Source organism: Scardinius erythrophthalmus, assembly GCF_964197995.2.
Source record: "Scardinius erythrophthalmus genome assembly, chromosome: 3".
Lineage (NCBI taxonomy): Eukaryota > Metazoa > Chordata > Actinopteri > Cypriniformes > Leuciscidae > Scardinius > Scardinius erythrophthalmus.
The window spans coordinates 44,872,591-44,944,679 of NC_138223.1; the positions used below are offsets into that span (position 1 = coordinate 44,872,591).

Genomic DNA, 72,089 nt, shown 5'->3' on the forward strand with positions numbered 1-72,089 from the left:
GACAAATATTTGACATGAAGACAATCTGGAAACATCATGCATGTAACTCACAGTCACTGTGTTTCTGAATGATCGATCTGTTGTTATATCTGTGTGATATTTGATTTGATGAAACTGCAGGAGGATCACATTGACAGATCAGCAGAAACGGCTTCGACCAATGACGATCCACTGTATTCACTAGTATCAGCCAATCAGAGGGATGATCTGTATTCCAACATTAAAGCAAAGAAACGAACAGAAACAGACTCTGCAGATGTTACAGAGGTTCAGTATGCCAGTGTCCATCACTTCAAGAACAAAGACATGAAGACTGAAGAGTACGACTGCATTGAGATGCATCATCCGTCTGAAGCCAACAGGTGAGAAACGACTCATTTAAACTCAAATAAAACACATTCAGTTCTTAATCAGAGCTCTTGTTTTGTGTTGTTGAGATGATGGATTGTCACCTCTTGAAATGCCACATTAACATATTTGTTTAATTTGTCCCCAGATCTGAGGATGTGATCTACAGCTCAGTCAAGTAAAGAACATGTGATCGGAGCCTTGAGTCCAGCTCAGGTCATGTTCCCATCTCACTGTCCTCTTGATTTCACCTTTACACATTTATGGGACTGTTTTACTGTTTAGACATGAATTAAGTTCCCTTCACTAACGGCCTTGTGGAAGGGCCCGTCGTGAAGGGATCCAGTTGTTCACTTTCGTTTGGAAAACCCCTACAAATGGCGTTCACTTCCCTTACTGCCCTTCAAGGGGGCAAGTCACTAGGATTCATTTTCACCTCCAGTATTTTGAACTTTCAGAGCAAAATGACCACATTTACAACTAACATTTTGTCATCATTTACTCACCGTCCAAAGCGTTACCCAGACAGCACACGTACGTCTCCAAGATGTCTATTAAAGAGCAGCTCATCCGGAAAGCTTCTGCTGTGGACAAACACCTGACAAACATCTTTAAAAAATCTTTTTTTTAAATACATTCGAACATCTTCAGACATTTTCTAAATGTCTATTCAAAATCTGACAGGAAATCTCTTAAGAGACATATTGCAGACGAGTGAACACTAAAAAATACATCTTCCAGATGAACACACGGACATCAAATAGACGTTTCTGAGATGTACGTGCGCTATCAGGGTATGGTGATATGTTTCATGTGTGACATGGCATCCTATTAGATATGAATATGTCACAGTTAAATGTGATTTTCTTATTGTGTATCAAGTCTTAAGCCTCCCTGTTACTGATATCATCCAATGAATTATATAACAGATTTTACAGTCTATCAGTTGGTTTTGAGTCCAAATTAAATGTTTGTTTTGTTTTTGTTTTTCATTGTCTTTGGCATCAAAACTGGACTTAGATGATCTTAAACAAGTCAGTGTGTTTGATACGTGTTCGCACTGTTTTTTGTGTGTAGTTTTTGGTCAGAGGATTTGAGATGTTGGATTGGCGACACATTGACTGGCAGATGAAGCAAAATAACCAGCTATTGTCCTAAAAGTTTCAGTATTTGGCTGGTGTTCATTTTCCATCCTGACTGTATAAAGCTTGATTCATTTTTCATACGTGCATTTTTAATACATTATCTTTGTAATTCATATGAAGCACACATTAGCTTGTCCTATTTACATGATTGATTTATAAACACAAAGTGAACAATATAGAAGAAAATACAACTTTAGTAACTTTCATTACTTCTAATATCAATTAATGTCAAGAGTCAGATGTAAAAGCTGCTGTAATGGCAGTAAAGTGCACTGGATCTTTTTGACCACTGGATGACAGTAAAGTCAATGGAAGTGCAGGAAAGATTTGAGTAATGGATGTAATTCCTCTATTTTGAGAGGCTGTTCACTGCAGAGTCGTGGGTGGAGAGAGAAGTCCAGCTCTTCTCTCTGGATGTAATTTGGGTGTAATGGGTGGAGCGAGACAGTCCAACAACACCCTAACCGACCCATAACTCTCTCCCTCCACCCATTAGATCCACTGAGGAGGAGCTGGACGTCATTTGGCTCTGCAGTGAACATCACTGCTCCATTATTAGGAGTTATTAAATAGATCCATCAGTGATGTATTAGTGTTTATGAAGACCATTAAAACAATTTCTCCTGTATCTGTCGTCGGTCTGGTCTCTGAGTGCTTGTGCCGTCTGTCAGAAACTGCCATTGACCCACTTAAACTCAGTGTAGTTGCTGATGGTTATGACTCTGTGTGTGTGTGTGTGTTGCTTCATGTGTTTAACACAGAGTTTGTGTCAGAAAGAGGAAGTGAATCTAAGAGCTGTAAAGATGCTGCTCAGACGCTCCTGCAGACATGATGAGCATCTTTACACTGTTCTTCCTGAAAGCAAACATCTTTCACATATTCTCTCACAAAGATCTGACAATACTGAGCTCTACAGCGATTAAGCTTGTTGTGTGTTTGATAAATTTCTTCTCCAGTTGTTCTTGTGTAGTTGAGATGACGGTCACTCATAACCAGGAAGAGGAAGACCAACATTTAGATGCTCAATATAAAGTGTGAAAACTGCAGCGTTTGACGCCTTAAACTGCGGATGTTTTTCTCATTTGGGCGTCGACACTGAAACATTGACACTTCAGAGCGGTAAGACCATTTTATACATTATTGTTTATGAGTTAAAATATTTCAGTAGGGCTACGATTTGTAAAAGTGTTTTAGGTGAATGTTGATTTGATGAAGTGATTTAAACTCCAGAAGCTCAATATCTGTTGTAGATTCATGTGTAAATATTGTGTGAAGCTCTTTAGACACACGAGGCCTGACATGAGAAACATCATCAGTTCACATCAAGCCTTCAATAAACCGTGAATTATTAATCATCATGTGCTTTATCAATAGAGTTTGTGATGTTGTATATAGATGATGCTCATAATGTCATAATTGTCAGTTTTATGATTGCAGAAGTCACTATGGTGTCGTCTCTCATAAAGTCTCTTCCTCTGATGGTAGTGATCATGACTGCGGGTGAGTCTTCACTTTCACTCACTATACTGATATTTTAACAAAAGATGATTGAGCTCTTCACACTTATAAACGGACATGAGTGTTTTACTGTCAGCTAACATAAAAATTATCAAAACTGAAAAGAGATTTTTTTCTACATTCCTTCAAAAACACCTGAAAGTCTCTTCATTCCTCATTTCTGTGTTTCAGGGGTTGATGGTCTGCAGGACTGGGGAGTGAATTACAGCCCTTCATATGTTTGTGCATTAAAGGGATCAACAGTGACAATATCCTGTACTTTAACACATCCTGATGGTTATGAGATCAGAACAGCTTTCTGGACCAAAACTGTTGGAGAATCACCTGATCTGTGTTCAGATCCACAGAAGAGAAGAGGGATTCAGTGTAAAAGTGTATATTATAAAGACACTTCCAGCATCACTTTGACGGCTGTAACAGAAGCTGATAAACACATTTACTACTGCAGATTTACTACAGATAAAGCGGACGGAAAATGGACGGGGATTCCTGGAGTTCAGCTTGACGTCACAGGTAAAACTACTTGTAGTATTTAGGTGTACTATCATGAATGATCAGACTGAGCTTTGCATACCGTGCTTTTATTACTCTGCAACCATATACACTCCCACTCCCAAACATAGTGAACATATCCCTCCGCCTCTCACGTATACCAACGTAAACAGTATGTGCAGGTTTACTGGTACGATCTGAATGTTACATCACTTCTTTTTTTTTTTTTTTTTTTTTTTTTAACTAATGAACTCAGTTATGTTATTTCCTCTTCTACTTACTTGAGTGATCAACAACTAAACATTCACTTGGTCTGTGATCAACGGCAAGACATGAAAATAAACAAATAGATTCCTTCAGTATAATAAATCAATTAAGTACCTACTCAGTCCATTTTATAGTCCATGACAAAGTCTCTGAGGTACTGTGGAGGCTGTCGGTGCCTAGCAGGGTATCTTGCCACCACTGGGACTGTGTCAGCAGTGACTTCATCATCTTCTTCTGTTGTCGATGTGTCACACAGGCCAGGGTCAAGCTTTTTGAAGAATGATGAATTTCTTGTCACTCTGTGTCCATCCCGCTCAGCAGTGACCATAGAGCCTTTGACTGTGGTTACTCTATACGGCTTGTGGTTGTATGCTGCTGTGAGTTTGTTGCGCCTGGGTTGAGAGCACAACACAATGTCACCAGGTTGGAGAGGGTATTGTGTAGCGTGTCGGCGAGTGTCAGAGTACAACTTCATTTTGGCCTTGGCCTCGTGGTCTCTCCTGCGGAGATCGTTGTCCAATCCAGTGGGTGTGCTCACAGAAGGCATCTTTGTATGTATCCTGCGTTTGAGCAACAACTCAGCGGGTGATGTTGTTGTTGTGCTGTGTGGTGTTGAACGGTACTCACGCAGGAATGTGTAGAGATGCTGTTTCCAGGGGATGTTCTTCATGTGGGCAACACGGAGGCATTTTCCAAGTGTTCTCATAAACCTCTCTGCAGTGGCATTTGCCTGGGGCCACAGTAGGGCTGTGCGATATATATTGTGAGATTGTTATGCGCATCTCGTCAGTAAAGCCGGTTCCTTGATTAGTAGTAAATCGCCATCACCTGCTTTCAGATGAAGCGGCATTTACTACAAAGAGCCGTAGTTAACTGACAAGCTGAGCCATATCGCATTAATATCGCGGACGTATCGCCAGCGATACTTAATGCGATATGGATCAGCTTGTCAGTTAACTACGGCTCTTTGTACACAGCAACAACTCCAGTTTTAAATTAACACTCCTGGGAGTGTATGAGTCCACACTCAAGAGTGTTAAAGTTAATGAGATAATTAAGTGATTAATTTAGTGATGATTGAGCATTATTGAAGACACCTGATGTTAACAAGCAGAATCACTGAAGGAGAAAATCACAAATTGTAAGTTACCATTAAGGTGATGGGTGTTTGCTTTAGTTGGGCTCTAGACCATTATATGTGTACTTTAGATTTTATTTGGCTGCTGTATCTGAGTTATAACTGACAGATAAACAAAGAAAAAAAAAGTGATCTGATGGTGTAGGTTATATTATGACAATCATCATTTGAACTTGATCACTGAACTCATTAAAATCCTTCTTTCTGACTTCGATTTATGTTGTTGGTTAGTGAATCTGCATAAATGCCCAGCATTTTTGATATAATATAAAGGATTTCTTAAAAGTTGCTTAAAAAAAAAAACATTCTTTTAGGCACACACAGATTTCAAGATTCAGTCTATGCATCTCAACAATGGTGAGGAGCAGAATATTCAATTAGGAAAAGTAAATTACATAGACAATTCAGATCATAATTTATTCATACCGCAATGCATGATGGGAGCCATTAATGAGTTGTGATTGGTGGCAGCCACTGCAACATGCTTTATTATTGTCACCATTGTTGAGATTCACAGGCTGATTATTGATGTCTGTGTTTTAAATGAATTTATCTGAATGTCTTTTGATCAGAACAATGTTTATTAAATATTTAGAATTATAAGTAAAGTACTGATAATCATAGGCTGAAGAATCACTAAACTGCAGCTAACAAGTTAAACCAAACTATCTCAATAAGTTTCCCTTTTTCAGATCACAGCATGATTATGTCAAAACATAACCAACACTATAAGATAACATTTTACTTTGTTCATTTAACTGTTATAAATCAATAACAGCAGACAAACAACAGTAAATATTAAAGTAAACATATAATGGTCTAGAGCCCAACTAAAGCAAACACCCATCACCTTAATGGTAACTTACAATTTGTGATTTTCTTCTTCAGTGATTCTGCTTGTTAACATCAGGTGTCTTCAATAATGTTCAATCATCACTAAATTAATCACTTAATTATCTCCTCAGCCCTAAATGCCGCTCCATCTGAAAGCAGGTGATGGTGATTTACTACTAATCAAGGAACCGGCTTTACTGACGAGATGCGCATAACAATCTCACGATATATATCGCACAGCCCTAGGCCACAGTGGTGTGATCTTTCGATGGTGAAATCCCATGTAGGCTGCAAACTTGCTAAACTGTTCACTAGTGAATGGGGGGCCGTTATCTGTTTTCACAGATCTGGGGATGCCAAACATGGAAAAGATTTTGTCTATGACAGGGATAACAGAGTTTGCAGAGGTGGAGTGTATGACTTCCACCATGGGGTATCGGGAGTACTCATCTACGATGACTAGCAGGTGTTCACCCGTTGGTAGTGGGCCATAAAAGTCTGCACTTACATCTTGCCAGACTGTGTCAGGGAGGTCTGACATCTGTAGGGGTTCTGTGTGCGTTTCCGGTGTGGTTGCTTGACATGCTAAGCAGTTTCTGACCATTTCCTCAGCCCGTCGGTTGATGCCTGGGAACCACACCTTCTCTCTCAAGAGGGCCTTGGTTTTTGTGATGCCCTGATGTGCCTCGTGGGCGAGCTGAAGTACTCTGTGCTCAAGTGATGAGGGAATAACGATTCTGGATCCCTTAAGTATGATGTCATTTTCGTGTGACACTGTGAGCTCGCTTTTCACATGTTCATACTGTCTTAGCGCAGAGTCTTTTGTGACTGTGTGCCATGCATTGTTGCATATGAGAGCGCTAACCTTTTGTAATGTTGCATCCTTGAGTGTCTCAGACTTGATTTCATCCAGAGTCATCGCTTTTGGTGTGTTGCTCTGCTCGATGAAGCTTATATATTCTTCAGCTATTTTTGTGGCACGGGTGTTTTTGGTAGGTGTCTGTGCTGGGATTGGATGGCGGGACAAGTAGTCTGCTGGATTATCAGTCCCTTTCCTATATTCTATTTTGAGGTTGTATGGCTGCAGCCGGAGTCCCCATCGCTCGATGCGGGCAGGTGGCTTGGACCTGGGGTTGTTCCAGATGAGTTCGAGCGGCTTATGATCCGTCACCATTGTGAACTCTTTGCCGTAGATGTAGAGATGAAAGTGTTCGCAGCTCCATACAATTGCGAGCGCTTCACGCTCTGTTTGAGAGTACCTCCTCTCGACGTCACTGAGTGCTCGGCTTGCATATGCGATGACGTGTTTCTTTTCTTTGTCTTTTTGCAGCAGTATTGCCCCTAGCCCAACTGGACTAGCGTCGACGATGAGCTCTGTTTCTCTGTTCGGGTTAAAGTATGCCATCGTGGTCTCGCTGGTGAGACTCTCTCTCAGTGTGCTCAGTGCTGCATCCTGTTCTGCGCCCCACTGCCATGTCGTGCTCTTCCTCGTGAGCCTTCTGAGGGGCTCTGTTACCGTGGCGAAATTAGGGATGAAGCGTGAGCAGTAGTTCGCCATGCCCAACAGACTTCTGACCTCTGCAGCATCCTTCGGCTTTTTGGCTTGGTATATGGCGTCGACCTTCTTGGGATCTGCTGAGACACCGCCAGCGGAGAAAATGAAACCGAAGAACTCTAGTTGCGTCTTGTTGAATTCACACTTCTTTCGGTTTAGTGTGAGGCCACGTTCTTTGAGTCGCTGGAACACGGCTGTTAGGCTCTTGTCATGATCAGCCTGCGTCACTCCGTAGACGATGATGTCATCGCTGAGATTCTTCACCCCTGCGATGCCCTGAAGTGTCTGATGGATTGTGTTCTGAAACACCTCCGCGGCTGACGAGATGCCAAAGTTGAGGCGCTTGTATCTTCTCAGGCCCAGGTGTGTTGTGAATGTGGTAATATACCTGCTGTTAGGATGTAATTCCAGCTGGTGATATCCCGATGTCAGATCCAGCTTTGAGAATACGGTTGCTCCATTCAGTTCATGAATGACATCATCTATTGTGGGAGTCAGGTGACGTTCTCTTTGGATGGCTGTGTTTGCTTGGCGCATGTCAACACATATGCGTACCTTGTCTGGGTCTTTGGGCTTTGGTGGTGTTACAATGGGCGAGACCCAGGGTGTTGGGCCTGTCACTTCCTCTATGATGTCCTCGGCTTCCAGTCTCTGTAGTTCAGCTTCCACTTTCTGACGTACATGAAAAGGAACTCTGCGGTGTGGCTGGCATGTGGGCTGTATGTCTGGGTTTATATGAAGTGTCACTTGAAAGTCTTTGAGCTTACCAACGCCGTCAAACAGCTCGGGGTGTCTGTTCACAAGCTCATCTGCTACTGTGAGGTTCACTGAGGGAGGTCTGATAGTGCGTATAATTTTGATCAGCCCCAATTCATCAGCGGTCTGGTAGCTGAGTAGGGAGCAGCCATCACCTTTAATCACATAGAACGTCCCATCTGTTTTCGTCTTGTTCTTCGCCTCCACGCAGCCTGTGAATTTCCCTAGGATGGGCAGTGCGTCTTTGGACCCATAGGCAAGTATTCTGAGATCTGTGTGCAGGAGGCGGGGCTGGATACTCAGCTTGTTGTATGTCATTTCACTGATGATGTTTACAGCAGCACCAGAGTCGATCAGAACTGGCACTGTGTCTCCATATAGCTTGATTTGTGTTAGCGGCTGCTTACTGTTGCTATTGCTGTTGACAGTATATGCATAGGATTCATCACTGCTTGAAGATGACTTGGGTTGAGCTGATTCACTGTGTGTTTCCACCTGATTAATTTTCTTTCTATAGCTTTTTTTGTAACCCTGTGTCTCTGCTTGCTGTTCAGTGTGTTGTGATTTTGACCTACACTGTCTTGCGAAGTGGTTTTGCTTCCCACAAGCTTTACATTGTTTACCCCTTGCGGGGCATTCGTTTTTGTGTGGCCACTCACCCCCGCAGTTTCTGCATTGTGTGTTGCTGCCACCTGCCGGACATTTTTGGTATGTCTTCTTGTGGATTTTTCTGTGTATTTGATTCACAGCAGTAATGGGATTAGAACCTTCTTCAATTCCTTTTGACTGCAGTTCAGAAAGTTCAAGAGTCCTGCCGTATTCAAGCAGTTCTTTTAATGTCTTGTTTGCCTCCCTCAAACCATATTTGCGCACTCTGGAGGATGTGCAGCTTTGGATGATCTGTGACTTTATTTCATTGTCCACGTCACTAAACTCACAGTATTTTGCCAGCATGCGAAGCCTCGTATTATATGCATCTAGATTCTCACCGGGCTGTTGTGCAGCTTTCCTGAAGACGTACACTTCATACTGGACATTCTTTTTGGGCGAGAAGTATTCGGTGAGTTTTGTTTTAACGTCTGCATACTTGTCTGTCTCTGCCGCCACTGTGTCGTATATGTCGTGCACTCTTTCGCCAGCCAGATGTAACAGGAGGGCTTTCAGTCTTGGGTCCCCGGTTATGTTCATAGCTGTAGTGTAGTTCTCAAACCTCTGAAGCCACTTATTCCACCTCGGTCCGACAGAGCTGGGTTCACTCTCTGTGTCGAACTGTGGTACGGACGGGCTGTGTGCTAGCGCCATGCTAACTGTCTGGTTTCTAACTATCTGGCTCACTTACATTACAGCCGGTTGCTTTCACTCCGAACTTTCTTCCACATGCAAATGTCCGCTGTCCAGGAGATGTTTTCGTTATTATTGATCCTCGTCGCCAGTGTAGTATTTAGGTGTACTATCATGAATGATCAGACTGAGCTTTGCATACCGTGCTTTTATTACTCTGCAACCATATACACCATTAGCACAAATCTTCACTGCTGTTCTCAAACACTCTCATACATGCAAGATCAAGATGTGTACTCAGTAATTGTTGGAGTCATTATATTGAGTTGTTTTATGTTTGTTTGTGACACTAGAGGGCGTATGACTATTTGTAGTGCATTTAAGCCAAGTGATGATGAGTTACAGGCGCAATGTAAGGTCAGACAAACTTTGACCGTGCCGTGTTGAGTGTGCTGTGCAGGACTGTGCTCGTGCCCATTACAGTTTGTTTTGAATGAAATATTTAGTTTATTAGTAGAAAGTTAAGTTTGGAGTATTTAGGGGCCAAGCCTCTATTGTATCTGTTAGTTTTCTTATTATTATGTTTCCCGAATGGGAGTCAATGGCAGCCCTATCAACAGAACATAGGAAAATGATGAAATTAGGCACACTTGTAGTGGTGGTAATGAATAGTAATTGTACCAATTTTGGAGTCTCTAAGACCAACTCTATAGCGCCACCACCAGTTCAAAAATTCAACATTGAAATAGTTTTACTTTTGAACCCTTTGATTTAGAAAAATGAAACTTAGTTGATTCCTCTCATCACGGTGATCAGAATCAATTAAGACATTACATTAAGACCGTTACAGTAGTGGGCATTTAGAAAAGTACAGTATTCAGTTTTTTTGCTGCTTTATTTTTCTTTTTGTTTTATTCATTGTTTGCAATGCCAATGGACAATAAAAGGATTGGCATATCCGACTTTATCTCGAAGGTATAGACAATGTGTTTATTTTATTGAAGACAGAGGCTCGTGTCAAAACCAGACTTCTGAAAACTGATAATGATAATGTCCGTCGTCAATAGCAACACTGTAATAGTAGACTTATGATAATATTGTTGAAGTGATTGTCTTGTTGCTAGAATGATTGCTTTCTTAATTGTAATGGGTTATAAGATAATAATCAGGTATGATTTTAAACGGTTTCTTCTCAAATCAATATTTCATGTCTCCGTCATTATTAATGTGGTGAAAAGCTGTGAAAAAAGTGATATGACTGATATGATACATTATCTTTAAATGTCCACCTAAATGTTGGAAGTTGTTTGTTGGTCTCGGCTCAAAGCTGATAATAGGAGCTTTTTTATATTAAAGTTTTGCGTTTAATGAGCTTAACATTTTGTTGACTAATTATATATTTATGTTGGAAGTATTAGTGTAATAATCAGGATAATGTACATCAAGCCGGTTGTTATCGCAGAATAAACTCTGACTGGTTCACAAATCCTGATCACCCTGTTGGGGTTTATTTTAAAACAACAACCGGCTGGATGTACATTATTTTTACATTATGTTGCTGCCAGAAGAGATTAAAATAACATTAAAATAAATGTGTTGATTTAATGCTAGATTCCCTGTTCATTAGGACCAGTTGTTGACAGAATTTTTATTTTTAGGTGAGTTGTTGTTGATGTTGTTGCTGTTGTTGTTGTTGTTGTTGTTGTTGTTGTTGTTGCTGATGATGATGTTGTTGTTGTTGTTGTTGTTGTTGTGTCAGACCTGCAGGTGGAGACACAGCAGAGAGTGAAAGAGGGAGATTCAGTCACTCTGACATGTAAAAGCAGCTGCTCTGCCTGAACAAACAACATTCATCTGGTACAGAGACACACAGAGAATAACTGAAGGAATTGTGAAAGTGAATCAGCTTCATCTGTGGTCAGTCAGATATTCTGATAGAGGAAACTATCGATGTGCTGTAAGAGGAAATGAAGATCTGATCTATCCTGCTGTTCATCTCACAGTTAAATGTGAGTACAAACTGATTCATTAACAGTAAAGAAATATTTCACACTTTTTTGGGGGATGGTTAGATTAAAAGATTAAAAAACATTTAATATATTAATATTCATATCAATTTAGAATATAGACAAACCTTATATTAGTGTAATTGTCTAAATTGGCAATATGTTTAATCTGCCCTATATTAAATCATTCCCTTTTTCTTCTATTTAAAAAAATAACAGAACATGAATCTATCGATTTGCCACTTCTATAATTCAAAGTGACATGAAAAACCACTAAACCCTTTACTCTAAGCTATAAATGTCACAATTAGCTGCTGGGTCATTATTTAGTACAACAAAATAACTAAATGTAGTTTCTCTGATAAGCAGTTTAAGTGCATTGTGTTTGCCACTGCACTGTAAAAAATATATTTTAATGCTTTATCACAATTTTTCACAAATCTTTTGTCAATTCAGCTTCAATTCACAAACGTTGTTCAGATAACATTAGTGATTCAACGGATCACAAAACTCACGGTTCGGATCATATTGTGGTTTTTGAGTCACGGATCGGATCATTTAAAATATCAAATATAAAGAAAATATAACCTAACAATGTAAGGTCAAACTGTATTAATAATAAATAAATACAGTAAATAAATGTAAGGTCAAACTGTATTATTCAGGTAGAGAAATGTAATAATTAAATGTAAAATAAATTTAAGTTCACTGTATAAATTTAATTAATCTTTGTTAAAGCTGTGTTTTGTAGTTTGATTAACATTAATGACATATAAGGTATTTATAGACTGCTGTCACTTTAAGACCGAATACACGGGTCCAATAATGATACATCCTTCTCTTGTTCTTATTCTCTTGAGACATAACTGACTGTTTACGAGAATACTTGCTGAGACCGGTATTTTGACATCATTTTGTGTGAACACGAAACAGGGCTGGACTGGGACAGAAAATCGGCCCTGGCATTTTGGCCCAGACTGGCCCACTACATATGATCATAAACACCACCCATCTTTGCACGCCCTTGAATATGTTTTTGTTCAACTCCTATTCATTAAAACCACTAATGCCATGTAATGAGTGAGTATAAACGAGTGAGAGTTAACAGATGAAATAAGTACAAAATTGTAATTTATTAATACAATTGAACTATACTCCACAGTGATGCATCCAAAAAACAATATATAAGCTGCATTGGCATAGCAATACCAGTGTTTCTCACAGGAATTTTGGTAAAACTGTGGTAGTGGACCTCAGTCTTTCTAGGGGGGTTTGGGGGCATGCCCCCCCTTAGAAAATTTTGTGCACTTTAATGTTAAATTCATCAATCTGGTGCAGTTTGAGGGTTCAAAATTAAAAGCTCCAACCCATATTCAGTGTGCAAATATAACAAAGAAAAATTCAAACCGCTTTTAGTAACAGTGTCTGTCTATAATACTACATAATAATAGTTATAATAATAATCTCATGACAGTAGCCTAATAGCCATATAGGCTATTGTAAAACAAATGCACTGAAAAATAAAGAAAACTTTATATTTAGTTTTGTTCTAATTTCTATAGGCTACTTGAAAGAGATAAGCACATGATCTTTTATTTTGATGGAAACTGCATCAAGCTTTTATTTTGGCGGAAAACATGGATAAAAACGCGTCTCATTAAACTTCTAGTCAATTTCTGTAATCGTCAAATATGCAGATGTGGAAATAATCTGTAACTGGGTTATGGGTTCCTACACTCATGACATAGCCTAAGTGTTTTGAAAGTAGTTCTGTTTACCGCGGACTCTACACTTTCTCATCTCTCTCTCCTGATCCTATTACACACTATTTCTCTGCACATTCCTTGCGTTTCTCTCAGACTATTTTTTTTTTGACAGATACACACTTGACACTGCACGCTCATTCAAAGCCCAAAGGGGGAGGTTTTTAAAGCTGTGATTGGGCCAGCCCAGTGTCAATCAAGAAAACAACCAATGGGCCGCTGATCTACGCGTTTCATGGGCCGGTCTGTCAGTGGAAAAAATAACGCTTACTTTTTTTAACCAATGCATTACAACGGCACAAACCCAGCGCCGCCTATTAAACAAAACAAAACGAATGGGCCGCCGATGTACGAGTTTTATGGGCCGTTAAAAAAAAAAAAAAGTATGAGATGTATCGGCCCAAAAAGCACGTCGGCCCACCGGTTTAAAATTCAATAGATTTTAAACCATTCAAGCGCTAGAAGAGGCAAAAGAGAATTTAATTTGCTATTCGCACACTGTTATCTGTGCGCACAGTCACACACACACACACACACACACACACACACACACACACACACAGGCGTTTCAGATAGCGCACAAACTCCGAACTGATTCCTCTTTCGCGTCAGTCCAGCCCTGACTGTACATTTAACGGTATTTTACAGTAAAATTACATTAAATGTACCATTAGATCTATCACAGTTATTTACCGTATATAGTAAGGTAACTTTCTGTTAACCAATAAACAGTTTTTTACTGTAGCATTTTTACACACTGTAAACCCAAATAAGTTACCAGAACTCAAAAAGTCTAAAAGTAAAAGTGTTCACATTGAGATTACATGAAAGTTTTATGTTAATTGTATGAATTGATGTACTTTGAATTTCAGAACTTAAAAAATTTGAGGCAATTGATTGTCTTAAATGTTTTGAGTTCTGCCAACTTATTCGGGTTTACAGTGTACTTCATAGATTTGAGTTATATTAATTGAATGGACTTAGTACTATTAACTTTTTTTACCAAGTTATCTTAACAATAAGTTATTGAGTTACTTGGACACAAATCAAATAATTTTTTTTTATGCTTAAATTGTTTGAGTTAATAAACTTAAATGATTTAAGGCAATCGGTTTCCTCAAATGGTTTGAGTTGAGCTAAATGAGCACTTTAATTTAACCGTCATCAAAAGGTACAAGTAGCAGTAATCCAACCTTTTAAGTTCTGGAAAAATTGTGACTTTTAAGTTAATCAACTTAAAAAATTTGAGGCAATCGATTGCCTCAATTTTTTTTAGTTCTGGTAACTTATTTGGGTTTACAGTGCAGTCTTTTACTGTTAAAATAACAATCATATTTTACAGTGTAATACATAAACGTGTGATTCTCCACAAACTCGCACGCTCAAATATATGTTCGCATGGCTCTACTCTGCTCAGATATTACGTGTTCGCTCGGTTATGAGTGTTAGACCACACTGTTAGACCTTACCGGGTTTTTTTACAGTAAAATACTGGCAACACTGTTGCCAGTAAAATACTGTTAATTGTACAGTTCTTTACTGTAGTCTAGTTTGTTTCTGTAAATATGCACTAAATCCTAATTCAAGTTAACTAATTACACTTGCAGAAACCGATTGCCTTAAATTGACCAACTGTCATTTAAATGTATTAACTAAAATTTATAATGCATTAATAATGTGAGCAAAGTATTACTGTGAACTTTTTTCATTTGAGACCACTAAAAAACTATTGTACATAAAAAGATTTTCACTGGATCAGCAACTACACAGTCACCGCCTGTTAAATAAAGCAACATACAGCATATCATCAATGTTTGTAGATCTTCTCCTGGACTGAAGCACAGGCTCTACTCTTCTGCACAATGGTGACCCAAAAAATAAGATTTTACAGTAAACTACTGGCAACAGTGTTGCCAGTATATACCTGTTTTATAACTTACAGTTTATTACTGTTAAAATACATTTTGTGGGTGTGTCTTTTTATCTTACACTGTTAACCCTTTCAACCCCACAGGGAAATCCACACTACAAAGAGTAAAAGTAACATTGAGACAGTGTTGCAGTGAGATAATTAAGGGAATATGTAAGTGATTGTTGAGCATTAGTGATGAACACCTGCTGTTAACAAGCATAAATAATCACTGAAGAAAAGAGAAACACAAGAACAGAAAATAGAGAAACACAATAACTACGACTGACTTCCAGCCATTACACATTATTACACTTATTATTAACCAGTATGACTTTATTTCTGCCATACAGAAGTTGTTATTGAAAATGTTTGAAGTTACCATTATAGAGATTAGTGCTTGCTTTAGTTGGGATGCTGATGCTAAAACATTAGTTTTTCTTTTGCTGCTTGAGCTGGGTTTTTGCAAGTCACACTTGTGCGCACACAGTTTATGAATTATTGTGGTTGTAATGCTTATGATGACATAATCATCATATTGCCTGTTCATTCACTAAGGAATTAATTCTTATTCATTCAGAGTTTAATCCTCAATCGAAAGTGTTGCATTAACACCACTGTGAAACTACAGCAATAAATTACTATGACTCTTTTTTTTAACACATCATGCATAAAACAAAAAAAAACCAGAGCTACACTATGTTTTAGAAACACAGAGATATCACAATTTAGCACATTAATCTCAACAATGGTGGCAATATTTCTTTCTTTTTTTTATTATGCATGCAGCAGTGCATGCTGGGAGTTTTATATTAGCCTGGAGCCCAGCATGCATTGCGACATGAAACTTTTCACCATTGTTGAGATTCATATGCTGATTGTTGATATCTGTGTGTGTCTGAACCAAGCAGAAGTAAAATTAAATTGAATGCGCTATATGATTGTTATTTTTCAGAAGACCTGATTACAGAAATATTGATTTCATTTTGTAGATACACAGATGTATGCTAAATATGACATACCCATAATTTCAATGAATATATACAGGGAAAATCAGAAAATCAGACTTGTCCAAGATGATTGTGACATCATCACTAAAGAATAAAAACACCTGATCATCTTCCTCTTGGCTTTTTCTTGCCATAACAAATTTGTTTTATAAACTCACTGTTACAGCAGCCAGAGAGAGATGAATTGTAAGAAGTCAAGGGACAAGAGACCAACTAAAGCAAATACTGATCTCCATCATGGTGACAACAAACTTTATTATTAACTGAATCTCTGTTAATTCTCAACAAGAACTTTTGTACATGTATGAAAGAAATAATCGTAAACTGGTTTGTAAACTGTTTTCACACTCAGTGTTACTGGAAGTCAGTTTTAGTTCTTCTGTTTCTCTTTTTTTCTGTTCTTGTTTCTCTGTCCTTCAGTGATTCTGCTTATCGGGTGTTCATCAGTTTCTCAATTCACTCACTTCTTTTCATTCACTCAGTCAAGTGGACTATATTAGTGAACTAATTTAGGGAATAGTGAATGAGGGTATAGGGTGTGATTGAGAAAACAGCCTCTGAGTGTCGATTTTGAGCGCCGTTAATTTACAGTATATTCCTGTAGGCTATTTTTGTTTTCTACGGTATATTACTGTTTTAATGGAAAATGGTATGATACTGTCTGAATTACGCCTTTTTTTACAGCAAGGGCTAACAGTGCAGCTGAAACATAAATCTGTGCCGATTGTCAATTATTTGAATGTGTTTTGTCGTTTAAATCATGTCAGCTGATCTATAACGCGTGATGGGGGCTGCCACCGCAGTTCAGAGAATCAGAGCTGTCGGATTTACATCACATAAATTCACCAATTTCTCCAGAAATACATAAAAGTAAGGGGCCGGTGAACTGGGAAAAGAACAGAGTAAACTTTATAGTTAACTACACAATGTGTATCTGATATAAAACACGTCGTCAAATTTTAATTGAAGAAAGAATTATTATTATCGCTTTCCATTAACATCAGTGTCTATTTAACAAAATGTATTTTTGGCTAGTAGCCTATTTAATGTCTGTCAGGCGTCACCAAACTCAGTCCTGGAGGGCCGCTGTCCTGCAGAGATTCGCTCCAACCCCAATTAAACACCTGACCCAGATAATCAGGGTCTCACAGCCATACTACAAACTTTCAAGCGGGTGTGTTGGAGCTGAACTCAGCAGGACAGCGGCCCTCCAGGACTGAGTTTGGTGACCCCTGCTCTACACTGTTAGACCTTACCGGGTTTTTTTACAGTAAAATACTGGCAACACTGTTGCCAGTAAAATACTGTTAATTGTACAGTTCTTTACTGTAATCTAGTTTGTTTCTGTAAAAATGCACTAAATTCTAATTACACTTGCAGAAACCGACTGCCTTAAATTGACCAACTGTCATTTAAATGTATTAACTAAAATTGATAATGCATTAATAATGTGAGCAAAGTATTACTGTGAACTTCTTTCATTTGAGACCACTAAAAAACTATTGAACATAAAGAGATTTCCACTGGACCAGCAACTACACAGCCACTGTCTGTTAAATAAAGCAACATGCAGCATATCATCAATGTTTGTAGATCTTCTCCTGGACTGAAGCACAGGCTCTACTCTTCTGCACAATGGTGACCCAAAAAATTAATTTTACAGTAAACTACTGGCAACAGTGTTGCCAGTATATACCTGTTTTATAACTTACAGTTTATTACTGTTAAAATACATTTTGTGGGTGTGACTTTTTATCTTACACTGTTAACCCTTTCAACCCCACAGGAAAATCCACACTACAAAGAGTAAAAGTAACATTGCGACAGTGTTTCAGTGAGATAATTAAGGGAATATGTAAGTGATTGTTGAGCATTAGTGATGAACACCTGCTGTTAGTACAGAAAATAGAGAAACACAAGAAATACAACTGACTTCCAGCCATTACACATTATTACACTTATTATTAACCAGTATGACTTTATTTCATACATCTACAAAAGTTGTTATTAAGATGTTTAATTGAAAATGTTTGGTTTGAAGTTACCATTATAGAGATCAGTGTTTGCTTTAGTTGGGTTGCTGATGCTAAAACATTAGTTTTTCTTTTGCTGCTTGAGCTGTGTTGTTGCAAGTCACACTTGTGTGCACACAGTTTATGAATGATTGCGGTTGTAATGCTTATGGTGACAAATTCATCATATTGCCGGTTCATTCACTAAGGAATTAATTCTTATTCAGAGTTTTATCCTCGATCAAACATGTTACATTAGCACTACTGTGAAACTACAGCAATAAATTACTATGACTCATTTTTTTTAACACATCATGCACAAACCAAAAAAAAAGCTACACTATTTTTTAGAAACACAGAGATATCACAATTTAGCACATTAATCTCAACAATGGTGGCAATTTTTTTTTATTTTTTTTTTATTCATGCAGCAGTGCATGCTGGGAGTTTTATATTATCCTGAAACCCAGCATGCATTGCGACATGAAACTTTTCACCATTGTTGAGATTCATGCGCTGATTGTTGATGTCTGTGTGTGTCTGAGTCAAGCAGGAGTAAAATAAAATTGAATGCACTATATGATTGTTATTTTTCAGAAGACATGATTACAGAAATTTTGATTTCATTTTGTAGATACACAGATTTATGCTAAATATGACATACCCATAATTTCAATGAATATATACAGGAAAAATCTGAAAATCAGATAATCCAAGATGACCGTGACATGATCACAAAAGCCAAAAACACCTGATCATCTTCCTCTTGACTCTTTCTTGCCATAACATGTGTTTTATAAACTCCCTGTTACAGCAGTCAGAGAGAGATGAATGGTAAGAAGTCAAGGGACAAGAGACCAGCTAAAGCAAATACTGATCTCCATCATGGTGACAACAAATTTTATTATTAACTAAATCTCTGTTAATTCTCAACAAGAACTTTTGTACATGTATGAAAGAAATAATCGTAAACTGGTTTGTAAACTGGTTTCACACTCAGTGTTGCTGGAAGTCAATTGTAGTTTTTGTGTTTCTCTTTTTTCTGTTCTTGTTTCTCTGTCCTTCAGTGATTCTGTTTATCAGGTGTTTATCAGTGTCTCAGTTCACTCACTTCTTTTCATTCACTCAGTCAAGGGGACTATATTAGTGAACTAATGTAGGGAATAGTGAATGAGGGTATAGGGTGTGATTGGGAAAACAGCCTCTGAGTGTCGATTTTGAGCACTGTTAATTCACAGTATATTCCTGTAGGCTATTTTTGTTTTCTACAGTATATTACTGTTTTAATGGAAAATGGTATGATACTGTCTGAATTACGCCTTTTTTTACAGCAAGGGCTAACAGTGTATGTTAATGTCTGAAACTTAAAATGAACTTTATGTGGTTGAAATCACTGAATAGTTGTGATATGAAAATACGTCCATCTCTGGCTCAGCGCCAGCCAAAGCGTGACAGCAGAGAAGTTCTGATCACACTGAAGTTGTCGTACGCTTCAAGGGGATCAAATCGATCTCCTTTCAGGGGGTGAAGAGTATCAGATCAGATCTGAGGGGCATTTCCCCCTTTTGCCCCCCGTGACTCCGGGCCTGGACTGCTGACACTCCCTATGAACAGAGTAACGTTACTCGTGATCGTGAATGCGAAAGCAACAAGCGTTCATTCAAAAACCATTTCAGTATTTAGCATATTGATAGTGGCTCCATGATGCCCGCAAATTATACACAATATAATTAACCAATATAATTACGAGAGAATGCAAAAGCATTGAAATATATTTTTTCCTCCCATCTCGTATATTTCTCCATCACCATGTCCCTTTAGGGACTCCGTAGAATGCGTAATTTCCTTTCTGAACATAGTATTCGGCTTCGGGCACATCCCTAATAAACACCAACTGAAATCTTTGATAGTGTGTTATGAAAAGTGCAGAAGAAAATGAAAGATTTCTGTGTTTGTTGCTGAAAGCCTCTTTAATTATTTTCCTCATTTCTGTGTTTCAGCGGTTTATGGTCTGTGGGATCAGGGAGTGAATTACAGCCCTTCATATGTTTGTGCATTAAAGGGGTCAACAGTGACAATATCCTGTACTTTAACATATCATCAAAGTTATACACTCATAAAAGGTTTCTGGACTAAACCTGTTGTAACTGATGGAGAATCACTGAATCTGTGTTCAGATCCACAGAAGAAAGGAAGAATTCAGTGTTTGAGTGAAAATAAAAACACTTACAACATCACTTTGACGGCTGTAACAGAAGCTGATAAACACATCTACTACTGCAGATTTACAGATTCATGGCAGAATAGATGGACAGTGATTCCTGGATCTTGGCTTGATGTCACAGGTAAAACTAGTGAACTCTCAGAAATAAAACACAGAAACATGTTATTAGCTTTTGAATAAACTATCATCTGTGCCACAGAAACATCATGTTTATTATAAAACTGCTTCAGTTTAGTGTTTTAATATTATTTTTGTAGTATAATCACCATGATATTGGGTTAGGGTTATGGGTTACAGTGAATATGTTGTTGATAATGTTGTTGTTGTTGTTGTTGTTGTTGTTGTTGTGTCAGACCTGCAGGTGGAGACACAGCAGAGTGTGAAAGAGGGAGATTCAGTCACTCTGACATGTAAAAGCAGCTGCTCTCTGCCTGAACAAACAACATTCATCTGGTACAGAAACACACAGATATTCACTGAAGGAACAGTGACAGTGAATCGGCTTCATCTGCAGCCAGTCAGTCGTTCTGATGCCGGAGACTACAGGTGTGCCGTTACAGGACATGAACATCTGATCTCTTCTGCTGGTTATCTCACAGTAGGATGTGAGTACAAATTGATTTATTATTATAAATGAAATATCTCACACTATTGGGATGTTTATATTTCGTTTGGAAGAGTTTATAAAGCTAGGCTCAAACTGAAATATCTAGTAGTGTGTTGTGAAAAGTGTAGAAGAAAAATATAGCAGCGATTATCGGAGTTCAAGCGTTTTAAAGCCTGTAAACATATGTAACCAGTCCCACGTGATGAGACGTTGACTCTGCGTTGTTTGTGCGTAGAACAAATAGACATCAAACTTCTATGACTGGTCTATAGTCCCCTTCAATGTTCGAAAGCCTAGGCATGGGGTCAGAAAAATGGCACAGCTTATAGATCAGCATATTGTGTCAGATATGCACTGTCTTTGCCACCACAGGAACAGGAACAGTACCATAATAAACTTGTTTTAGCTAATGGTGATTGTCTGCCTGATCCCGAGCTCCTATCAGAATGGGTAGACAACGTTAGCAAGTGGCCAGATATTCACTAGTACTGCTATCTGTTTAGATAGATACTGCTGTCTGCTGAGTCTGTATATGACACAGGTCACAATTAATGCCAGATATCAGACTTCACCTAACTATTAAATCAGTCTACAGTTTACAGAAAACATTTGTTTACTTACCATGGCTTAACTCTACAGTTGTTGTCACAATGTTGTCCCAGTCTGCCCATTTATAAAAAAAAAAAAAAAACTATGAACAGTTTTCTGTTAACTATTAACCTGCATAGCTTAATGTTATAGTGTACAGAAAACTGTTCATAGTTTTTTTTTTTTTTTTAAATAAACGGGCAGACTGGGACAATGCTACGCTCAAAGAGGCTCGTGCTTGTAGTGCTCACTTCATATCAGGTAAAGTCATCCTTTATCATCCCTTTCTGTTAGATTAAACTCAAAAGCCTGGATTGCATGGACAGTTTTCTGTACACTAGCCTATAGCGTTAAGCTATGCAGGTTTATAGTTTTGTAAATGTCATGGACCTGTGTCATGCTACAGATGTAGCCAGCTGCTAGTAGTTAGCCGCAGGCTAGCGGCTTTGTGCCAACAACGGTAGAGTTAAGCCATGCTAAGTAAACAAATGTTTTCTGTAAACTGTAGACTGATTTAATAGTTAGGTGAAGTTTGATATCTGGCATTAATTGTGACCTGTGTCATATACAGACTCAGCAGAGAGCAGTAAGTTATATTTCTGAACAGAAGTCGTCTATTTTTTTTAAACGGATGAGATCCTGCAGGAATCCTGAAAAACTTGACTCCAACTTGTGCGATTCTCACAGTCCACGACGCAACAAGTAGGCATTCTTTTCTTGACGAAATCCTTTTTTTTAACACACAATTCAGTGGGATTGAATGAATTTTCTGACCCCGACCTGTGACGTCAGCCGTGAAGGGCTCTAAACCCTTTTTGTGCCGACGTCACGATTACGTCATGGCGTTTACTGGAGGCAAAACAAAGGGAAAACTGGAGGCGTCAATACACACCAGCACAGAGTGCAGGCTCCAATTAGAAATGTGATCGCATAATGTTTTCTAAACTATTGTGATTATTTGTGATCTGGCTCTGTCCAGTAAAATTAACTTTGCAAATAATAATCACGGTCCTGGACAGTGAGTGACCTTACACATTAAGATCAAATCGGATTTTCTCCAGTCATTGTTAAAAAACAAGCTAACAAAACTTGCAAACTAACCTCAGTGAAGGACGTTAGTGTTGGAAAACAACAGCACATAAGCCACTTGAGCACACATTCAACTTCAACAAAAATGGCACGTCGGTGTAATCCCACATTGCAAATCACGATAAAACACCCAAATAAGTTTTATTTTTTTACATATAAACAAACTAATACGCAGAGATGGGCATAAATACATGGAAATGTATTTAAAATACAAATACAAAATACTGTGTGAAAAAATGTATTTAAATACAAATACAGTATTTTGTATTTTGAAAATACACAAAATAAATGTAAAATTGGCCATCCATTGCAGGTTTAGGCCACAGTGAATGAAGAAACTACATAGACCTACTGACTTTACATTCCTAACCTCATCTCTGCCCTCTCTGTCTTTTACTTCACAGTAACAATATCATGGTTTCATAATTCTCAATATCAGGTTTGATTCCACAGCATAAACTGAATTTCAAACTCTTTTTTTTTTTTTTTTTTTTTTTTTTTTTTTTACAGGAAGTCCAATGCTTTTTAAGTAATTTTATGTTTATTTTATGTAAAGTTGATTTGTTTCTATAAGTTATTAAAATTAGAAAGTGCATCTAAAATTTAAAATGATAATTAATTTAGATTCATTTGACACTATTTACCCCTTTTTTATTTTTATTTTTTATGTACAATAAAACTAAAAGCTTTTTGTGATTTTTGAAAAGATTTTTGTGGCCTATCATTCATCAGAGTTTGTTTTTCCACTCCAACGTTCCAGTAATTCCTGCCCACTAAAAGCTGCACGGATAAATTTGCTTATCCCACAAATAGGTCCATCTATGTAAATGATTTAAAAAAAGTTCCATCAATTCACACTTTATATCATCGCTATGATATGTAGTGTCATATCACCCAGCCCTAACATGCAGTAATGCTTTAAACACATTTTAAAGCTAGTTGATAAAAATCAACAACCGGTCAAGACTGATTGGCTTACGCTATTTTCCCACTTGTCTGTGCTCTTTTATTCTTTCATGTTAACTGAAGTGAATAATGCACTATTTTAACTTTAATCAACAAGTAGAATTGATCATGACATTCTCACCTTATAAAAAAACAAACAAAAAAAAAACGCTGATCTAGTGAATGTCTGAACTAGTTGATGCACAACATCAGTACCTTGATAAAGAGGTTGACTGGCAACAAGTATTTTATGTATTTTGAAAATACAAAAATACTCATCTTAAATGTATTTAAATACAAATTACATTAGATTTTTTCCAAAGGCTTTAAAATACAAAATAGTATTTTGTATTTCAAATACGTATTTTAAATACATGTATCTGAAATACTGCCCATCCCTGCTAATACTTCGAAATATTATTACCTTTGGCTCTATGACTATGAGCCACGAGACATCCTCATCTCAGCTTATCTTAGCGTGAACTGAGAAAGCTCAAAGTTAAGTGTCTCTTAAAGGGGCGGTACATTTCATTACCAAATCGTATATATACTCAAACTAATTAAATCAAAAGAAAATATAATGAAATCAAACAATATAATTATTCAAAATAAAAGAATCAGAGTTCAAACAATGAGAAAAGCGGAGATTTTGAGTGAAAATAATAATGCTAATTTTACATTTGTTACACATGTAAAAAATTATAATGTTTTATTTAGCAAGCATTAAATTACTTAGAACATAGATGGAAAATACAATTTACAGTGAATACAGGCAGTTTACTAAGGAAATACATGTTTTTTTTAAAAGCCTTTTAAAGCAGTTAAAGCACCACTTATGTAATTGTGTAACTTATGTAACTGAATGGCCCGATGTGAATTAAAGTTTGCATGCTTCTTAAGAATCGTGTGCTGCAAGTGCTCACCTAATGATGCGAAGTTCTGAGTTTTCATTTAGGAACAATAGGCTTTTGGGTAGACTTGGCTACGCCTGTTTTCTAAAGGACCCAGCTGTATATCCGAAGTACTTTTCGTACTTTCTCCACTGTAGCGCCCCCGTCAGGCCGATCGGGGCAAGTCTTGGTGACGTTGTAGACGGGGAGGGTACTACCAGCCCTCAAAGTTTCAAGTCTCTACGACTTACGGTTTGGTCTGCCCGATCACTTTTAGGGGAAATGCTGATCCTTGGAAATTTACCACGTACTTGAACCCAGTGAAAGATTTCTGCGTTTGTTGCTGAAAGCCTCTTTAATTATTTCTGTGTTTCAGGGGTTGATGGTCTGCTGGATTGGGGAGTGAATTACAGCCCTTCATATGTTTGTGCATTAAAGGGATCAACAGTGAAAATATCCTGTACTTCAACATATCATCAGAGTTATGAGATCAAAACAGCTTTCTGGACCAAAACTGTTGAAGGTTATGGAGAATCACCTGATCTGTGTTCAGACCCAGAGAAGAGAGGAAGAGTTCAGTGTAACAGTGAAGATAAAGACACTTCCAGCATCACTTTGACGGCTGTAACAGAAGCTGATAAACACATCTACTACTGCAGTTTTACAGGTTATCAGAGTAAAAGATGGACGGGGGTTCCTGGATCTTGGCTTGATGTCACAGGTAAAACTAGTGAACTCTCAGAAATAAAACACAAAACCTTTTCTATTAATGATTATTAGATTAAACGGGAGGGAATGATGGATGGAGGTTGGACTCAAACTCAGGTCTCCATGACAACAGCAGCTGTTTATATATCAGAAGTGAATCACTATCATCTGTGCCACAGAAATATCCAGCAATATATTATGTAACTGCTGTCTGACCTGCTTCATTTTAGTGTTTTAACGTTATTATTTTAGTATCATCGCCATGATGCTGATGTTGTGATGACAGTGAATATGTTGTTGTTTTTGTTGTTGATGATGTTGTTGTTGTTGTTGTTGCTGATGTTGTTGTTGTTGATGATGATGATGTTGATGTTGATAATGTTGTTGTTGTTGTTGTTGTTGTTGTTGTTGTTGTTGTTGTTGTTGTTGTTGTGTCAGACCTGCAGGTGGAGACACAGCAGAGAGTGAAAGAGGGAGATTCAGTCACCCTGACATGTAAAAGCAGCTGCTCTCTGCCTGAACAAACAACATTCATCTGGTACAGAAACACACAGAGAATAACTGACCGAACAGTGAATCGGCTTCATCTGCAGTCAGTCAGTCGCTCTGATAGAGGAAACTACAGTTGTGCTGTTAAAGGACATCAACATCTGATCTCTCCTGCTGTTCATCTTAATGTTGAATGTGAGTACAAACTGATTCATTAATATTAGTGAAATATTCAACAGATTATTCAGAATTTAGTTCAGATTTGTTTGGTAATTTCAGGGCCAGACTGCATGACATTTTTGTTTATTAGACATTAACCCCTTTACAAGATCTCCGACGGCCCCAGATTATTGTTGTTCAACATTCACCTCACGTTAAAACATCACTCTTGATCTGGACAAACTGAGTATCATTAGAAAGATTAAAGACGCCAGCTTCGATATTTGACCACTGTTTATGATAAAACTAGGTTGTAATGACATTCATTTCTTAATTTAATTTATGTCAGGAGTGCAAAGTAATTGATCTGTAATTTTTGATATTTTGAACAGAATAAAAACACACACTCATATTCATCACGTCTGCTCTGGTTTATTGTGTTCACAGCTTCACTGAACAGCATCTGTTACGGCTCTTAGTCCAAAAGTGCGTATATTGGGAGAAATATTGATTTATTCTCACGTTTGCAAAATATTTCGTCATACAGAATACCATTTCTATTGATTTCCCACTGAATTATGTGATCTGAAGATCTGAAAGAGCGTTTAGAGCGAGCTCTGTCTCTCCTCTTTCTGCTGTGTGTCAGTTATGATCTCAGCGCTCTCTCATTCGCTGTACAGCTGTCAATCATCTTACGTGATCATATTCTCTGCTCTTCTGCATGACACTGTCCTGTACACTTCCTCGTTCTGCTCCGGGAAGAACAAACCCAAAGAAACATTTCTACACGTGAAACAAGAAGCTAATAAACACACGATTACGATACATGCATATAAAAGGCTAAAATAACATATTTCAACATCATTATTATTAAAATCCACATTAGATTGCGATCGAAAGTTAATACAAAAACTCAATGGTTGTTTAAAGTGAGTTTTGAGTTCAAGTGTAATATTAACCTTTTAAATTGTGTTATGAAGCTTGATGCTAATTGTAGCTCTAATGAACCTGTCACACCAGGAGCTTTTATTACATAATCTAATTTGTTAAATAATTCACATAAGGTCCCAAGATTATACTCATTTTTTGTTTTCTAGAAAGACTTTAAGAGTTAATTGGTGGATTAGTGGGATTGAAGTGGTGTAGATGCACTGTAAAACCTTGCTGTAAAAAAACGGCTAATTTCTGAAAGTGACGTACCATTGTCCATTAAAACATGAATCTGTGTTTAGTTACTTTTTTTTATGAATCTTTAGTTGATAAATCTGTAAATATAATATTGTTTTATTAATTTTTCACCAGTTCAGATGTAGATTTGCACCTTTTTCATTTTGATTTCTACTTAAAGATAAACTTCAGTAATATAATAAAGATAATTGAAGGTCATGGCATGAATAAAGTAATTATTTAAATGATTTATATATATTTCATGTTAATCCTCCAAAGAGCGTCTCAGCATCCATAACTGGATCTGGTGTAATAGTGGAGGGAGATTCAGTGAGTCTGAACTGCAGCAGCGACTCAAACCCTCCTGCAGAAATCAGCTGGATTAAAGGAGGAACGATTCTGCAATCTGGCGACACATACAGCATCAGCAGAAGTCAGCTTAAAGACTCACACAGGAGTTCGTAGGCCGCCCCACTTACAGTTACAAAGATCACAGCAGTTATACCCGTCACCAAGGTCTACACAGCAAAATCCCCAGTGTTAAATTAACACTCCTCAGTGTTTATATGTGTCCACACTACAGAGTGTTAAAAAAAAAAAAAAATTAACACTGAAGCAGTGTTGAAGTTAATGAGATAATTAAAGTTAACACTGAAGCAGTGTTGAAGTTAATGCAAAAATTAAGTGATTAATTAAGTGATGATTGGCCATTAGTGGTGACACCTGATGTTAATAAGCAGACTCACTGAAGGAAAGAGAAACAACAATAACAGAAAAAAGAGAAACACAAGAACTACTGACTTCGAGTCATTACACATTGTTGCACTTATTATTACCAGTTTGACTTTATTTCTGTCATACATCGACAAAAGTTCTTGAGATTCAACAGAAGTTTAGACGGTAATGTTTTATGGACGTTTTCTTTTCAAGTCACCATTTTGGTGGTCAGTGTTTGCTTTAGTTGGGCTCTTGAAACTTTTCATTTTTTAATATTAGTTTTTCTCTGGTTGCTACAACTCTGTGTTTATAAAGCACATTTGTTACTGCAAGAGAAAACATGACCTGTTCACAATATGTTTTGATGATAAAAACATTATCATGTAGTGTCCTGATTCACTGACGTCATTCAGAGTCTAAATTTTTAACTATATGCTTGATGTCTCGTTTTAGTATTGGTGATTGTAGCTCTGAGATTCTATAGTTTGAGATCCAATCATCCAACAGCAATATGAAAAATTTTGAAAATACTTTGAGCAAAGAAGTTTTTGTGACACACAGACATCAAGAATCAGCATATGAGTCTCAACAATGGTGACAATAAACAAACTAGTGACAAACAGATCAACTCTGAACATCACAAAACAAGCTACTAAAGTCAGAACAAAACAATAGCAAAATAAAAGCCAACAGAAAAAACAATGAAAATTACAGGACAATTCAGCTGCATAATTTATTCATGCTGCAATGCATGATGTCAGCCATTGATGCGTTCTGATTGGTGGCTCCCATCATGCATTGCAACATTAAGTATTTGTTTGATTGTCACCATTGTTGAGATTCATATGTAGATTCTTGATGTCTGTGTGTGATTTTAAATCCTTCAGATCTTTAAAACATTGCTGGAAGTAATTACTGTAGTGAAAAATTAATAAAACAATTAGATTATCAGTTTATGATGCTGGGTGACATCATTGAATCAGGCCACTAGTGATTTCATCATTGAAACATAACCAGGGCTGAATTTCCAAAAGCATCTTAAGCCTTACTTGATTGCAGACCAACTGCAACAAATGGTCTATACGATCAAATTAGGCTTGCAATGCTTTCAGGAAACACAGCCAAAGTCATAGTTTCTCTTGCCACAACACATATGCTCTATAAACACAGAGTTGGAGCAGCCAGAAAAATACTAATGTTAAAAAGCAAAGGGTCAAGAGCCCAACTAAAGCAAACACTGACCACCATAATGGTGACATGAAACGAAACATTCCATAAAACATTACCATCTAAACGTCTGTTAAATCTAAATAAGACCGTGTGTAGATGTATGACAGAAATAAAGTCAAACTGGTAAAATAATAAGTGCAATAATGGCTCGAAGTCAGTAGTTCTTGTGTTTCTCTTTTTTCTGTTCTTGTTTTCTCTTTCCTTCAGTGAGTCTGCTTATTATCATCAGGTGTCACCACTAATGGCCAATCATCACTTAATTAATTACTTGATTATCTCATTAACTTCAACACTGCTTCAGTGTTAACTTAATTAACTCATTAACTTCAACACTGCTTCAGTGTTAACTTAATTAACTCATTAACTTCAACACTGCTTCAGTGTTAATTTTTAACACCCTGTAGTGTGGACACATATAAACACTGAGGAGTGTTAATTTAACACTGGGGATTTTGCTGTGTAAGCTACGTCATTGCTTAAAGTTTGAATGATTCTGATTGGCTAAGAAATTGATAAACATAGTAATTTTCCACACATATACAGATAGACTGAAACATTTCTCCATAGATTATGCATCTGACACTCGGACCCTGAAGTTAGGCACGTCGTGATCTTCCTGGTCGCAGATTTGGGTTGCTGGGCGCCAGACTGTCCCGAACAACAACTCAGTCAATCTTGCCAGTGGTTCCTTAACCTGTAACCAAGAAGACTAACACACACACCGACACACAGCTTTTCCAAGGTTGGATTTGGCCAGGCTCTAACTATAAACAGGAGTCTCGTCTCAAAACATCAAGATAACAAGTCCTGAAGTTGAAGTTCTACACAATAGACAAACTTAGACGAAAGGACCAAAAAAAAAAGAAGAAAAACTTGGATGCGGACTTGATTTGTGGGAGGGTACAGACTGTGTTAGAGCATTAGAGCATGCGCCACACTTGTGAAATAAAATAATTATTTACATGTTTTATGTATATTTCATGTAGATCCTCCACAGAACGTCTCCGTGTCGGTCAGTCCGTCTGGTGTAATAGTGGAGGGAGATTCAGTGACTCTGAACTGCAGCAGTGACTCAAACCCTCCTGCTCTGAACTTCAGCTGGTTTAAGGAGAATGAACCCTCAGCTGTTGGATCTGGACAGAGTTTCAGCATCTCCAGCTTTAACTCCAGTTTCAGTGGACGCTTCTACTGTGAGGCTCAGAATAAACATGGATCTCAGAGATCAGCGTCTGTTTCACTCACTGTTAAAGGTATTTTCTATAATCAGACACTCTTTCAGTTTCATCTGTCTCACGTGTGAAATGATCTTCATGATCGTCTTGTTTCAGGGGTTCAGAGAGATGCTCTGCTCACAGTTTCTGGGATCGTGGCGGGATGTGGAGGATTGATCTTCTTCATCATCATCACCATCATCATCATTGTGTTCATAAAGTGAGTGAAGTTTATCTGCACACTAAATCTAAGACTTCACTAGATGTGAGATTGATTTTGGTCGATTTTTTTTAATTACCGTAAATTGACTATTTCAAGCCTTTTCTTTTTTAATATATATTTTTAATAGTTTTATCTCTGTTTTCAGGAGGAAGAAGAGGAGAGAAGGAGGAACTGAAGACAGGAATCAAAAGCAGGCGAGTCGGCACACACACACACACACACACACACACACACACACACACACACACACACACACACACACACACACACACACACCTCCATCTACAACTGCAATGCAGTGTGATTATTGTTGCATTGAACTATGAATACAACAGTGTATATGAAGCAATATAAGTGTATAAATCTTTCTCTATAGGCGGCTGACGCGAGTAATGATACATACACAGCTCTGGGTCCAGCGTCCAGAACATCTGACGTTTACAGCACAATCACAGTCAGTAAATGTCTTTTACACACTTTTACACTCAGATTCAGCAGATCCACACATAAACAGGCTGTTGTTGATCTGTCTCTCACAGTCTGTTCAGTCCAGAGCTCCTGATGACTCCTACACGGCTCTTGAGCTTCAGTCCAGATCTTCTGAATATGAGACTCTAGCAGTGACTTCAGCAGATCCACATTAAACTGTATTACTGCTAATATACCTCTGATGCTCCTCACAAACTGATAATCCATCATTATGAGCTCATAAACATCATTACTTTATCAATAACATTCTGATTTCTTAAACTGTGTATATTGTCATTGAGCTTATAAGAGTGTTGTTGTATTAGTCTTGCAAATCTATATTTTAGCCTGCATATTTATGTTTGTGCTGCATATGCAAATGCATTTTAGGAGAAAACTTTAGTAACTCAAATATTTCAAGTTACATCACAATAACATGTAGTCAATAGTTTAGTGTCAGCTTTACTGGAGTATTACACATTTTATTTATGTATGTTAATAATTGCCCTGTAAAGCAGTATTTTCATGTTAAACTCAGTAAAATCTGTACCTGATTGTATTAAAGTCTCTAGTTTCTCTGTCATGTCGGATTGCTCTGTTGACTGGATTTTGTTCTACTGTATCTTTAATAGAGGATCCTAATAATTTCTGTAGTGTTTAAAAGACCAGCATCTCAAATAAACATTTCTCTCGTTGCTGATGTGTATTTTATCATTATAACTTTCATGTGTGTGTCCAGACTGCCATCTAGAGGACATTAGTCACACTAATAAACATTGCCTATTGGTTTTATATATGTATACTATATATGTATATATTTTATATATGTATACTGTACAAATAATGAAAGGCCAGAAGTAAATAGGTGATGAATTAGAAAACTGAAATTGGACAAAATAAACAGTGAACCAGAATAGTCAATTCATTTTAATAGTTATAATTTTTAAAAATTATCATTGTGTACAGCGGTGCAACAATAACCAATCAAACAGGATTAATGAGACTGCAGGAGTCTAAACACCAATCAGATTAACGCCTGTGATGTGACGCCGTTGCTCCGCCCACAGCGCGGGAAAATTTGAGTCCTCATGACTTTCAGAGCAAGAGCAATTTCCAAACGGTGAGTGTGTTTCTCTGCTCTCAACTTTAAAACGTGTCGTGTCATCTTTGGACCCTGCACATTACTAACACATTTCTTACCTATGAAACTTATTTAAACATAACATGACAAAATATGTGAATTATATCTCGAACAAAACAAAACAGCTTGAGTTGCTCTGTTTGTTAGTTAACTCGAACTCTCTCGCCATCTGGCGAATTAAGAGCAGGGGTGTAATTTGTGGGGGGGTTGGGGGGGAGATAACCCCCCCAATATTTAAATCTATACATTACAACCCCCCCAATATTTATACCATGATCACATGAAAAATATGCAGACCCAAACTTCAACCCCCCCAATGTTCAAACCAAATCTACGCCCTTGATTAAGAGTATTCGCTGGGTCACATGACCATAAAAGATAAAATTACAGGCCCGTTGTGAAGGGATCCAGTTGTTCACTTTCGTTTGGAAAACCCCTGCAAATGTTTCCTTCCCGAAGTGCCATAGGTTCCTTGTATGATAGGCTGAGTCATTACATTGTTCACGTTTATTTGCTGGCTAGCAAGCTTACCGGTTCACATTAGCATACATCAACTTGACTTTATTAGCATCAAATCGATGGCAATGAAGCAAAAGTAAAAAACAAACTGATTTCTTTAAAACAATCACCCGCTGTTACCTGTATTCTCCTCTTGACTGTCTGGCTCTTCCTCTTGACAAGCCGGGGCGCTGCTGTCAGTGGCTGGGGGAACTCCGCCGGTAACATCGATGTTGACGCCACACACTCCACTTTCCTGTCCTCCGCTTATCCCCCAGAACATAGGCGACTGTCCACCATATATGTTCATCACCATTTCAGTGGTGTCTTTAAGTTTCTCTTGGGGTCCTCCTCCCGTTTTTGGATATTTCCTCTTAAATATGTCTTTTTTGGCATCTTGAACCATGTTTTTGTATCTTTTGTGTATGTCTTTAACGCTCCGCTCAACGGTCGGATTAACGCTGTTAACTGTCGTAGCAATCTTTTTCCAAATTAAACATTTCTTCTTGTTACTACATTCTCCGCTAAAAGTCCCAAGTAAAATGTCCTTGTAACTGTTACACTCCTCCAACAAACACATATTTTCCGCTGGGGTAAACTGCACTGAGCGGTTGAATGCGCTTATTCGATCTGCCATGTTTTTTGTTTTGAAAAGTGTCTTATTTTACCCATAATGCATTGCAGTGTAGTCCTACTTAAGATAGTCAGAGTCTTAATTGCTTTGGGTCTGATTTAGATGTCTATCTGAAGTCTGACTATCTACTATATTTAAGCCATAGTCAAAGTTTATCTTTGTGAAACCGGCCTCTGGCTATATGTCACACTGTGGTACCGCACAGACACACACCGAGACCAACAGCACTCCACACGCAACGTCACACTCCATAGTACGAAGCCAGAAAGGTTTCAACCATGACGGACCCCAAGAGGAATAAACAACAGGCTTATACTGTAGTGAAGCAATAGCTCATTTACTGATTGTGATGTTTTACACATATCTCAGACATCACTACACATTGACTGGTTTGTCTGGAACTCGGGGGCAAATTCCGTATTTTCCTCCTTGAAGGTTCTAGGTCTGCAATATATATAATGTAGGAATCAGATTCATGAAGCAAGTAAGGTAATGTTATGTCTGTACTTATTTTTAGTGACCCTGTCTTTGACTTGGGACCGAAGCGAGGCAGTGGAGGAGAAGCCGGGTGAGAGACGGGAGGGAACTGGAGATGAAGAGTCAGTGTCATCATCAGCATCAGCATCAGATGCTGGTCCCATGGTTTGCCCATCAGTGTCGAGAGGAACAACTATGTCAATGGTGCTAGATAAACAATACAGAAATCTTGAACTGGAAGAGAGGAAATTGCTGCTCGAGATTGAAGTTTTACAGCTTCAGAGAGAGAAATAAAAATTAGAGTTGCACAAACAGTCGCAGGAGTTGTGAATATCTTGAGTACTTCCAGTAAGGCAATGAGGTATTTTAGGTTAATTATTTTCTGTGTTTTTTAAAGCAGTTTCAAAAGTGAATATGTTGAGTAGGTCTACGTCTAATATGCCTAAAATACCTCACTGCCTTATTAGTTTTACATTGGTTTACAGTTTGTTTAAATATGTTGTACTTTTAATAACCTTGAGGATTTTGATATGAATGAAAGAGACTTAAGTGCTGTGTAATTTGTTACAGTAATTTATTGATTGAACAGTATGTCACTTGAGAAAACGTAAAAAAATAAATGTATGTATTTATTGAGTTGTTTGCTACTCATTTAAGCCTAATAGGTAAAGACAGGCAACATGTGGCCCACTTTAATGTGATTTTTGTTGTTGTTTCAGACATTGAAAATCCTGTCAACATACATCTGACGCACATATCGACCAGTTCCTCTAAATCTTCTCTGTCCTCCAGTTCATTGTGATTGTCATCTCTGATATCCTCTCCTTCAGGGTCAGGTAGCCGGAGATCCCTAATGATTAATGAAGTAAACAATTTTGATTATAGTTGTAGCATGTGGTAAATAGTAACTCAATTAGGCCTATTGAAAATGGCTAGCACTTCAATCCAAGATGGCAGCATGTCCGCGTTTGTGTGCAGCATGTCTCAGTTTGTCTTAATTTTATGTCAAAGATAATTTTATTTGTTTTATGTTTATCGACTTTTACCTATGGAGTTCGCCGTCTTATGTTAAGACAAGCCGGGGATTGTTTATTGATCGTGTGTGGTCTTTTACTTCCACCAACGGAAGAGAAGAGTTGATCTGCCGATCGTGCTGCGATTTCCTTACTAACGGAGGGAAGACGCCGACCCACTGGATTAATGTATTAGGCTCTATTTCGTTAAGGAAAGTGCTTATTTCATTAACGCGTGTGGCCTTGTCCACAAACTAGCGTTTTGAGAAATCGGTCGCTGTTTGTTGATCTGGCACTGATCCTTTTCTGTTTGTTTTGTTTTTGATTTTCTCTCGGTGCGGGACGCGGTTTGATGTTGCGTGGATCCCTCTTTCTGCTTCGTGGTGTCGGGCAGCACCCTGTGAAAAGAGTTGGAGTACCACAAGTCTACACGTCTGTAAAGAAACCTTCATATTTTATTTTGGTTGTCGGCTCAGCTGGACTTTGAAAGGACTATGTGGTTTGTTTCTTCTAATCGCGCAGCTCTGGTGGCATTTCTGGTTGTGATACTCTACCAGGGAAACATCGGCTACGACTCAGACTTTTCGTTACATAACGATACATCCTCAATTTTAAAATGGACAAATTTGACGGGGATTGGTATATGTACAAACTTCAACGTTCTCTCGGACTGCCGTTTGAAGTCACTACTTTCAAACTTTGTGAACGAGGATTCCATAGTTTTTGCTCAAACAAATAAGGAGCCCAGTATCAAATGTTCCATTTGTTTGAATCTTTCTGTTGGAAATGTAAGTGAAACAGTAAGGCGTCGGAGTTTTATAATTCTTATGTTACTGATATCAGGAAATGTATTACCAAATCCTGGTCCTTTTAATGACACTTCCCTAACGTTTAAAGTTCCTGCAGATTTTAAATCTAGATCAGGACTAGGTTTTATTCATTTGAATGTGAGAAGCCTGCTTCCTAAGTTGGACTTGGTGCGTATCTGGGCAAAAAATACCAGTGCTGATGTTATAGTAATATCTGAAACATGGCTTAAAAAAACAGTTTCAGATAATGCCATAGACATTGATGGTTATACCGTTTATAGGACTGATAGACCAAAAAGGGGAGGGGGGGTAGCAATTTATGTTAAGGACAGTTTTGAAGTTTCTGTGTTGCTCTCTGAGTCAGTAGTTAAAAAGTATGAATTATTAGCTTTAAATCTGATCGTTTCCAAGACTTTACATCTTACTGTTGTTGGTTGCTACAGACCCCCATCAGCTAGTACTGATGCCATTTCCTCTCTGATGCACTCTGTGACTTCTTTGAATTATAAGGAGCTTGTTCTCCTCGGTGATTTTAATGTGAACTGGCTACAGTCAGTATCTGATTGTTTCAAAGCAATTTGTGACTCTTTAAATCTCTTTCAGCTAGTTGAGACACCTACTAGACCCAATTCGAAGGATCACAAAAAGTCCACATTAATTGATCTTATTTTCAGTAATTTGCCTCATAAGTACTCTTTGGCCTCTGTATTTGCTAATGATGTTAGTGATCACTGCGTCATTGCTGTAGTCAGAGATACCAAATTACCCAAGCACAAACCACGTATTATCACTAGACGATGTACACGGCACTTTAATAAACAAGCCTTTCTTTTTGATGTAGCACGCTATGATTGGGACAGGATTTTTCTTATTCCCGATGTTGAGTCTGCCTGGAATTACTTTTATAATGGATTCTTATCAATCATCAACAGGCATGCACCTTTTAAAAAATTCCGTGTTAAAGGTAGGGATAATCCCTGGTTTTCTGAAGCCCTTTCTGTTCAAATTCGTGAGCGGGATGTGGCTTGGGCAAAAGCTAGACAATCTGGTGTTGGCTCCGATTGGATCCGTTTTAGGCAGCTCCGGAATAAATGTACAGTGGCTATTAGAAAAGCAAAGGCTGATTATTTTATTGAAAAAAACACTATTAATTCAAATAATCCCAAGAAATTCTGGCAGAATATAAAACTGATATCAGGTAGTAAAAACAAGTCTAGCTTCCCATCATGTATAAAAATGAATTCCACTAGCATATCAGATAAAGAACATATGCTCAATTGCTTTAATAAGCATTTTGTGGCCTCTGGGTTTCTATTTCAACCACTAAATCTTACAGGCTCTGATTCTGATTTTATTAATGCAGAAAGTCATCTAGAAAAGGAAGAGTTTAGATTTAAACAAATTAAGAGCACTGACGTTTATAAAGCACTCTGTCTGCTTGATATAAACAAATCTTCAGGTCCTGATTGTGTGGAGCCTGTGTATTTGAAACTGGCAGCAGATTATATTATACCTGCTTTAACTTATATCTTTAATCTTTCTTTAAATACTGGTGTTATTCCAGAAATTTGGAAATCAGCATTTGTTGTTCCTTTACTAAAAGGGGGGGATCCCACTATAATGAATAATTACAGACCAATCTCAAAGCTCTGCGTTTTATCAAAGATATTAGAAAGCCTTATTAGTGAACAGTTGACATGCTATTTGAACGCAAACAAAGTATTGTCTATTAATCAATCAGGGTTTCGCAAAAAACATAGTACTACAACGGCTATTTTGAAAGTTTTAAATGATATTGTAGAGTCAATGGATAATGGTAAATTTTGTGCCTCGCTTTTTATTGATTTATCAAAGGCCTTCGATACAGTGGATCACGGAATCTTGTTGCACAGATTGAAGGTGGTTGGTTTATCAAGTCACGTTATTCCTTGGTTTAAAAATTATCTGAGTGGAAGAACCCAGTGTGTTCAAGCCGAAGGTAAACAATCTGATATATTAGAGATTTCCAAAGGTGTTCCCCAAGGATCGGTGTTGGGGCCCCTTTTATTTACCATTTATATAAATAGCCTTGATTACGACATTCAGGATGCCAACTTTCATTTCTATGCCGATGATTCTGTTGTGTATAGCAGCGCTTCCTCTGGACAGCAAGCCTTGTCTAAGCTTCAGTCAGCCTTTAATATTATTCAGTTAAGGCTTCACAGTTTAAAACTTGTTCTGAATACTGATAAAACCAAGTATATGTTATTCACCAAATCAAAAAAACTTGAAAATAATTTAGTATCTCTTCAGACCTTTGAAGGTATAGTGATTGAATCAGTAAAAGAGTACAAATATCTAGGCATCATAGTTGACGATGCCCTATCTTTTAGTTCTCATATCACTCAACTGAAGAATAAGTTGAAAATCAAGCTTGGGTTTTATTTCAGGAACAAGTTTTGCTTCTCTTTTAATGTAAAAAAGAAATTAGTCTCTGCTACTTTTCTCCCTGTTCTCGATTATGGTGATGTTGTATATCAATTTGCACCTTATTATCTTCTTTCTTCCTTAGATGCCGTTTATCATGGCGCTCTAAGGTTTATATCAAATTGTAAATCTTCAACTCATCACTGCACCTTGTACCATAGAGTAGGTTGGCCTTCTTTGTCTACCAGAAGAAAAACGCACTGGTACTTAATTATTTACAAAGCCATCTTGGGGTTGTTGCCTTCTTATCTCTGTTGTTTCGTGCAGCAGAAAATTATCAAGAACTATTCTCTTCATTCGCAAAACTTTTATACTCTTTCTGTTCCTTTTACTCGAACTGAGTTTGGTAAGAAGTCTTTTATGTATGCAGCGCCGTTTGATTGGAATCTCCTCCAATCTAAATTAAAATTAGAAAATCTGCTGACTCTGGACCGTTTCAAATCAGTTATCCGGCAAATGGAAGTTGATCTAACATTATGCAACTGCTTTTAAGGTTGTTTTTTTTTTTTTTTTTTTTTTTTTTTCTAATCTGTTTGTGTGATGTTTATCTGTGACGGAACTGAATGTATTGCTGCACATTTTGGCCAGGACACTCCTGTGAAAGAGATTTTTAATCTCAGAGAGCTCTTTTCTGGTTAAATCCCAGATAGCAACATTGTTTCGGCCCGGATCCGGCCCACATCTGGCACTTGTGGAATACAGATCTGGCCCACATGCAGCGTGGAATGACGGCCCTTGGGTGGGCCACTCCTGTTTGCCAGATCTGGGCCACAAGAAGGCCATAGCAATGCCACATGTCAGCCAAAAGCAAATAAATAAACCAGAACTGGACCTTACCTGAGCCACAAAGTCTGTGTATATTAAATATAGAGTAATTTCAGCCTTACTAAGCCTGTTAACAAGCAGAATCACTGAAGGAAAGAAGAGAATAGAAAAAGAGACGAGCAGAAACACAAGAACTACAACTGACTTCAGCAACAGCCTTAGATGAAATCAACTGAAGAGAAAAGAAGACATTAAATCTGTGAAGATCTCAGCAGAGGAGGATTAAACAACTCCACAAACAGCATTACCAGCTTCACTTATTACTAACCAGACTGACTTTATTTCTGTCAGACGTCTACAGAAGTTTTATTGATAATTAACAAAGGTTTAACTCTAATGTGTTTCATTTAAAGTCACCATAAGAGTGATTAGTGTTTCCATTAGTTGGGCTCTTAACTCTGACTATATATTATGTCTTTTTTTGCCGCTCTGACAGTGTGTTTGTCAAACACATTTGCAGCAGCAAAGAAAGCTAAAGTGAAATGAGATCAGGTGATGATGGTTACCTGTTGATGGATTTATAATCATCATGAAATAACCTGTTTCTCTGATGTCTTTGTAATCTAACAATTGTGTTGATCCATTAATATTTTCAAGCCCTGTGTTACTGCAGCGTGGGGTCCAGCAATATTATAACAATAAGTTCAAAGACTTTATCAAACATGAGCACAAAAAAGTCAGTTTATGATGAGACACACAGACATCAACAATCAGCGTATGAATCTCAACAATGGTGACAATCAAAAGTACTTTGCTGCAATGCATGCTGGGTACCAGCATATTACAAAACTCCCAGCATGCATTGCAACATGAATAAATTATGCAGCTGAATTGTTCTATAATTTTGTTTGATTCTAAATATTTGCTTTTATTTTTTGCTGTTGGTTTTGTTGTGAATTAGTAGCTTTTCAGTGATGTTCTGAATTTATCTGTTTATCTAAATATTTGTGATTGTCACCATTGTTGAGATTCATACGCTGATTGTTGATATCTGTGTGTCAACAAAAGCTATTTTTTTTTATCTCATGTTTGATAAAAGCTTTAAACTAACTGTTATAATATTGGTGGATCTCATGCTGCAGTAACACAGGGTTTGTGATGTGAAAGTATTAATGGATCAACACAATTGTTAGATTACAAAGACATCAGTGAAACAGGTTATTTCATGATGATTATAAAATCATCAACAGGTAACCATCATCACCTGATCTCATTTCACTTTAGCTTTCTTTGCTGCTGCAAATGTGTTTGACTAACACACTGCCACAGCGGCCAAAAAAGACTAGGAGTTTAGATATCCTAAGAGTAAGAGCCTAACTAATGGAAACACTATTCACTATTATGGTGACTTCAAATGAAACATTATAGTTAAACCTCTGTTAATTCTCAATAAGAACTTCTGTAGACGTCTGACAGAAATAAAGTCAGTCTGGTTAGTACTAAGTGAAGCTGGTAATGCTGTTTGTGGAGTTGTTTAATCCTCCTCTGCTGAGATCTTCACAGATTTAATGTCTTCTTTTCTCTTCAGTTGATTTCATCTTAGACTGTGTCTGAAGTCAGTTGTAGTTCTTGTGTTTCTGCTCGTCTCTTTTTCTGTTCTCTTCTTTCCTTCAGTGTTTCTGCTTGTTAACAGGCTTATTAAGGCTGAGATGACTCTATATTTAATATACACAGACTTTATGGCTCAGATAAGGACCAGTTGTGGTTTATTTCTTTGCTCTTGGCTGACATGTGGCATTGCTATGGCCTGTTTGTGGCCCAGATCTGGCAAACAGGAGTGGGCCACCCAAGGGCCGTCATTCCACGCTGCATGTGGGCCAGATCCGCATTCCACAAGTGCCAGATATGGGCCGGATCCGGGCCGAAACAATGTTGCTATCTGGGATAAAGGTAAAAAAAAAAAAAAAAAAAAAAATATTAAATTGTTTGTTTTCAGGTAGGCCTACCTCGCTATGTTATGCAGCACAGCAGTCGCACAGATGATGTTACACACTCTGTCAGGTGCCATTCACAGTTCCCCATGTAGACAGTGGAAACGCCTCTTCAGTACACCAAATGCCCGCTCTACAGTGTTACGAGTTGAACAGTGTGCTGTGTTGTAGTTTCTCTGTGTAGGTGTAGTAGGATTCAGGAAGGGAGTAAGGAGCCAAGGTTTTAGAGGGTAGCCAGAGTCCCCCAACAGGACTCTATCGATAATGCCTTGCTCAAATGCAAGACAAAGTTGAGAATTTTGAAGAATTCGAGAGTCATGAATTGATCCAGGCCAGCGGGCCACACAGTTGAGGAACCGGAGATCAGAATCACAAACAGCCTGAATGTTTAGGCTGTGATATCCTTTTCTATTCACAAACAAATGTTCATGAGCTCTTGGAGCCTGGATTCTGACATGTGTCCCATCAATTGCTCCAACAAATGGGAAATCTTGCTATGCTGAAGAACCCTCTTTTGACTTTGTTCAGCTCAGCCAGTTGGTTTGGAAACTGAGGGAGCTTATTTGACAGTGCTCTTGATACCCTGTATACACCCGTGACACAGACGCTTTGCTGAGACCCACTGTGTCACCAACAGCATTCAGAAAAGTTCCTGTTGCATAAAATCTCAACGCAGTGCAAACCTGTAGCACTGCTGGGATGCTGTGGCTTCTTGAAGTGGCAGGGCTCAGTACTTCAGCTAATTCATCTGTCAGACTCAGTATAGCTTCCTTGGGCAAACGAAACCGACCGATGAAGTCCTCATTATTATATATTTCCAGTTACTGCGGTCCCTAAAAACCCTTTCCCTTCTCATAGCTCTCTTCATAACGTCGTCAGCAAACCACAAATTATGAGTCATTTTCCCTTTTCTTTTGGCTGTCTGTAATGTAACTGATTGTTACTGCTGGTTGCCAAGGTAACATAGAGTCTTAGACCTAAGTTAGCCTGGGAGTAAGGTGTCTTATTTTTTGGTCTAAATTAAGTCAGTCTTTATTTTTTGTGAAAGGGTCTAACTTGTATTAGTCTAGTCTATGAGCAGATTTTAGACTTGTCTAACACTATAGACCGGTCTAAAATAGCTTTGTGAAACCGGCCCCAGGTCGGAGCTCCAGCTGTTGCTGTTATAGCCACTAAAGAAGCTCCTCTATTATCTCTGTATGTGCCGTCGTGAGTATTACGTCACTGGATCACGGTCCTCTGGTCCAGCGTTAGGGTAGAATGAGAGAGAGCAGTCTCCTTAAAGGGTTAGTTCACCCAAAAATGAAAATTGTGTCAGTAATTACTCACCCTCATGTTGTTCCAACCCCGTAAGACTTTCGTTCATCTTCAGAACACAGATTAAGATATTTTTGATGAAATCTGAGAGCTGGCTCACTCCTTCATAGGCTTCCATGTCATTGAAACTTGCCAGCCCAGAAAGTTAGTAAAGACAATGTTTAAAAAGTGACTACAGTGGCTCAACCATACGTTTATCAAGCGACGAGAATACTTTTTTGTGTGCAAAAAATAACATCCCATTCCATGGATAATTTTATTATTTTATAATGTTTCCTGGGGTGCCCTTATAATGTTAGTATGTTTTTTAGATCAACATTTTTTATAATTTAGGAATAAAAGGCATTTTTCCTAGCCTGATTTCATCCCCTGATTGGAACGCTCTGTTTGAAGGGGCGTGTCTGTGTGAGACTTCAGTGTAAACGCCCTCTGCTGTGATTGGCTGACATGCTTGCATATGAAATATCTGGCATTACATGTGGAACTATCTGGAAAACTTTTACTATTACAGCTAATATACGTTTTCACTATTACAGCTTTCGGGATTAACGAATCGTGAGAAGTTTTTAAAGTATTTAGATCTATTTCAGTCACATAAAAGGTTGCAGTAATGAGCATTGAGCAGATGACAGTCTGTTGATCGCGTGAAAAAAGATCTTATCATTGCAACGCAGTTTCTGCACTCACTAATGATTTCACCAATGCAAACATGAGGTATATAAATACAGTAAGAGATTCGTTGTGCAGTGTAACAGCGTCATTGATTTCATAACGAGTTTTGGCAAGTGTCCAGATAAACTCACGCTGTGTGATTGACAGCTTGGGCGATTGGAAAGGGATTGTTCTTTGATCGCTTTCTGTATATTAATCACAGTTTAAGTAAGATTATTTTCATCCTACTAAGAGAAATGATGTGAAGTTGATCGCTACTTCTATAGTAAATCACTACTTACCGCTTGCTGGAATATAGTTGAAATTTATGGAAGGCATTTTCTGCCAAATTTAAATAAATAAATTAAATGATTAAAATTAAAATTAAAACCAGATTAACAATTTCATTACAGAAAACAGTACGCAAAAAATGTGACAAAAAGCCAAACGTGAAAAAGAAACTACAAATACAGTTTTTTAATTTGCACGCAGGTTGTCTTTGAAAATGAAAACGAAAATGAAAACTGTGAAATAAAAGAGGAATTAAAATGAAAACGAAAATTTACATTTGTATTGGAATTGTGTCACTATTATTGTGTGAGCGTTACCAAAGAGCATTGTAAAAACTGTATTTGTAGGTTCTTTTTCACGTTTGGCTTTTCATTTTAATATTGGCAGTCTTGCCTCGAAACTGTAGTGGAAATGAAATGTGAAATCACCAATTGCATTTTATTTTTCAATTTGACAGGGATAATGCTGTGAAAATGAAATCATTTAATTTCATTCTCAATTTTGTCACATTTGCGTACTGTTTTCTGTAATGAAATTGTTAATCTGGTTTTAATTTGAATTTTAATCATTTAATTTATTTATTTAAATTTGGCAGAAAATGCCTTCCATAGAAATTTTCCCCTTTGTCAGTATGAAACGCTGAGATACTTCTGTGACAGTATAAGTCCTTGTTTTGTCTTTAAGGTGTACAGTTGAAATATTCATTTTGTTTAGTTTGAATATATTGTTTTTGTGCTTTTCTTGATTTTCTGTTTCTTCTTGTTCCTCTGTTTGTAGGAGCTGAGAGCTTCCTGAAGCGGCTGTTTCTCTGCGGCACAGGCTTTACTTCACCAAGGGTTGTCATTATTGCTGTGTCATTATTTGCAGTGAATCTGGTGGGTGTGATTCTGATTGCCGAAAATATAATATATATATTAATAATATAATATAATATAATAATATTCACAAAGTGTTATCCTTTATTGTGTACATGTATTGCATTGCACATACATGTTCCCATATAAATGTGAATGTATGTTTGTATGTATGTATGTATACACACACATTCACAGAATGTGTTACAACAGATTTCTAGTTCCCAGCATGCTTTGCTTCTGACAGTTAAAGGAGAGTAAATGTTGAAATTAAGTGTTATTTAATGTGTTTTGCTCAATATTAATATAGGTGGAGATCTGTAAGTGTTTAATGTTCTGTTGTTTTTAAAATTTTAAATGTTTTCTGGTACACAGCAAAATCCCCAGTGTTAAATCAACACTGCTCAGAGCACATATGGTCCCACTCTACATGGTGTTAAAGTAACACTGAGGCAGTGTTAACGTTTATGAGACAATTAAGTGATCAATTGAGTGATGATTGAGCATTAGTGATGAACACCTGTTGTTAACAAGCAGAATCACTGAAGAAAAGAGAAACACAAGAACTACAACTGACTTCAGCCACAGCCTTAAATTAAATCAGATGAAGATAAAAATACATTAAATCTGTGAAGATCTCAGCAGAGGAGGATTAAACAACTCCACAAACAGAATTACCAGCTTCACTTATTACTAACCAGACTGACTTTATATCTGTCTGTGAACCGAGGTTGAGATGTTGATGTTGTAAAATGTTTGGTCACCATTATGGTGATCAGTACTTCCTTTAGTTGGTCAGTTTGACTTGGCAATTCGAGTGCAATTTTGTTCTTTGTAACAGTGTTTACCAAAGCACATCATTTGTTACAAAGGAAGCCAAACTCAAAGGCTTTCAGGTGTTTAGTTTGCATTATCATAAAGTAGAATGATTCTCTAATCATATCCCTGACTAAAAGTTGTCATCAATAAATAACTTTCACCTTTATTGACAGAGAAAACATTCTGAATTTTGACCTTTATATACAGTGCAGACATTTTTTGAAAATCACCTTTATTTTCTTTTTTTAGAAACAAACAGATATCAAGAATCAGCATATGAATCTCAATAATGGTGACATGCTTCATTCTGCATTGCAAGCTGGGAGCCATGAGTTTTGTACTGTGGTGCCACCCAGAAAGCATTGCGGCATAAAGCATGTCACCATTGTTGAGATTCATACATGGATTCTTGATGTCTGTGTGTGTGTCCAAAGATTACTTTCTCAATAGGAAAAAAAAAATAAAAAATCAACTTGAAGTCTAATCTGTAGAAAGATATTATTGTTGTTGAAAATAATCTATTTATAACAAAAAACACTTTTGGTCAATGGTAAAATTTGTGAATGTTTATACTTTATGATGTTGAAAATTCTATGCCTATCACCTGACCATCTTTGTGTCTGGCTTTCTTTGTAACAAATTATGTGTTTTGGTAAACACTGTTACAAAGACCATAAACTCGCATAAAAAGCCAAGAGTCAAATTTCCCAACTAAAGGCAACACTGATCCCCATAATGGTGATTTTTATGGTGATTTTAAAACATCAACATCTAAACCTCTGTTAATTCTCAATAAGAACTTCTGTAGACGTCTGACAGAAATAAAGTCAGTCTGGTTAGTAATAAGTGAAGCTGGTAATGCTGTTTGTGGAGTTGTTTAATCCTCCTCTGCTGAGATCTTCACAGATTTAATGTCTTCTTTTCTCTTCAGTTGATTTCATCTGAGGCTGTGGCTGAAGTCAGTTGTAGTTCTTGTGTTTCTCTGTTCTTCAGTGATTCTGCTTGTTAACAGCAGGTGTTCATCACTAATGCTCAATCATCACATAATTAATCACTTAATTAACTTTAACACTCTGTAGAGTGGGACCACATATGTGCTCTGAGCAGTGTTGATTTAACACTAGGGATTTTGCTGTGTATGTGTGAGTTTTAGGCGTGACCATTGTGCTGAAGAGTAGAGCCTGTGGTGACGTTGATGATTGGCTGAATATATGTGACTATTATTACAATAATTTAAAAGTAATGTTTCTGCACAGTGATAGTCTCTTGGTTAAATACTTTAGTTCATGCAGGTGTGCTGTTGTTAAATAGCTTGAAAATATGGAACATTTGTAATGTAAATAAATATAAGAAATATATTAGATTATATATATCTCCATAAATGTGTGTTAATGCTGCGTGAGTAAATATATCTGCATTATATTACACATGCAGTATCATATCTGATCACATATACATCTATATATATTATGAAGTGTATTGCTAAATATAAAATTACATACATTATGATATATTAGTAAATATATTGTCACATATTTTTCAATATATGAAAAGCGCCAATTACTTATTTATTATTCAATATATTGTAATATATTAACACAATATATAATTCTGTATATTTTCAAATATACTGTTATATCATTTAATATATTGATCATTCATATATTGGGAAAAATATCTTTTCGTAAGGGTCTTCTGTCATACCAGCGCGGTCTTCAACAAGAAAGCCTAAACCCCCTGCAATTATTATTGTTCATTTCTGTTTAGTTGCTCTCTCGCTCGACCGCTGGCAATGGTGCTGAGTACTGGCCTTAAATGACTATTGGCCAACCATTGTAACTTTAATAAAACCTACTATTTCTATTCGGAAACTCACACCTCTTGCCATTACTAAGTGGAAAGGTGTGTCCTTTTTATTTGGGTTGTTTTCCCCGTTATTCCCGTCGCTACTAAGCGTGCCACGTTTTGCTACAAATGGAAAGAACTGACAGAACAGAACAAAACAACTTGAATTGCTCTGTTTGTTAGTTAACTCAAACTCTCAGTTTTAAAATGATTTAGTATTCCCTGGGTCACACGACCACAAATGACATAAAATTACTTCCTTGTAATGACCATTGCATGTTCCCTTCACTAACGGCCTTGAGGAAGCGCTCTTCAGTGAAGGGATCCAGTTGTTCACTTTTATTTGAAAAACCCCTGGCGTTCCCTTCCCAAAGTGCCCTTCAAGGGGGAAAAAACAGTTTGGGATTTGCCCCAAGTTCCAGATAAACCAGTCAACAGAAAGAACTGACAGACAAAACTGTGGTTTGAAACACAGAATTGAGGAAATCTTCCTTCGTCACACTCCAGCACAGGGGTGTCTGCATGAAAACACCTGGACTTATTTGTAATATTATGTTCATTGTTTGTATAAAGTACCAGTGTCTGATCTTGTTAGTGTGTTTTATGCAAATCAAGGTAAAACCAAAGACTTTGACTTTGTTAAAACTGAGTTTCAAGTCACTAGGATTCATTTTCACTTCCAGTATTTTGAACTTTCAGAGCAAAATGACCACATTTACAACTAACATTTTGTCATCATTTACAAAGCGTTATAACACTAAACATACGTCTTCCAGATGAAAACACGGACATCAAATAGACGTCTCTGAGAATGTATTATTACTCCGAGTGATAAATTAGGTGATAATAACAAGCATAATCACTGAAACAACAGAAAAAACGAGAAACACAACAACTTTGACTGACTTCAGACACAATCCACTGAAGAGAAAAGAAGACATTAAATCTGTGAAGATCTCAGCAGAGGAGGATTAAACAACTCCACAAACAGCATTACCAGCTTCACTTATTACTAACCAGACTGACTTTATTTCTATCACACGTCTACAGAAGTTATTATAATCTTATTTATAATCACTTTGGCATTTTTTAAGATATAGGACAGTCGTGCTCTCAAGTGGCCAAAACCGCAAGTGTGAATATTTGGACAAGGCTCCTGACTGGCAGATGAAGCAAAATAACCAGCTATTGTCCTGAAGTTCCAGTATTTGGCTGAGAGTGTTAATATTTGACAGTATTATAATATAACAGTTTTTGACGGGTGTTCATTTCCCATCCTGACTGTATAAAGCTTGATTCATTTTACATACGTGCATTTTTAATACATTATAATTATAATTCATATAAAGCACACATTATCTTCTAAGAAAAGGTGAACATTACAGAAAAAAATACAACTAACTTTCATTACTTCTGAAATCAACATGTCCAAGAGTCAGATGTAAAAGCTGCTGTAATGGCAGTAAAGTGCACTGGATCTTGTTGACCACTAGATGACAGTAAAGTCAATGGAAGTGCAGGAAAGATTTGAGTAATGGATGTAATTCCTCTATTTTGAGAGGCTGTTCACTGCAGAGTCGTGGGTGGAGAGAGAAGTCCAGCTCTTCTCTCTGGATGTAATTTGGGTGTAATGGGTGGAGCGAGACGGTCCAACAACACCCTAACCGACCCATAACTCTCTCCCTCCACCCATTAGATCCACTGAGGAGGAGCTGGACGTCATTTGGCTCTGCAGTGAACATCACTGCTCCATTATTAGGAGTTATTAAATAGATCCATCAGTGATGTATTAGTGTTTATGAAGACCATTAAAACTATTTCTCCTGTATCTGTCGTCGGTCTGGTCTCTGAGTGCTTGTGTCGTCTGTCAGAAACTGCCATTGACCCACTTAAACTCAGTGTAGTTGCTGATGGTTATGACTGTGTGTATGTCTCTGTGTGTGTTGCTTCATGTGTCAAACACAGAGTTTGTGTCAGAAAGAGGAAGTGAAACTAAGAGCTGTAAAGATGCTGCTCAGACGCTCCTGCAGACACGATGAGCATCTTTACACTGTTCTTTCTCAAAGCAAACATCTTTCACATATTCTCTCACAAAGATCTGACAATACTGAGCTCTACAGAGATACATGTAAAGCTTGATGTGTGTTTGACATCTGAGACATTAACTTTCTTCTCCAGTTGTTCTTGTGTAGTTGAGATGACGGTCAGTCATAACCAGGAAGAGGAAGACCAACATTTAGATGCTCTTTATAAAGTGTGAAAACTGCAGCGTTTGACGCCTTAAACTGCGGATGTTTTCCTCATTTGGGCGTCGACACTGAAACATTGACACTTCAGAGCGGTAAGACCATTTTATACATTATTGTTTATGAGTTAAAATATTTCAGTAGGGCTACGATTGATGTTTGTAAAAGTGTTTTAGGTGAATGTTGATTTGATGAAGTGATTTAAACTCCAGAAACTCAATATCTGTTGTAGATTCATGTGTAAATATTGTGTGAAGCTCTTTAGACACACGAGGCCTGACATGAGAAACATCATCAGTTCACATCAAGCCTTCAATGAGCCGTAAATTATTAATCATCATGTGCTTTATCAATGATGATTCAGCTCTTCACACTTATAAACGGACATGAGTGTTTTACTGTCAGCTAACATAAAAATGATCAAAAGTGAAAGATATTTTTTTCTACATTCCTTCAAAAACACCTGAAAGTCTCTTCATTCCTCATTTCTGTGTTTCAGGGGTTGATGGTCTGCAGGATTGGGGAGTGAATTACAGCCCTTCATATGTTTGTGCATTAAAGGGATCAAAAGTGAAAATATCCTGTACTTTAACACATCCTCGTGGTTATAAGCTTCAAACAGCTTTCTGGACCAAAACTGTTGTAACTGTTGGAGAACCGCCTAACTTTTGTTCAGATCCACAGAGGAGAAGAGGGATTCAGTGTAACAGTGAATATTATAAAGACACCTCCAGCATCACTTTGACGGCTGTAACAGAAGCTGATAAACACATCTACTACTGCAGATTTATTACAGACAGAGAAGATGGAAAATGGACGGGGGTTCCTGGAGTTCAGCTTGACGTCACAGGTAAAACTACTGAACTCTCAGAAATAGACCACAGAAACATACAAACACACACATCACACACTTTCTTATGTTACTGAATCTGCCAGATGACCTTCTTTATTTGTGGAAACACAAAAGGAGATATTTTATCAAATGTCCTGATGGCTCTTGTTCATATAATGACAGTCGGCACCTTCTTCAAGCTTTAATTGTCTTCAAATGATGTGACTTTTGACTGATATTCCAGTGTTGTGAAGGTGTGCAATAGAGTTCATCAAGAAACAAAGTAACAAAACAAACTGTAATATATTATTTAGCACAACTCTTCACTGCTGTTCTCAAACACTCATACATGCAAGATCAAGATGTGTACTCAGTAATTGTTGGAGTCATTATATTGAGTTGTTTTATGTTTGTTTGTGACACTAGAGGGCGTATGACTATTTGTAGTGGATTTAAGCCAAGTGATGATGAGTTACAGGCGCAAAGGTCAGACAAACTTTTTGACCGTGTTGAGTGTGCTGTGCAGGACTGTGCTCGTGCCCGTAACAGTTTGTTTTTTCGAATTAAATATTTAGTTTATTAGTAGAAAGTTAAGTTTGGAGTATTTAGGGGCCAAGCCTCTATTGTATCTGTTAGTTTTCTTCTTATGTTTCCCGAATGGGAGTCAATGGCAGCCCTATCAACAGAACATAGGAAAATTATGAAATTAGGCACACTTGTAGTGGTGGTAATGAATAGTAATTGTACCAATTTTGGAGTCTCTAAGACCAACTCTATAGCGCCTCCACCAGTTCAAAAATTTAACATTGAAATAGTTTTATTTTTGAACCCTTTGATCTAGGAAAATGAAACTTAGTTGATTCCTCTCATCACGGTGATCACAATCAATTAAGACATTACATTAAGACCGTTACAGTAGTGGGCGTTTAGAAAAGTACAGTATTCAGTTTTTTGCTGCTCCTCCTCTTGCTACGCTTCATTGGAAGCATGATCTGAGGGTCTATGCCAAAGTTGGGAACAGCGCCACCTTTTGCAGCAACAGCGCAAACCTTGCTCAATTTTGCCCAAATTTTAATCATATGATCTTTGGACCGAGCCGCACAGGAATGACTGAACGGATTTTTAATATTCACTATCGTTCCCGAGATATTCGTCTCCAAAGTTGACAATGCCTGTATTTGTAACCTTATGCTAGTTAGCTTAGCATAATAATTGGTTAGCATGCTAACCAGATGCCATTCTTTCTAATGTGTCTCTTCAGCTATCAGGCTAATCATAAGCTACATTAGCATTAAGCTATCTTAGCATGCTAATCTGGTTAACATGCCTTTGTGTGCTCTAATTCAGCGGCCTCTGAGTGGTGCAAGCTGCTAAACCACGTGCCACAAGCCCCAAACCATTCCGGTCATGGGTTTGAATCCTGTGTGGCACATGCCCAGACCCCAAGAGGTACTGTGGCTAAAGTGGTGGCAAAGTTGCTTCTGTTACAGACACGGTGTCTATATGTGAAGGAACTCAATGAATACAACATGCAGCAAATTTATATAAAAATGTTTCATATTGAGTTGACCTTCTGCATCTTGGCAAAAGCACAACTTCCCAGTGGCACAATGAGATGAGTGACAGGCATCTGACCCAGAGATAGTGGGATCAAGCCCTGTGTGGGACGACTTTATAAAGTTGTGTGTCATGTTGATTCCTTTATTATTCAAGCGTTGTACTACTCTTTCTTCCTCTTGGATTATTTTTCTTTTTCTTTTTGTTTTATTCATTGTTTGCAATGCCAATGGACAATGAAAGGATTGGCATATCCGACTTTATCTCGAAGGTATCGACAATATGTTTATTTTATTCAAGACAGAGGCTCGTGTCAAAACCAGCCTTCTGAAAACTGACAATGATAATGTCCGTCGTCAATAGCAACACTGTAATAGTAGACTTACGGTAATATTGTTGAAGTGATTGTCTTGTTGCTAGAATGATTGCTTTGGTAATTGTAATGGGTTAAGATAATAATCAGGTATGATTTTAAACGGTTTCTTCTCAAATCAGTATTTCATGTCTCCGTCATTATTAATGTGGTGAAAAGCTGTGTAAAATGTGATATGACTGATATGATACTGTACATTATCTTTAAATGTCCACCTAAATGTTTGAACTTGTTTGTTGGTCTCGGCCCAAAGCTGATTATAGGAACTTTTTCTTTCTTTTCTTTCTTTTTCTTCAAGTATTAGTGTAATAATCAGATAATGTACATCAAGCTGGTTGTTATCGCAGAATAAACTCTGACCGGTTCACAAATCCTGATCACCCTGTTGGGGTTTATTTTTAAACAACAACCGGCTGGATGTACATTATTTTTACATTATGTTGCTGCCAGAAGAGATTAAAATAAGATTAAAATAAATGTGTTGATTTAATGCTAGATTCCCTGTTCATTAGGACCAGTTGTATCTGTGAAACTGCGAACAGGTCGTTTTTATTTATTTATTATTTTCTCTTTTTGTGTTCTGAAAAAGAAAGTCATGCAGCTTTAGAACCAAATAAATAATGATAAAAAATGACTCAATTTTTATTTTTAGGTGAGTTGTTGTTGATGTTGATGTTGTTGTTGTTGATGTTGTTGTTGTTGTTGTTGTTGTTGTTGTTGTGTCAGGCCTGCAGGTGGAGACACAGCAGAGAGTGAAAGAGGGAGATTCAGTCACTCTGACATGTAAAAGCAGCTGCTCTCTGCCTGAACAAACAACATTCATCTGGTACAGAGACACACAGATATTCACTGAAGGAATTGTGAAAGTGAATCAGCTTCATCTGTGGTCAGTCAGAAGTTCTGATGCCGGAGACTACAGGTGTGCCGTTAAAGGACATGAACATCTGATCTCTTCTGCTGGTTATCTCACAGTAGGATGTGAGTACAAACTGATTCATTATCTATTGATTTGCCACTTCTATAATTCAAAGTGACATGAAAAACCACTAAACCCTTTACTCTCAGGCTATAAATGTCACAATTACTGTAGCTGCAGGGTCATTATTTAGTACACCGAAATAACTACATGATGTTTCTCTGATAAGCAGTTTAAAGTAGATAAAAGCCCGCCCGCACTTACAATTGATTGGTTGGGTCCTTACATGCACTTCGTGAGACACACTAGCACACACACGCAAGGTCTCTCGCTCCCTCTCTCTACACGTTCTTCCCCCGGTAGACGTAGAATCCACAGCTGGATCAATGAGAAGCCCCATTACAACGACCATCATTTGAAGTGTCACACAGTTCTGAAATTATCGTACATTACAGGATTTTTTCCCTTATTGATCGTACATCGTACAGAGGTCAAAATTATCGTACAAATACGATAATTATCGTACATCTGGCAACACTGAGTAGATGTGAAAGATATTAATAAAAATGATGTTATTTCAGCCAGCGCACATCCCTGTATTTACATCCTGTTTTCGGTCGAAGGCCATAGTAATCAATTGTCGAGTTCACGCGCGTGATTTAGGTACTAAACGTATGCGTGTGAACTCGACAATCGATTACTATGGACTTCGACCGAAAACAGTTAGAAAATACAGGTATGTGCGCTGGCTGAAATAACATCATTTTTATTCATATCTTTCACATCTACTGCAGTCAGATTGACCCGCGTTCACTCCGAAGGAATCACTCACATGACCTGTGCACTTGTAATGAGGCTAAAAGCAGGTTTAAAACTTGCCCCATTGAAGTCAACAGGGTGCAGATTTTAAAAAGAGGATAACTTGGTGTAGGCAACACCGATTTTTGTCGTTGTTCTCTGTATTGACAGCACTCCAAATTTACAAAAAATGAACTCAATGTTAAAATTGACCGGAGTTCTCCTTTAAGTGCATTAATTGTGTTTGCCACTGCACTGTAAAATATATATTTTAATGCTTTATCACAATTTTTCACAAATCTTTTGTCAATGCAGCTTCAATTCACAAACGTTGTTCAGATAACATTAGTGGTTCAACGTATCACAAAACTCACGGTTCGGATCATATTGCGGTTTTTGAGTCACGGATCGGATCATTTAAAATATAAAATATAAATAAAATATAGCCTAACAATCTAAGGTCAAACTGTATTAATAATAAATAAATACAGTAAGTAAATGTAAGGTAAAATTGCATTATTCAGTTAAAGAAATGTAATAATTAAATGTAAAATAAATTTAAGTTCACTGTATAATGTAATTAATCTTTGTTAAAGCTGTGTTTTGTAGTTTGATTAACATTGATGACATATAAGGTACTTATAGACTGCTGTCACTTTAAAGTCGGCATGAAATCAAATTTGACAAATCTTCTTTTTATATGTAATATTGTAGTGTTTATTATAAATGATTTATCTGTGCACTTCATTATTTTTTTAAAATTCATGTACCCTTATAATCTTTAATCAAATACATTACCCTTCCCTCCCCCCTCGAAACGACCTCTCTTCTCTTTCGGCCACGTGCCATGGCGAAAGGGTGCGGCCAGAGTCGATGAGGGTGCGGCTATCGAGATGCTCACGAGGGTGAACTTGACTGATAACAGAGAATGTCTAATAAGGATGATACCTTGACTTGACTCTTCTTGGTTCGCGGGAATATTAAAATAAAATAAAAAATCCTTCATGGGAGGGTAACGGTGGGGAGTCCGGTGGAGAGAAATCCTCCACAACTGAATGTAAACTGGCATTCAAATCTGCCTCCATTTTGTTTGCAACGCCCAACCTCCAACGATCCAATCAATTCCCGAAGGACGAAATCAAGCCCCGCCCTGCATTTTTTTTCTAATTTCAGAAGCCGTTTCACTCGGATATACGTCATAACAAGGAAAAAAAATGACAGTCTCAACTTCCGTTTCATGCCGACTTTAAGACCGAATACACGGGTCCAATAATAATACATTCTCTTGAGGCATAACTGACAGTTTACGAGAATACTTGCTGAGACCGGTATTTTGACATCATTTTGTATGAACGTGAAAGAGGAATCAGTTCGGAGTTTGTGCACTATCTGAAACGCCTGTGTGTGTGTGTGTGCGCGCGTGGGTTTCGGGTGTGTGTGACTGTGCGCACAGATAACAGTGTGCGAATAGCAAATTAAATTCTCTTTTGCCTCTTCTAGCGCTTGAATGGTTTAAAATCTATTGAATGTGGAAACCAACAAGAAAAAACACTTGCAAATGATAAACTTGAAATGAATCCACAAATCATATGCGTGCCGAACCGTGGGGGCCGGTCTGTCCTTATCACGGATCAACAACGATCCGTTTAACCCCTAGATAAAGTAATATTGATTTCTGTTGAATAAAGTTATCTCTTTCTTTGTATCAACTCACATTATTTGTTTAAATGAACTCAAAGTTTAAGGCAACCAGGTTATGCAAATTTATGTTAAGAACTCGCGCCAGTCGAGAGAAATTTATGTTAACCAAGAACGCCGCTCGCGCCAGTGGACACGCATCGAGAGAGACGGGGAGGAGCCGAATCCTGCCGTCGTTTTCACATGAGGTTTAAAAGGGGACTGAGGCCATCACAAATTCGTGTAGCCTACAAGTAGAAAAAGGGCCAAGTGACGTCCCTGGTACCGGCAACATGTGAGAAGTGCCGGTATACGCAATAAAAGTGAGGGTACGCTACAGCTTAAAATAGAGAAGTGTGTACCGGCCCACTTCGAGCGCTGAGTATAGCAGAGAAACTAGAACTGCATCAACAAGTGCAGAGACTGCCTTTTCATCAAAGCAGCGTAAAGAAGTCTGAACCTTCTATGGCCCATTTTCATCCTGATCACAGACTCTTGTTAACCCCCAAAACTCAGACATAACAGAAACCCTTTAAATCCCAACACAACAACATTACACACTAACAGATCTCCCGCTATATTAATCATGTGCAAAACTCATAAAATAACACTTCCTTTTAACATTTACTCTCCTATCAGGGTCTGAAGCAAAGCATGCTGGGAACTAGAAATACATAACTCATTCAGTTTGAGTTCTCAGTTATTGAGTTCACATGACTTTTTCTTTTAAGAGCAATGATCTTTCAGTAATATTTTATTGAAATTATAAATGGGGGGCGGGGGGGATATAATTTATATATATCACCTTATTTCTATGATGTGTCACACAGGCACAATAAAGTGACACAGATGTATCACTTTTATTCTGTTTTTCGTTTTTTATTCAAAATACTCACAAACTTTATTTATTCATTAACTATAGCCTATCATTAACTAATAAGTGCCGAACACACACAGAAAAATCACGAGATATTCTCCATTCTCTTTAACCAATAAAAAACGACTGCAGCTTTCAGTCGTTACTTTCTTTTCAGTTTTATAGTTCACTTGAGGGAGTTTCTATGGCATTTTTAACGACACATGTCGAGTGCGCATCAATGTAATACATAAACGTGTGATTCTCCACAAACTCGCGCGCTCAAATATAGTGTTCTCATGGCTCTACTCTGCTCAGATATTACGTGTTCGCTCGGTTATGAGTGTGGGCACCAACCAGCAGAAACATAAATCGGTGCCGATTGTCAATTATTTGAATGTGTTTTGTCGTTTAAATCATGTCAGCTGATCTATAACGCGTGATGGGGGCTGCCACCGCAATTCAGAGAATCAGAGCTGTCGGATTAATGTCACATAAATTCACCAATTTCTCTGGAAATAAATAAAAGTAAGGGGCCGGTGAATTGGGAAAAGAACAGAGTAGACTTTATAGTTAACTACAAAATGTGTATCTGATATAAAACATGTCGTCAAATTTTAATTGAAGAAAGAATTATTATTATCGCTTTCCATTAACATCAGTGTATATTTAACAAAATGTATTTTTGGCTAGTAGCCTATTTAATGTCTATGTCAGGCGTCACCAAACTCGTCCTGGAGGGCCGCTGTCCTGCAGAGATTCGCTCCAACCCCAATTAAACACACCTGACCCAGCTAATCAGGGTCTCACAGCCATACTAGAAACTTTCAAGCGGGTGTGTTGGAGCTGAACTCAGCAGGACAGCGGCCCTCCAGGACTGAGTTTGGTGACCCCTGCTCTATATTAATGTCTGAAACTTAAAATGAACTTTATGTGGTTGAAATCACTGAATAGTTGTGATATGAAAATACGTCCATCTCTGGCTCAGCGTCAGGCAAAGCGTGACAGCAGAGAAGTTCTGATCACACTGAAGTTGTCGATCGCTTCAGAGGGTTCAAACCGATCTTCTTTCGGGGGTGAAGAGTATCAGATCAGATCTGAGGGGGCATTTCCCCCTTTTGCCCCCCGTGACTCCGGGCCTGGACTGCCGACGCTCCCTATAAACAGAGTAACGTTACTCGTGATCGTGAATGCGAAAGCAACAAACGTTCATTCAAAAAACATTTCAATATTTAGCATATTGATAGTGGCTCAATGATGCCCACAAATTATACACAATATAATTAACAAATATAATTACGAGAGAATGCAAAAGCATTGAAACATGTTTTTCCTCCCATCTCGTATATTTCTCCATCATCATGTCCCTTTAGGGTCTCCGTAGAATGCGTAATTTCCTTTCTGAACATAGTATTCGGCTTCGGGCACATCCCTAATAAACACCAACTGAAATCTATGATAGTGTGTTATGAACAGTGCAGAAGAAAACGAAATGTCTGTGTTTGTTGCTGGAAGTCTCTTTAATTATTTTCCTCATTTCTGTGTTTCAGGGGTTGATGGTCTGCTGGATCAGGGAGTGAATTACAGCCCTTCATATGTTTGTGCATTAAAGGGATCAACAGTGAAAATATCCTGTACTTTAACACATACTTGGAGTTATACACTCATAGAAGGTTTCTGGACTAAACCTGTTGTAACTGATGGAGAATCACCGAATCTGTGTTCAGACCCAGAGAAGAGAGGAAGAGTTCAGTGTAACAGTGAAGATAAAGACACTTCCAGCATTACTTTGACGGCTGTAACAGAAGCTGATAAACACATCTACTACTGCAGTTTTACAGGTTATCAGAGTAAAAGATGGACAGTGGTTCCTGGAGCTTGGCTTGATGTCACAGGTAAAACTAGTGAACTCTCAGAAATAAAACACAAAACCTTTTCTATTAATGATTATTAGATTAAACGGGAGGGAATGATGGATGGAGGTTGGACTCAAACTCAGGTCTCCATGACAACAGCAGCTGTTTATATATCAGAAGTGAATCACTATCATCTGTGCCACAGAAATATCCAGCAATATATTATGTAACTGCTGTCTGACCTGCTTCATTTTAGTGTTTTAAAGTTATTTTAGTATCATCGCCATGATGCTGATGTTGTGATGACAGTGAATCAGTTGTTGTTGTTGTTGTTGATGATGTTGTTGTTGTTGTTGTTGTGTCAGACCTGCAGGTGGAGACACAGCAGAGTGTGAAAGAGGGAGATTCAGTCACTCTGACATGTAAAAGCAGCTGCTCTCTGCCTGAACAAACAACATTCATCTGGTACAGAAACACACAGATATTCACTAAAGGAACAGTGACAGTGAATCGGCTTCATCTGCGGTCAGTCAGATATTCTGATGCCGGAGACTACAGGTGTGCCGTTAAAGGACATGAACATCTGATCTCTTCTGCTGGTTATCTCACAGTAGGATGTGAGTACAAACTGATTCATTATTATAAGTGAAATATCTCGCACTATTGGGATGTTTATATTTCGTTTGGAAGAGTTTATAAAGCTAGGCTCAAACTGAAATCTCTAGTAGTGTTGTGAAAAGTTTAGAAGAAAAATATAGCAGCGTTTATCGGAGTTCAAGCGCTTTAAGGCCTGTAAGCATATGTAACTGGTCCCACTTGATGGGACGTTGACTCTGCGTTGTGTGTGCGTAGAACAAATAGACATCAAACTTCTATGACTGGTCTATAGTCCCCTTCAATGTTCGAAAGCCTAGGCATGGGGTCAGAAAAAATGGCACAGCTTATAGATCAGCATATTGTGTCAGATATGCACTGTCTTTGCCACCACATGAACAGGAACAGTACCATAATAAACTTGTTTTAGCTAATGGTGATTGTCTGCCTGATCCGGAGCTCCTATCAGAATGGGTAGACGACGTTAGCAAGTGGCCAGATATTCACTAGTACTGCTATCTGTTCAGATAGATACTGCTGTCTGCTGAGTCTGTATATGACACAGGTCACAATTAATGCCAGATATCAAACTTCACCTAACTATTAAATCAGTCTACAGTTTACAGAAAACATTTGTTTACTTACCATGGCTTAACTCTACCGTTGTTGTCACAATGTTGTCCCAGTCTGCCCATTTATAAAAAAATAAAATATAAAAAACTATGAACAGTTTTCTGTTAACTATTAACCTGCATAGCTTAATGTTATAGTGTACAGAAAACTGTTCATAGTTTTTTTTTTTTTTTTAAATAAACGGGCAGACTGGGACAATGCTACGCTCAAAGAGGCTCGTGCTTGTAGTGCTCACTTCATATCAGGTAAAGTCATCCTTTATCATCCCTTTCTGTTAGATTAAACTCGAAAGCCTGGATTGCATGGACAGTTTTCTGTACACTAGCCTATAGCGTTAAGCTATGCAGGTTTATAGTTTTGTAAATGTCATGGACCTGTGTCATGCTACAGATGTAGCCAGCTGCTAGTAGTTAGCCGCAGGCTAGCGGCTTTGTGCCAACAACGGTAGAGTTAAGCCATGCTAAGTAAACAAATGTTTTCTGTAAACTGTAGACTGATTTAATAGTTAGGTGAAGTTTGATATCTGGCATTAATTGTGACCTGTGTCATATACAGACTTAGCAGAGAGCAGTAAGTTATATTTCTGAACAGAAGTCGTCCATTTTTTTTTAAACGGATGAGATCCTGCAGGAATCCTGAAAAACTTGACTCCAACTTGTGCGATAGTCCACAGTCCACGACGCAACAAGTAGGCATTCTTTTCTTGACGAAATCCTTTTTTTAAACACACAATTCAGTGGGATTGAATGAATTTTCTGACCCCGACCTGTGACGTCAGCCGTGAAGGGCTCTATAAACCCTTTTTGTGCCGACGTCACGATTACGTCATGGCGTTTACTGGAGGCAAAACAAAGGGAAAACTGGAGGCGTCAATACACACCAGCACAGAGTGCAGGCTCCAATTAGAAATGTGATCGCATAATGTTTTCTAAACTATTGTGATTATTTGTGATCTGGCTCTGTCCAGTAAAATTAACTTTTGCAAATAATAATCGCGGTCCTGGACAGTGAGTGACCTTACACATTAAGATAAAATCGGATTTTCTCCAGTCATTGTTAAAAAACAAGCTAACAAAACTTGCAAACTAACCTCAGTGAAGGACGTTAGTGTTGGAAAACAACAGCACATAAGCCACTTGAGCACACATTCAACTTCCACAAAAATTGGCACGTCGGTGTAATCCCACATTGCAAATCATGATAAAACACCCAAATAACAGTTTTATTTTTTTACATATAAACAAACTAATACGCAGAGATGGGCATAAATACATGGAAATGTATTTAAAATACAAATACAAAATACTGTGTGAAAAAATGTATTTAAATACAAATACAGTATTTTGTATTTTGAAAATACACAAAATAAATGTTAAATTGGCCATCCAGTGCAGGTTTAGGCCACAGTGAATGAAGAAACTACATAGACCTACTGACTTTTCATTGCTAACCTCATCTCTGCCCTCTCTGTCTTTTACTTCACAGTAACAATATCATGGTTTCACAATTCTCAATATCAGTTTTGATTCCACAGCATAAACTGAATTTCAAACTCTTTTGAGTTTTTTTTTTTTTGCAGGTAGTCCAATGCTTTTTAAGTAATTTTATGTTTATTTTATGTAAAGTTGATTTGTTTCTATAAGTTTATTAAAATTAGAAAGTGCATCTAAAATTTTAAATTAGAATTAATTTAGATTCATTTGACACTATTTACCCCTTTTTTATTTTTATTTTTTATGTACAATAAAACTAAAAGCTTTTTGTGATTTTTGAAAAGACTTTTGTGGCCTATCATTCATCAGTGTTTGTTTTTCCACTCCAACGTTCCAGTAATTCCTGCCCACTAAAAGCTGCACGGATAAATTTGCCTACCCCACAAATAGGTCCATCTATGTAAATGATTCAGAAAAAGTTCCATCAATTCAAACTTTATATCATCGCTATGATATGTAGTGTCATATCACCCAGCCCTAACATGCAGTAATGCTTTAAACACATTTGACAAGCTAGTTGATAAAAATCAACAACCGGTCAAGACTGATTGGCTAACGCTATTTTCCCACTTGTCTGTGCTCTTTTATTCTTTCATGTTAACTGAAGTGAATAATGCACTATTTTAACTTTAATCAACAAGTAGAATTGATCATGACATTCTCACCTTATATACATAAAAAAAAAAAAAAAAAAATCACTGATCTAGTGAATGTCTGAACTAGTTGATGCACAAAATCAGTACCCTGATAAAGAGGTTGACTGGCAAAAAGTATTTTGAAAATACAAAAATACTCATCTTAAATGTATTTAAATACAAATTACATTAGATTTTTTCCAAAGGCTTTAAAATACAAAATAGTATTTTGTATTTCAAATATGTATTTTAAATACATGTATCTGAAATACTGCCCATCCCTGCTAATACTTCGAAATATTATTACCTTTGGCTCTATGACTATGACATCCTATGAGACATCCTCATCTCATCTCAGCTTATCTTAGCGTGAACTGAGAAAGCTCAAAGTTAAGTGTCTCTTAAAGGGGCGGTACACTTCATTACCAAATCGTATATATACTCAAACTAATTAAATCAAAAGAAAATACAATGAAATCAAACAATATAATTATTCAAAATAAAAGAATCAGAGTTCATACAATGAGAAAAGGTAGCCTGGGTTTCCCCATACTGCCTTGCTCGCAGCGCGATTTTATTCACGCTGCTAGGCAGTCTGGACACCATGGACTAGCCAATCACAGAACGGGGAGGGAGCAGCAAGACGATGACGACACCAAAGCAGTTTGTTTATATCTATAGATCCAACATGGCATCAGACTTGACGTTACCTTCTACCCTCATGTTTATCTTGCACAAACGGTAATATTCGCTAAACGCCATCGTGCACAAATAAATCTTTGACCCATCGTCTTTTTCCTCGTCGAATTTCTGTCACTCTACATACGTCATCTGGTATAATTGAAGCGATTGGCTATGAGCTACGTACAGGCGCATTTGATAGACATTCATAGCGCCCAATAAACGGCTCTGGGCATTCGTAAACCACGCCTCAAATACGAGAAAATGAACACGTGGTTCCCAGACCAAGTCTCAAATGAGACTTGGTCTGACGTTAGCCAGGCTAGAGAAAAGGGGAGATTTTGAGTGAAAATAATAATGCTAAATTTACATTCGTTACACATACATGTAAAAAGTTATAATGTTTTATTTAGCCAGCATTAAATTACTTAGAACATAGATGGAAAATACAATTTACAGTGAATACAGGCAGTTTACTAAGGAAATACATGTTTTTTTTAAAACCTTTTAAAGCAGTTAAAGCACCACTTATGTAACTGTGTAACTTATGTAACTGAATGGCCCGATGTGAATTAAAGTTTGCATGCTTCTTAAGAATCGTGTGCTGCAAGTGCTCACCTAATGATGCGAAGTTCTGAGTTTTCATTTAGGAACAATAGGCTTTTGGGTAGACTTGGCTACGCCTGTTTTCTAAAGGACCCAGCTGTATATCCCAAGTACTTTTCGTACTTTCTCCACTGTAGCGCCCCCGTCAGGCCGATCGGGGCAAGTCTTGGTGACGTTGTAGACGGGGAGGGTACTACCAGCCCTCAAAGTTTCAAGTCTCTACGACTTACGGTTTGGTCTGCCCGATCACTTTTAGGGGAAATGCTGATCCTTGGAAATTTACCACGTACTTGAACCCAATGAAAGATTTCTGTGTTTGTTGCTGAAAGCCTCTTTAATTATTTTCCTCATTTCTGTGTTTCAGGGGTTGATGGTCTGCTGGATTGGGGAGTGAATTACAGCCCTTCATATGTTTGTGCATTAAAGGGATCAACAGTGAAAATATCCTGTACTTCAACATATCATCAGAGTTATGAGATCAAAACAGCTTTATGGACCAAAACTGTTGTAGGTTATGGAGAATCACCAAATCTGTGTTCAGACCCAGAGAAGAGAGGAAGAGTTCAGTGTAACAGTGAAGATAAAGACACTTCCAGCATTACTTTGACGGCTGTAACAGAAGCTGATAAACACATCTACTACTGCAGTTTTACAGGTTATCAGAGTAAAAGATGGACAGTGGTTCCTGGATCTTGGCTTGATGTCACAGGTAAAACTAGTGAACTCTCAGAAATAAAACACAAAACCTTTTCTATTAATGATTATTAGATTAAACGGGAGGGAATGATGGATGGAGGTTGGACTCAAACTCAGGTCTCCATGACAACAGCAGCTGTTTATATATCAGAAGTGAATCACTATCATCTGTGCCACAGAAATATCCAGCAATATATTATGTAACTGCTGTCTGACCTGCTTCATTTGAGTGTTTTAACGTTATTATTTTAGTATCAGTGCCATGATGCTGATGTTGTGATGACAGTGAATATGTTGTTGTTGTTGTTGATGATGTTGTTGTTGTTGTTGTTGTTGTTGATGATGTTGTTGTTGTTGTTGTTGATGTTGTTGTTGTTGATGATGTTGTTGTTGTGTCAGACCTGCAGGTGGAGACACAGCAGAGAGTGAAAGAGGGAGATTCAGTCACTCTGACATGTAAAAGCAGCTGCTCTCTGCCTGAACAAACAACATTCATCTGGTACAGAAACACACAGAGAATAACTGATCGAACAGTGAATCGGCTTCATCTGCGGTCAGTCAGTCGTTTTGATGCAGGAAACTACAGTTGTGGTGTGACAGGACATGAACATCTGATCTCTTCTGCTGTTCATCTTAATGTTGAATGTGAGTACAAACTGATTCATTAATATTAGTGAAATATTCAACAGATTATTCAGAATTTAGTTCAGATTTGTTTGGTAATTTCAGGACCAATCATACAGACTCCATGACATTTTTCTTTTTTAATAGACATGATTTATTCTTATTAACCCCTTTACGTACAAAGATCTCCGACGGCCCCAGATTATTGTTGTTCAACATTCACCTCACGTTAAAACACTCTTACTTGACCTGGACAAACTGAGTATCATTAGAAAGATTAAAGACGCCAGCTTCGATATTTGACCACTGTTTATGATAAAACTAGGTTGTAATGACATTCATTTCTTAATTTAATTTATGTCAGGAGTGCAAAGTAATCGATCTGTAATTTTTGATATTTTGAACAGAATAAAAACACGCACTCATATTCAGTCACGTCTGCTCTGGTTTATTGTGTTCACAGCTTCACTGAACAGCATCTGTTACGGCTCTTAGTCCAAAAGTGCGTATATTGGGAGAGATATTGATTTATTCTCACGTTTGCAAAATATTTCGTCATACAGAATACCATTTCTATTGATTTCCCACTGAATTATGTGATCTGAAGAGCTGAAAGAGCGTTTAGAGTGAGCTCTGTCTCTCCTCTTTCTGCTGTGTGTCAGTTATGATCTCAGCGCTCTCTCATTCACTGTACAGCTGTCAATCATCTTACGTGATCATATTCTCTGCTCTTCTGCATGACACTGTCCTGTACACTTCCTCGTTCTGCTCCGGGAAGAACAAACCCAAAGAAACATTTCTACACGTGAAACAAGAAGCTAATAAACACACGATTACGATACATGCATATAAAAGGCTAAAATAACATATTTCAACATCATTATTATTAAAATCCACATTAGCTCGCGATTGGAAGTTAATACAAAAACTCAATAGTTGTTTAAAGTGAGTTTTGAGTTCAAGTGTAATATTAATCTTTTAAATTGTGTTATGAAGCTTGATGCTAATTGTAGCTCTAATGCACCTGTCTCACCAGGAGCTTTTATTCCATAATCTAATTTGTTATATAATTCACATAAGGTCCCAAGAATATGCTCATTTTTTGTTTTCTAGAAAGACTTTAAGAGTTAATTGGTGGATTAGTGGGATTGAAGTGGTGTAGATGCACTGTAAAACCTTGCTGTAAAAAAAGCCTAATTTCTGAAAGTAACGTACCATTGTCCATTAAAACATGAATCTGTGTTTAGTTACTTTTTTTTATGAATCTTTAGTTGATAAATCTGTAAATATAATATTGTTTTATTAATTTTTCACCAGTTCAGATGTAGATTTGCACCTTTTTCATTTTGATTTCTACTTAAAGATAAACTTCAGTAATATAATAAAGATAATTGAAGGTCATGGCATGAATAAAGTAATTATTTAAATGATTTATATATATTTCATGTTAATCCTCCAAAGAGCGTCTCAGCATCCATAACTGGATCTAGTGTAATAGTGGAGGGAGATTCAGTGACTCTGAACTGCAGCAGCGACTCAAACCCTCCTGCAGAAATCAGCTGGATTAAAGGAGGAACGATTCTGCAATCTGGAGACACATACAGCATAGAGAAGTACAGAAGTCAGCTTAAAGACTCACACAGGAGTTCGTAGGCCGCCCCACTTACAGTTACAAAGATCACAGCAGTTATACCCGTCACCAAGGTCTACGTCATTGCTTAAAGTTTGAATGATTCTGATTGGCTAAGAAATTGATAAACATAGTAATTTTCCACACATATACAGATAGACTGAAACATTTCTCCATAGATTATGCATCTGACACTCAGACCCTGAAGTTAGGCACGTCGTGATCTTCCTGGTCGTAGATTTGGGTTGCTGCAGCAAAGCAAGCCTGTCCCAAACAACAACCCAGTCAATCTTTGCCAGTGGTTCCTTAACCTGTAACCAAGAAGACTAACACACACACCGACACACAGCTTTTCCAAGGTTGGATTTGGCCAGGCTCTAACTATAAACAGGAGTCTCGTCTCAAAACATCAAGATAACAAGTCCTGAAGACTCACACAGTAGACAAACTTAGACGAAAGGACCAAAAAAAAAGAAGAAAAACTTGGATGCGGACTTGATTTGTGGGAGGGTACAGACTGTGTTATCGCATTAGAGTATGCGCCACACTTGTGAAATAAAATAATTATTTACATGTTTTATGTATATTTCATGTAGATCCTCTACAGAGTGTCTCGATGTCGGTCAGTCGGTCTGGTGTAATAGTGGAGGGAGATTCAGTGACTCTGAACTGCAGCAGTGACTCAAACCCTCCTGCTCTGAACTTCAGCTGGTTTAAGGAGAATGAAACCTCAGCTGTTGGATCTGGACAGAGTTTCAGCATCTCCAGCTTTAACTCCAGTTTCAGTGGACGCTTCTACTGTGAGGCTCAGAATAAACATGGATCTCAGAGATCAGCGTCTGTTTCACTCACTGTTAAAGGTATTTTCTATAATCAGACACTCTTTCAGTTTCATCTGTCTCACGTGTGAAATGATCTTCATGATCGTCTTGTTTCAGGGGTTCAGAGAGATGCTCTGCTCACAGTTTCTGGGATTGTGGTGGGATGTGGAGGATTGATCTTCATCATCATCATCATCATCATCATCATCATCATCATTGTGTTCATAAAGTGAGTGAAGTTTATCTGCACACTAAATCTAATGCTGTGTCCAAATTCAGGGTCTACATCCTCCTTAGGATCCTTCCTACCCGGTTGAAGGAGGAGGGGTCCTCCGACGACCGCAAAGCCCGGAAGTCTGTGTTTGTGAATTTGGACAGCCTACCCTTCTTTCACATATTTTCAGAGGAGAAAGGCCGCGAAATTTAAAAATACTACTGTTACTGTGTCACGAAATGTAGTTTTAAGAGTTTTTCAGTCGACAATGTAGTTGTGTAAAGCTCAAATCTGTGGTTTATTTATAAAGAGAGCGCCATTTTAAAAATGTTATCTGACGGTTTCGGAGTTGTGAGATCCAGGGATCAGCGGGCGCTCAGCGCTCATGTACCCCGCCGAGAACAGCCTTGCCTCGGCTAGAGCTTCTAGACGTTCGTCGCTGTCAGTCTAGTGAGAATAATTCGTCTTGTGTTTATGTAACAGGCGATCTTTGGTTTAATTAATCTATAATTTGTTCCTTGGCAGATTGTTGTGGCTGAGGGCAAAGTGAAGTTTCATAACTTTATATATTTAGGCTTATTTAACTTTAACGGTGTAGCCTGCTGTATGTTTGACTGAATCGTTTACTTTATTTCTTGACTTGTATAGCTTCTTATACCTTTTAAAAACTGAAATTTAACAAAAAGAGACAGGGTTGCGTCATTTTATTTTATATAGCCTATGTAATAATTTATTAAAATGTATAAATTTACATTATTTATTATTGTTATTATAATAATATAATAATATACCACTTGCGATTATCAATCTATTATAGTTATGCTGTTAAATTATTTTACTATTCATAGTAACTATTTAACTTATTATTTTTATTGTCTATATTCTGTAATTGATATTTCATATTCTATTGCTATTATTATAGTATTATACATAAACTATATGCTATTATCAATATATTATTATTATTATTATTATTATATTAGTACTTATATTATATAATTATACTTTTTATTACTATTTTATTTGCTGTATACTGTTTGTTTATTTTATTGACTAAACTATTTACTATTAGCCTACCTCTCACTTTATCTTATATTTACTATTTGCATTGCACTGTAGTTGTACCATATCATATGTATTACCATAAAGGATCCCACAATAAGAAAACTTTATTTAATTTAATGTGAAAATTAAATTATATCTCAGTATGGGGGTGTTCACAATTCTTATTCAAGAATGAAAAGTTAAATACATGACAAGCCTGAGCTTTGGCCATTCCTTATTAAAAAAAAAAAAAAAAAAAAATTCAACCACTGAAAAAATATTTTTTTTTGAAAAGCCAGTTTTTAAAAAACTTACATCGAAAAGCATACTCCTCTCCCACTCCACTACCGCTCGCTTCGTCCGCCATTACGCTCTGCCGAAAAGAATTATGGGATAGGTAGGACGGGAAAGGATCCACCACACCCATCCTTCCAATTCGGGGAAAAGGAGGACGTATTTGTGGGCCGCATTTGAAGGATCCTACGAATTTGGACAGCCTTCGTCGCGGCGCTGTGACGTAACATCCTTCAAATGAGTACTCCGAAGGATGTAGACCCTGAATTTTGACACAGCCTAAGACTTCACTAGATGTGAGATTTATTTTGGTTGATTTTTTTAAATTAAATTGACTATTTCAAGCCTTTTCTTTTTTAATATATATTTTAATAGTTTTCTCTCTGTTTTCAGGAGGAAGAAGAGGAGAGAAGGAGGATCTGAAGACGGGAATAAAAAGCAGGCGAGTCGGCACACACACACACACACACACACACACACACACACACACACACACACACACACACACACACACACACACACACCTCCATCTACAACTGCAATACAGTGTGATTGTATTGTTGCATTGAACTATGAATACAACAGTGTATGTGAAGCAATTTAAGTGTATAAATCTTTCTCTATAGGCGGCTGACGCGAGTGATGATACATACACAGCTCTGGATCCAGCGTCCAGAACATCTGACGTTTACAGCACAATCACAGTCAGTAAATGTCTTTTACACACTTTTACACTCAGATTCAGCAGATCCACACATAAACAGGCTGTTGATGATCTGTCTCTCACAGTCTGTTCAGTCCAGAGCTCCTGATGACTCCTACACGGCTCTTGAGCTTCAGTCCAGGTCTTCTGAATATGAGACTCTAGCAGTGACTTCAGCAGATCCACATTAAACTGTATTACTGCTAATATACCTCTGATGCTCCTCACAAACTGATAATCCATCATTATGAGCTCATAAACATCATTTCATTATCAATAACATTCTGATGTCTTAAGCTGTGTATATTGTCATTGAGCTTATAAGAGTGTTGTTGTATTAGTCTTGCAAATCTATATTTTAGCCTGCATATTTATGTTTGTGCTGCATATGCAAATGCATTTTAGGAGAAAACTTCAAAATTCAAATATTTAAAGTTACATCACAATAACATGTAGTCAATAGTTTAGTGTCTGCTTTACTGCAGTACTACAAATTTTTATTTATGTATGTTAATAATTGCCCTGTAAAGCAGTATGTTCATGTTAAACGCAGTAAAATCTGTATCTGATTGTATTAAAGTCTCTAGTTTCTCTGTTATGTCGGATTGTATGGAATTCCAAAGCTGCCAATATTAAAAATAAATAAATACATAAATAAATATATAAATAAATGTAAAAAATAAAAAATAAATAAATAAATAAATATACATAGAAAAGCAAAAAAACGAAAATAAATAATTATTTATACATTTATTTCCTTATTTATGTATATATTTATTTTTTCCCATATTTATTTATTCATTCTTTTATTTATTTCTACATTTATGTATTTCTACATTTATTTATTTCTTCATTTATTTCTTCCTACATTTCTTCCTGCGTAGGGTAATGAGGATGCGTGGTTTACCTCAGACATAGCAATCGAGCTCAGAGTAAGCGAAGGCGAAGGGTTGAGGCCACAGTGACACCCTGTGGCGAAATACAATAAGCAGGCACGTGCACACATAGACATGAAAGGGGGCTTGAACACCTTTTTATTGCCCTTTTTATTCCTGGATAGAAAGTGCCCTTTTTTCTGGGGTGCCTTTTATTTTATTTTTGAAAAATAATATATATTTCTGTTTGCACACAGCTTCCCTCTCAAACAAATATATTTATTGAAGAATAGTATATATCAGGTCAGGAGTTCTGAAGCGCTCCCTCTCCCTCTCCCCCGATTGTTAAACCCGATTGTATTGCTTCCGCTAAAGAAAATAGTACGCTCCGTCTCAACGGTTAGAATCCTGTGAGTCCATAGCAACGCTTTGTTTTTCATGGCAACGGCCTGTTATACTCCGCGCGGCACAGCGGTCTGTTATCAAGAAATAACAGACCGCATTCTACATTGGAATTCAACCAAGCCATGTAATAAAATAAGCATAGCCTATATCACCACCAGGTGATATGCTTTAGTTATTTTGTTTATCCTATTGACCTGCATTGCCCTGTCAATTAGATGCAAATGTGCGCATTTTAACCTATGATTTTAACTAGTTGACGCCTAATTTGCATACAGAATGTCCCCAGTAATGACTTAAATCAAGAGTCTTTCCCCCTGAAATTTAGAAATCTAAATTGGTGAATTAGAAGAAATTTACGATGCAAACAGATGGAGGATACACTCTAAAATTTTTTGTAAATCTGAGTAACTGCATCTGGTACATTAACAGCGGATACCGATGAAGACAGTCGTAAACCGGAAACTGATATGCCAACTTCTGCACGTAGCCCATTTCCAAACGTTGAGTGTATTTCTCTGCTCTCAACTTTAAAATGTGTCGTGTCGTCTTTGGACCCTGCACATTACTAACACATTTCTTACCTATGAAACTTATTTAGACATAACATGACAAAATGTGTAAATTATATCTAGAACAAAACAAAACAACTTGAGTTGCTCTGTTTGTTAGTTAACTCGAACTCTCCCGCCATCTGGCGAATTAAGAGTATTCGCTGGGTCACATGACCATAAATGATAAAATTACAGGCCCGTTGTGAAGGGATCCAGTTGTTCACTTTCGTTTGAAAAAACACTGCAAATGTTTCCTTCCCGAAGTGCCCTTCAAGGAGGAAAATATGGAATTTGCCCCCGAGTTCCAGACAAACCAGTGTAGTGATGTTTGAGATATGTGTAAAACATCACAATCAGTAAATTAAATGAGCTATTGCTTCACTACAGTATAAGCCTGTTGTTTATTCCTCTTGGGGTCCGTCATGGTTGAAACCTTTCTGGCTTCGTACTATGGAGTGTGACCATAGACTGTAAAAAATATGGACAAAGCGTCTGTGACGTCACCCATAGACCTGAAGAACGGGTTTGAAGCCGTTTATGGGGGGTATGGGCGGCGCCATCTTGGAAAATCTTGGGAAAATCCTAATCCTAAGAAGCTATACAAATAAAGCAAACAATTCAGTCAAACATACAAAGTCAGCGCTCGATCTAGTCTAACCATACAACGGTAAAGTTAAATAGCTTATAAAGTTATGAAACTTCCCCTCAGCCAAAACGATTGCCCAGGAAACAAATTATAGATTTACGAGACCAAAAATCGCTCGTTAGATATACACAAGACGCAGGGCCGGCGCTCCGCACACGCACATCACGCGCTGCGCGTAGGGCACCAAGTGCTTGGGGGGGCACCAAAAAATCTGGGCCGTGAAAAAAAAAGAAGCGTTTTTTTTTTTTTTTTTTTTTTTTTTGGTGATTTTCGTTTTTTTGCAGAATCTGTTAGTTGAGATCACGAAGAAGCCTCTGCATGTTCACAGTAAATTCCCCAGTGTTAAATCAACACTGCTCAGAGCACATATGGTCCCACTCTACATGGTGTTAAAGTAACACTGAAGCAGTGTTAAAGTTAATGAGACAATTAAGTGATCAATTGAGTGATGATTGGCCATTAGTGGTGACACCTGATGTTAATAAGCAGAATCATTGATGGAAAGATAAAAAACAATAACAGAAAAAAGAGAAACACAAGAACTACAACTGACTTTGAGTCATTACACATTGTTGCACTTATTATTACCAGTTTGACTTTATTTCTGTCATACATCGACAAAAGTTCTTGAGATTCAACAGAAGTTTAGACGGTAATGTTTTATGGAATTTTTCTTTTCAAGTTACCATTTTGGTGGTCAGTGTTTGCTTTAGTTGGGCTCTTGACTCTTTTCATTTTGTTAATATTAGTTTTTCTCTGACTGTTCCATCATTGTGTTTATAAAGCACATTTGTTACTATAAGAGAAAACATGATCTACTCAGAATATGTTTTGATGATTAAAGCATTATCATCATGTAGTGACCTGATTCACTGATGTAATTCAGAGTCTAAATATTTGACTATATGCTTGATGTCTCGTTTTAGTATTGGTGATTCTAGTCCTGAGATTCTACAGTTTGAAGGAAAAATTTTGAAAATACTTTGTGCAAAACAGTTATTGTGTTTAAACGCACAGACATCAAGAATCAGCATATGCATCTCAACAATGGTGACAATAAACAAACTAGTGACAAACAGATCAACTCTGAACATCACAAAACAAGCTACTAAAGTCAGAACAAAACAATAGCAAAATAAAAGCCAACAGAAAAAAACAATGAAAATTACAGGACAATTCAGCTGCATAATTTATTCATGCTGCAATGCATGATGTCAGCCATTGATGCGTTCTGATTGGTGGCTCCCATCATGCACTGCAACATGAAGCATTTGTTTGATTGTCACCATTGTTGAGATTCATATGTAGATTCTTGATGTCTTTGTGTGATTTTAAAACTTGCAGATCATTAAAACATTGCTGGAAGTAACTACTGTTGTGAAAAATTAATAAAACATGTGGATAATCAGTTTATAATGATGGGTGACATCATTGAATCAGGTCACTAGTAATTTCATCATCAAATCATAACCAGGGCTGCATTTCCAAAAGCATCTTAAGCCTAACTTAATAA

At 37.5% G+C, this 72,089-nt stretch overlaps 3 protein-coding genes and 1 pseudogene across 4 annotated transcripts in view; 3 read left to right on the plus strand and 1 right to left on the minus strand.

The window, feature by feature from the left end:
- Nucleotides 1-2,120, plus strand: part of LOC308687909 (uncharacterized protein) — a gene marked incomplete at its 5' end in the record, with an annotated part of 3,851 nt that extends 1,731 nt beyond the window's left edge. The window contains 2 exons of the mRNA XM_081360733.1: nucleotides 121-362; nucleotides 497-2,120. Of these exons, the coding sequence (XP_081216859.1) occupies nucleotides 121-362; nucleotides 497-530 (276 nt within the window). The 3' untranslated portion in view covers nucleotides 531-2,120. The remainder of the gene's footprint in view (nucleotides 1-120; nucleotides 363-496) is intronic.
- A 7,574-nt stretch (nucleotides 2,121-9,694) lies between these two features.
- Nucleotides 9,695-31,448, plus strand: LOC308687910 (B-cell receptor CD22-like; the record flags this gene model as incomplete). The annotated part of the gene is made up of 11 exons (XM_081360734.1): nucleotides 9,695-9,746; nucleotides 11,094-11,150; nucleotides 20,035-20,379; nucleotides 20,612-20,863; nucleotides 24,754-25,098; nucleotides 25,524-25,769; nucleotides 29,834-30,097; nucleotides 30,176-30,278; nucleotides 30,427-30,475; nucleotides 30,658-30,735; nucleotides 30,821-31,448. The coding sequence occupies 11 exons, from the start codon at nucleotides 9,695-9,697 to the stop codon at nucleotides 30,923-30,925; spliced, it is 1,896 nt and encodes a 631-aa protein (XP_081216860.1). The 3' UTR covers nucleotides 30,926-31,448.
- A 2,047-nt stretch (nucleotides 31,449-33,495) lies between these two features.
- On the minus strand, nucleotides 33,496-45,087 carry LOC308687911 (putative nuclease HARBI1; annotated as a pseudogene). Its single transcript has 4 exons — nucleotides 45,080-45,087; nucleotides 40,559-41,126; nucleotides 34,254-34,349; nucleotides 33,496-33,706 (listed from the first exon to the last, which is right to left on the minus strand). The product of its transcript is annotated as a putative nuclease HARBI1 (transcript).
- Nucleotides 45,088-48,270: 3,183 nt separating this feature from the next.
- LOC308687912 (sialoadhesin-like) lies at nucleotides 48,271-68,696 on the plus strand (the record flags this gene model as incomplete). Its single annotated transcript, XM_081360735.1, has 13 exons — nucleotides 48,271-48,448; nucleotides 48,590-48,661; nucleotides 49,066-49,416; nucleotides 52,055-52,306; nucleotides 57,126-57,470; nucleotides 57,797-58,048; nucleotides 62,438-62,782; nucleotides 63,169-63,414; nucleotides 65,620-65,883; nucleotides 65,962-66,073; nucleotides 67,790-67,838; nucleotides 68,023-68,100; nucleotides 68,186-68,696. 13 exons carry the CDS (start codon nucleotides 48,271-48,273, stop codon nucleotides 68,288-68,290), a joined length of 2,649 nt encoding a protein of 882 aa, XP_081216861.1. The 3' UTR covers nucleotides 68,291-68,696.
- Nucleotides 68,697-72,089: the final 3,393 nt, after the last annotated feature.